Genomic DNA, 72,089 nt, shown 5'->3' with positions numbered 1-72,089 from the left:
TTTGTTTGGCTTCAAACCATAAACCCTTTTAGTTGCCACTAAAAATCAGTGGCTGCTTCCTTCTGCACATGGATTGTGATCCTTTCATCTCTTGGAGGCTCACATGGGCATGCTGTGGCTATGAATTTTGGGATGTCATCCCCTGGCATCAGCACAGGCAAGCTCTTTGCATAATTCTGCTTCATCATCTGCTCACCATAAAATTCAATCTCCTCAATCTTTTGTGGTGAGAAAAATTAATCTTGACCATGAAAAAATTTTTCTCAATAAAATTAATCTTGATTTAAAGTAATTACTAACTTTCCTTCATCATTAAGGTACAAATTTTTACTGTGTCAATCAATTAGAAACCATATCATGTGTGACTAAAAAATCTTTTACTTTAAAAACTGTATTTGATATGATTTTTTACACTAACAATATATGAAAGTGAAATTTTATGATCATTTATTTTAGTCGAGGTTTAATGGTGAAACATTATCGGTATAAAAAGTTTTATACAATCAATCAATAAGAAATTAAAGTGTATAATTTTTAAGATAATGATTGTAAAAAGTCAACAAACTTATCATCTATAATAAACTTGTAATTTGTTAACTATGTAAAACTGTTTTACACTGTAATTGTATCGGTAGTAAACTCTTTTGGTTATATGACTAAGATTCGTGTTTATATATGAATATATAGATATAGATTTTTGGGAGTTAGGAAGGGAAGTAATTACCACAACAGGAAAAGCTGGTTTCTGATAGGGGGAAGCCAATTCTGCTTGTATGTGAGTATGTTCCAAAGTTTGAGGGTTGATGATTCCATGAGACCGAAGAAATGATTGAAGCCTATTCCAATGCAAGCAGCAGCAGAAGAAGCCACAAATGAAGAGTAAACAAACAAAGAGAAGGGCTAAGCCAAGAGGGAAACCAATTGACACACGGGTTGCAGCAGTGTCCTGAAGCTCCATTATTTCTTCACTCTTGTGTTATTGTTGTTGTATCTCTTCTCATAGCACCTGAATGATGAATGAAACCATGGAATGTTTAAATAAGGAGTAAGTGAGGCACCTTTGCTTTAGATTAGGTAGTTGATGGTGGGGTGTGCTTGCTAGTGGGTGAACTGTGGAGAGTGACATTTATTATTGAACTTGATATGAGTCTGTTGTTGAGTGAATGAATGATCACATTTTTCAATTTTCATTTTGTACGTAAAGAAAATGGTTATACACTTTAATGAAATGCTTAAGTTATCATGTTTGTATTTTTGATAAACAATACTATCTATCAACTTTATTAATAATTGATATCTATTTGAAAATTTGTCCAACTTTTTTTTTTTTCAAACACATTTCTTTTATACATAAAGATTCATATTAAAGATATTATTTAAAAAAATCAAGTTCAATATCACTCAGAACAGCAACTTATTGGTTGTGTTGTGTATATTTTAGTACAATTGAATTCATTTTATAGAATTGGATTTAAAATGGGTTTGAATAAAAGAATTGTGTGGTTGTATACCTTTATGTGAAAAAATAATTTTGGCATGTTAGGAAAAAGGTAGTTAATCATGACTCTAAGTCAATTTTTTTTCCTTCCACTCAAACTTTTTTTCAAGTCCTATTCTTGACCAATCTTACATTGAAGGCACAATTACCAAGGCCCCCATTCAACATCTTAAGGATTTCAGGGACCTTGTCATTAAGAACTTCATGATCATGCTCAAACTATGCCTCCAAAATGGTTTTTTTCCCCCTTCACTCAATTGTGAGGGACCAACTACAAGCCTCTCTGTCAGGAATGTCTGATTTTCAAATCATGAAACCCCATTTCTTCATCACAACATGCTCTAATAAAACTGTTTCCTAAATTTGAATATTAGAGCGCCTCTCACTAAGAGAAGTCACAATTGTTAAAGATGATGAAGAAAACTCCATATCAAAATGAACAAATTCCAAACTATTATTAAGTTAGAATACATTTCTTAGGAATATTTGTTGGCTTGTATTCAACAAGACCGTAGTGTTTGTGTTTGCTGTGGGCAAAATATGAAGTATACTTTTAAATATCATTGCAAAGCTTCTTTTGGTATGAGGTATCTTAATGCAATGGACAAAGTTGCCTTAATGTTGAAGATTCTAGAATATCCGGGCCTACCTACAAAGATCAAAGATGGGCCCAAGACATTAACAGGAATAAGTGTGCCTCGTGAGTGGGCTACTCATGGTCAAAAATAGATCCAAAGCAACTCCTTAAAGAAAAGCAAAAAAGTTGAACTGATGTATCTATGTCCAAGCGATTAATTATTGTTTATTATTTTTTTTTTATCATCATAGGTTATCATATTTTATTTTTGCATACAAGTGTTTCTTTTTTCTTTTTCAATTTTCCTTTTAAATACAAATTTTCGTTACAAAATGCCTACCTTAGTTTTGGTTTTGGAGATCATATAGCTCACAAAATCTCTCTTAACTATCAAATCAAAATTAAAAATAAAATAAAATAAAATCTGCTAACTAGTTTTTTTTTCAACAAAAAAAAAATGCACTTTTTTTTGCTGTGATCATTTTGTTTAAAAGATGAAATGTTCGGAGAGTAACTATTTTATTACAAGAGAGTGGTTAGTCGTCTAGAGTTAATCTAGTGGAAACTTTTGATAATTCATATATTGTCTTAAATTCTAATTGTTTTAAAAAAAATTGTTATTAGTTACACATAATTTTAGTATTGATTTTGAATGAAATTTAATAATATATTATGTGTATTATTATAACTTATATTCACATTTTTTAATAACATACTATATAGTGTATTTATTATATAGATAAAAGTGATTTTTAATAACATAATATTATGTTATTATAGAGTGTGTATCATTATATGATAATTTTTTTATTATATATATATATATATATATATATATATATATATATATATATATATATATATAAACTTGTTCATGAATGAACAAACAGGCTATCAAAATAAAATGATATTTTATACATCACATTCAAAGAGTTCTTGAAAAGTTATTACTCACATAATGTTACATAGTTTCTAAAAAAAATACAAGAAATTCAGTTACTTATTATCAACTCAAATAATAAAATTCTAAGTTTATAAATATAATTATTTAAAATAAATGATCGTGGACAAAGATTTAAATAAAATTTGCAAGAATGCTAAAATATTCTTATTTGAATTCATTTTTAAATATTAAAATTGATCCTTTCTTTTAATATCGATCAACTTTCACTTCTTGTCTAGTCTTCTATATCTCATGTTGAATCCTCACTAAAGGTGGCAAAACGGATGGTTCAACTAACCTAACTTGGATTTGCATGATGAAAGTAAAATTAAATTTTAAATTTTTTAATACAAATTAAACCAAAGCCTTTAATTCACTTCAATCATATTTTGATTTGGACATATACTAAAAATCAATATCAACTAAGCTTTCATCATGCTTAAATTTCATTTAAAAAGTTTGAATTGAATGGACTTTTGGTTTTTGACTTTCTATATAACCGACATCCTACATCAAGTTTGTGACAAACACAACTTAAACTTGCTTGATAAAATATAGGGTTTAAACTTAAATTTTGAAATAAAGTTAATTCTATGCTCTACCTAATTCAATAATGTCTCTATCAATGCTTAGCTTGCAAAATACCCATAAAAAAAATTGGTTCTCATTAAACTTGCATCCCATTTTAAAACACATATTGAACTTTTTTCCATTTGTATCAATCAATTATAACTTGCATTAAGTTGACATACACCTATTTGATGAAATGTTGAGTTTGGACATTGATTTTTCTAACATGACTTAAATATGATTGTTTTTAGCTCAATTTAGGTTCAACTTGCATAAAGTTCATTAATATGAGCTTAAGCTTCATTTTAAAAGTTTAAATTATACCCTAAACCTATTATAACCACAACTTGCATTAAATCCATGAGTGACCTAACTTGAACTAGTCCGATGAAATGTTGAGCTTATGTTTTAAATTATGAGCATATGATAAATTCAAGCATTTTCAATTTAATATAACTGTGGTCAAATTCTTAGCCACAATAATCCTACTTTGAACTCATCTGATTATAGGTCTCATTTTAAAAAGGCAAGTTGAATATAGACTTTTTTACATGACCTACCTACTCTGAACTCACTTGATGAAATGTAAGATTTTTTTTTTAAAATTAAATCTCTAATTCTCTTTTGTTTGATTCAAACATAGCACAATGTAAGTTTAACTTGCAAAAATCTATAATTTTTTATTTATAAGAAGATGTTAGTATAAATAGCTAACACTTTCACAATTATTTCCTTAATTGAAAAATGAACTTTGATTATTGTCTTAAGTATAGAGTCACAGTTAGAAGTATCATTTTACTTCTAAAATAAATTAATCTATTAAAAAAGAGTTATACGAGAAAAAATATTTTTTTTTCTTCATATTGTGTCATCATAATATGAAGAGTCACATGTTTGTTTAGTGAAATTTATAAAAGAATTATCAAATTAACAATAAATTTTTAAAACTAAAGTGACAAACTAAAAACTAATTCTATTTTCTAAAAATTTTAAAATAAAAATCACCCTAGAGAAAATTTTAACTGCTTATTTTTTTTCATTTATGTAAAGACTTCTTTTTTTTAATTATGTTATTGGTGTAAAACATTCACCAACATAGAAAGATACATTTTATGCTAGGTATTATCTTGCCTATATATAGAGTCGTCAAAATGGGTCTAGGCCTGTGGGCCAACCCAGCCCACCTTGAAAATGGCTGGGTTGGGCCAAAATAAATAAAAAATTTATAGTAAGTGGATATATTTAAATTCGGTCCACCTTGGTTGAACCCATAGTAGGCCGGGCAGCCTACCAGCCCACCTTTTTTTTTACAATTAAAATTTGATTATAATTTATAGTTAATTATGTATGATGAGACATTGAAATTTTTTATTTTGGACTTTTATCATGATTTGTGTATGATGAGTTATGACTTATGACTATTAATGATGCTAATTTATAACTATTATGTTAATTTTAAAATTTAATTTTTTTTAATTTTTTTTTAATTTGGTGGGTTGGTGGGCTGGTCTGTATAACCTACCTTGTGGTGGGTCAGGCCGGGCTAGGAAAATTTTGAAAAATCAAAAGTGAGTCAAGTTGGATTAACCTATTTTTAAAGCGGATTAAGGTGGATCGGTCTATATGGGCCGATCTATGTAAAATATTTAAGAAAAAGTCAATTGTTAACTCATTCAAACACATTCTATGTCAATCATATTTACACTCAACATAGAAAGATTAACACATATATATTACAATTTTATCATTGTGTCACACTCTATAATATATGAAATACATCCGACATAAAATCTCTGCCATAAAAACATTATTTTACACCAATGATAACTAATTTTCACAAAAAGTTATTTAATCATGTTTACATTAATCTCTTTATCTAATTACATTTTTCTATTCACATAACTCTAATACCGAGACATTACTTAAAGAAATTTATCTTAATTTTATTCGAACTACTTATTTGTTGGTATTTAAAGTTGAATCTATTATAAAATTATAATATGTCTCAATTCAAACAAAACTGATCAATCTCCTGTTCAACTCAATTATTCATGAACATGCATTGCAATTGCATTAATTAATCAATGATGGAACAAGTGAGGCTTTTCCACCATATTGTGGTTAACATCACTCCTTTAATTATGAAACACAAAAAGGAAAGTTGTTTGAACATATTCAGTTAACATTCTTCAATTTTTGTGGGTACAATAATAATACTACTCCACACTTGGACAGCACATTAGCCTTGTTGAAACTTGTTAGTTAGAGTAAATCTCAGAGAGATGGCACTATGACCTACAATCTATCGTGTAGTCACAAAAGCCTTACATAACTTTTAAGGGTTGCTTTCCCAGGTGAGTCATTGGTAGAATATAATAATGTGTGGACTACCCTACAGTGACCTTGATGAGATAGGTGGCGAATTGCTGTTAAGCACGGTTGCTTATAAAGGTTTCTCTTGCTTCACCACGCGAATCACACAACAAAAATTGGAAAAATGGCTTTTCACCCACACAGTCAAAAAGTGACTTGTTTTTACCAATAATATTGTTAAAGATGGATATTGGAAAATGAATTACGATGGCTTAGGTTCACTTTGTTCAGTCATTTAAATTGATTGGAGGAAATGAAAAGGGCTGAAGAAGAAAAATAAAGGTATGGGTCATTGTTAATAGGTTCTATATCTTTAGTCTATATCATTCTAAAAATAAAATATGTTGAGATCCACATGTTAGAATAGTGGATTAAGCCTAACTCAACCCTACAAAACCGGCTTGTAAGGTGAGGGTTGCTTTCCACTTATATACTATTCAATTGCCTAATCTCTAGTCGATGTGGGACTTGAGTTTTTCCTAATACACCCCCTCACGTCCAGCACTATCAGGCTTGGTACGTGGATAAATGGTGGGTGGCCCTTTTTAATGATCTAGGATTGGCGGGACTTGAGTTTTTGTTAGAATAGTGGATTAAGCCTAACTCAACCCTACAAAACCGGCTTGTAAGGTGAGGGTTGTTTTCCACTTATATACTATTCAATTGCCTAATCTCTAGTCGATGTGGGACTTGGGTTTTTCCTAATACACCCCCTCACGTCCAGCACTATCAGGCTTGGTACGTGGATAAATGGTGGGTGACCCTTTTTAATGATATAGGATTGGCGGGACTTGGGTTTTTCCCAATACACTGGCCCTTTTTAATGATATAGGATTGGCGGGACTTGGGTTTTTCCCAATACACCCCCTCACACCTATGAGGCATGCATCAATGGTGGGTGACCCATTTTTAAAGTGGATCTAAATGGCTCTGATACCATGTTAGAATAGTGGATTAAGCCTAACTCAACCCTACAAAACCGGCTTGTAAGGTGAGGGTTGCTTTCCACTTATATACTATTCAATTGCCTAATCTCTAGTCGATGTGGGACTTGAGTTTTTCCTAATACGACCCTTATTTATATGACAGATCTTAACATATTTATTTTTAGATAGACTAATTTAATATAAAATTAAAAGATTAAAAAACTATAATTTTTTTTAGAGAAATTAAAAGTAATTTTTGCTTTTTTTAAAAAATTAATAAACATATACATTAATAATCATGGCTCATTTGATAAATTAATGAGATTCATAGATAAATTTGATTCTGATTAGATATAACATGGTTAAAAAGAAGTCTTCTATCGAATATGAAGTATATTTTATCTCATTATTTTTGTGTTGATAGACAATCTTTTTCGAGAAGAACTTTTCATACTTAAGAGCTAATTGAATAATTATAATCGGATGAAACTACTCAAAATTTGAACATGTGTAATAATCCTCTAAATGAGTCTTTGTTGACAACCCTAATATGCTATTGACACCCTACTTAGTAGTATTAGGAATGTCTTTCTATTCTATATTTTTTTAACCTATAAAAAGAAAAGCTATACTTTACAATTTCTTTAAAATTTAAACTAATCAAATAAAAATATAAAGTTATAAAAGGAAAATTTAAAAAATTATTAATTAATAGCAGCTAGTAAATGACTTGATCCCTGTGGATTTCACATACTTTTTATACAATGCAACATCAAATTAATTTTTAAGTGGGCTCTATCGAAAGGGGCAATAACATTACATTAGGTCTAGAGGTCAACATCAAAATTGGAACTCCTATGTGGAAAGCAAAATAATTTTGAACCTAACTTTATCAAAATCAAATTGCCACATGTAAAGAGTTTTATTAACTTGCTTTTTGGGCTGTAGTGCATTCCATAATCAGAAAGTAGAACCTCGCACCACACAAAGAAAAGAGACACCTTCGTTGTTGAGCATGCTTTATATTTTTTAACTAAATAAAGTACTTGACATATGACAATATATATTATACAAAAAGAAATATTTTTGCCATGATAATTATTGCTAAAATTTTGAGTTTAATTTTATATATTGACAGTGTAATTTTTTTTAATTTTTATTTTTTACTATCAAACCCTTTCTAAAAGTTTTCTGTATGATCTTTGGCATGGATATGGGCATTCCTGGCCCAATAGAATTGTGGGCTACAACGGACAAAATTATATGCAACGAATAATTGACCCCTTCTCAATGAAGAAGAAAAAAATCTAAAGAGAAAAGTGAAGAGGCAAAAATAAAATAAAAATAAAGAGTTGTGATTTGGTAACCCTTTCGTCGTATTAATCTCTAAAATTAAGAAATTTATAAATAAAATTTTCAGAATGACAAAATAAATTTTTATATTTAATTACTTAATGTTATTTTTATCTTTAAATATATATATATATATATATATATATATATATATATATTAATTTCAATAATCAATATGACAATATCTTACAAATTTAGGGGTCAATTTGAGTGTTTCTTGTTTCATTAAGGTTGGGAAGAATATTGGTGAGTGGTGACCACTAATATTCTTTATAATTATATTTATTGTGATGTGACTATAATTAACGCTTTCACATCAGCAACACATCCATCATTATAATCATTAAACCATTGTCATTTTGGTAATAGATATGATGGTAATTATAGTAGTAGTGATGGTAATGATAAAAAAAAATAATAATAAAAATGATAATAGGAACAATGACGTGAGATAACGATAGTAATAATAATGATGACAACAATAATAAAACAATCACAATAATTTTATTACAAAATATAATTTAAGTATTAAAATTGAGTATAAAAATTATTACAAGATATCTTGTAATTATTCTCGTATATATAAAAATTATATATACTTTCCACCATGTATATATAATTAATTACAAGATCATATGTTCCTTCTAAAGTTTAAAACTAATTTCATATCATTTCTCTTTCCACTTTCAAACAATAATGCCACATATCAAACATACCAAAAGGTTTTTATTGCACTTATATAATATACTTTGGCCGCTCCCGGTCATCATTTATGCATAGGCACATCGACTTATAACGTGCTATGAATTTTTTTTGGCTGCACAAACGTGCTATGAAATTTAATACATAAGAAATAAATCTTAAATAAATCATTGAATCATCATCATTACCACCTCAACTAAACTAATCGATCCTTCATCCAAATACTTTACGTTTGTTTATCTTCAGGTGATAATTTTCCCTCTATAATACAAATTGAATCCAACGATACCAGTAATTAATTCATGAATTATACATATACGAGCTTCTTTTTACCGTCTTGGTGGCTTTATGTAATGACATGAATTTGATATAACATTTCTACAAAGTATTGAGGCTAATTCATTGGTCATATCCTAAAGATTCTCATCACCAAATATAGAACATATAGCTGAGCAACTTCCTATAAGTGCTATTTTGAGGAAAAAAATATCGAACAAAAGAATGATTGGATAAGACACTGATTTTACCAGCAGAATACAAGGGTAATCATGTTATATCCTGTGGATCCAAGTACATTCTTTTTAATTTATTCCTCGATCTGGCAGCTTCCTGGTTGGATGTATTCATGTTCATTAATTTCTTTAATTTAATATGCAGAACGTGAAAATGGAATATCAATATATATGGATGAAGTGGAAATAATATGCATGTACAATCTTCACGCAAAAGACAGATTACTATATAAACATATAGTACAATAAGTTATATGTTTCTGAGTATCTTGGACTTGTTAATTCATATATAAATTAAAAATGAAATTTTGAAAAACTTAATAAGAGCAAACTTCAATAAATAAACTAATACTTAAATTAGTTTTCGTTTATGAAAAGCTTTATTTTATTTTTATGTTAGGGGCATTTATAAAAAAAAAAATCCAAATAAACACTAATAATAAATGGAATTGGAGTACAATCTAATTTTGATGACTCGGGCTTGAGAACTATGTAAAGTTCTTGTGGACATGCATTTGGCTTTAGCTGCAGTAAGATAGGTATGATATCAAATTAATGGGAAGTTTTGTCAATGTAAGAATTGAAATATAGACAATTAATTATATTTGAATGTTTGAGATTGATATTTCTTTTAGGATTTAGTAAAAATATAAATAAAAAAATACAAAAGAGAAATCTAAAGTAAATATTTTAATTTTAGAAATTCAATAGAGACTGCTGTAAAAAGGAACTCACAATTATTATTCAAAATAAAAAAATCAATTAACTTGGTTGTTTCTTTTTTTTGGGTACATTATTAAAGAAATAAATATTTTAATAAAATCCTCAAAACATTTTTTTAAAATTGCAACTAAGACAAACATATTTTTTCCGAACAAGAATAATATTTAATTAATTAGGTGAAGATTAAACACACACAAAGTTCTTGACCTTTTCAAAATTTACTTATTAATTTTTGAAAGTACATGGCACACAACATCACAAACATTATATGATAAAAAAAATCTAAATTATTTGGTCTAATTTGGCCAAAAATAAAAATAAGGAAAAGGATAAAGTTTATCAACTATAATTTTTTTAACATTATTCTAACACAAAACAGCCACAACATACACATATGATACTTATTGATAGATTTTACAAAATACACAGCTCAATTATGATGTTCATATCATATAATAAATTAGTCCATATTGACGATCTTGATTTAGCATTAGAGATCTTGATTTCATGATTGTTGATCAATATCCGAAACCGTATGCAAAAAAATGAGAGAGAATTTCTCCCTATTTATTGGCTACAGGTTTATCACATGGGTCTTCCAAAATTGTTTAAAAATTTATTTAGATATAAGTTTAAAAATATTTTTAAGAATTTTTTTTATTGAAAAATATTCTTTATTTTCAATATATAAATCTTCAAAAATATTTATAGCGTGTATCTAAATAAACTCTAAAACAATAATTTTATAACAACCATATATATATATATATATATATATAGATAATACATTTACCTCTCTTTTGGACATCAATTGAAGGCTCGGTTCATCATATACACACCAGATTATATAAACTCAATTAACAAATATTCATAAATTAAAAATACTGCAAAAATGATTTTTATGGTAAGAAACTTATCCAATAATTATACACTGATAATCCACAAAATTTCAACAGTTCGTCTATTTTTTTTTCCAGAGGAGTTTCTTCAATGCATTTTTTATTCAAGTTCATGGTTGTAATATTTTTTTTTTGTTTGAGTGTGCCAAAGACTAAAGGAGAACCACCGTTAATTTTATCTGTCTTTGCAGTAAACTTTTCTTTTATTATACAATCCAAAAATAGGATGGATTGGGTGGGAATAAGAGACAAAAAAAAAATAGAAAAAGAAACACTACAAGAAATGTTACATACAATAACATACAAAAAGTGTCACTATAGGTACAATATATAACATACAAAAAGTGTTATTATAGGTACAATATATGTAGGTATATGTCTATTTGACATATAGTTACACACAATTTTAATATTGATTTTGAATGAAATTTAACAATATATTTTTTGTGTCACTATAGCCTATACCCACACTTTTTAATAATATACCAACATATATTGTAGTTATTGTATGGGTAAAAGTAATTTTTAGTAACATGTATAGTGTTACTATAAGGTGTGTGTCACTATATAATAATTTTTTTGCAGTGAAAATAATAGATATGATGGAATGAAAAATGAAGAAAAAAGAAAATGAGCTGAAAGTAAAATGTAAAAGAAAATATATGAATAATGAGTATTTTTCTTTTTAAAATTTCATTCCTTTTCCTTCTTTTCATGCATATATATCACTCTTTACCGGAAGAAAAATAGCTCAAAATAAACTTCCTAGGTTTTTTCTCATCTCCTGTGACATTCAAGGATCGTGAACTTCTGCCGTTTAAATTTCAACTATACATATTTTGTCCCTTCATATTAATAATTTTTATTTAAAGAATAAAGAGCTTAATTTATATATATATATATATATATATATATATATATATATATATATATATATATATCATTCATGTAAAATTATTTTACACATATTAACAATAGGATGAAGGACTAATAAGAGAAAATAAATTATATATTCATTTTACACTATCATCTAATTACAAATTATTGTGTATATAATTATCATGTTATTAAATAACTTAAAAAATCATATTAATATTGAATTATAATTGATTAGTAACGTAAAAATACTTCATCATACAAGTGAATGGCCATTAAATTAAACTAGGATATAAAGTATATTCTTTTTAGTAAATACATATATATATATATATATATATATATATATATATATATATATATATATATATATATATATATATTTAGGGTTTAGGGTTTAATTTATATATATATATATATATTCTACTAATAATGATGATACATGTAAATTAAATTCAATAATAAATGAAGGGGGTTTAAAAATTTAAAGCCGTTAGATGCTTACTTGCTTAGCTTCTCCTCGGTACAAAATTAAACTGCAAGTTATTCATTTGGTACATTGAGATTTGAGATTAATCGTTGTCACATCATTCTATAGGAAAATATCTGTACTTTATAATTTTACACATAGAGGTTGTACAAAATGAGAAATTGAAAAGGCATGTGAAAAGAATAGAGACAAAAATCTGGAACTTTACTCTCTTGTTATGTTTGCAGTTGCAGTTGCACTTTAATTTGCCTTGACCCTCCATATATGTATATCTATATTCTTAAACTATAATATATTCACTGTATACTACCAATGAACTATTAAGATTAGTTCAATTAATTTTAATTTTATTAATCACTCAACTAATATGCTTCTTTTACATATAAAAGGCATATTTTGTAAGAATGAGAAACATAAATTTTATATAAATAAATAATAGTCATTTAAAATCGAAATATATTGTATGATATAAGAAACAAATCATAAGTTATATGACTTGATCTCCAACATCACATTCTGAAAATTCAATATAATGGCTTTTGTGTTAAGACAATCACCCTGATAAATTAATGGACTTCTCTTCCATTTGAAGGATGTTACAACAATGTTCCTGCTGAAGAGATCAATTATTATCATGCATTAAGAAAAAAGAAATTCAGCTTTGGTTTATAAATCAATGGACATCACTATCAGAATTCAGAAACTCAAAAACTCTCTTCTATGGCTAAATTGCACTTGCTTTGCACCTCTTTTCTCTATTCTCATAAACATCTTCCTCCATATCCTGCGCTTCTGAATAGTGCTTGCTTTATATCTTCGCAACTCATAACTGTGTCATGCTTCACTTCCTATCAAATAACAAAATTGATCACTCAATTGTTCAACAAAAATATCATATAGGCATGAACACAACAACTACAACAAAGAATTTTTAGACAGTGCCAAAAAACCATCGTACTAATAGAGTAATAGTCCATCCTTTAATGAAACTCAAATCATACTTTTCATCATCTCATGTTCTTTTGTATCTCAATTTTAGAATGCACTATAATAAAATAGGACTTGTATATTCTCTTTTCATTTTAACACTATCTAATGTATGTACCTCTGAGCAAGAAGCTTGCACCGTGAAATCATTGAAACAGCTAATAACGCATTGTTGGATCTCAAGGCCTAACGTTTCCAAGGTGTTAACTGTAGACAACAACAAGCCTGGCTTCCCTGCACAGCAGATCTCTACCCTTGTGTTGACATTTCTCCTCTCCACATCAAACTGCACCAAATCACAATTGGTATCCGTCAATGGAGATTTATTTGACCTCAAAAGAATCTTGGTAAAGAAAACTGGTTGAATTCAAGATCTAACATCAACTAGTGATATAGTTATAATACTAAGTAATAAATAAATCTGGATTTTGAAATTAAGTTAGGTAGAAACTCAAATTCTAAGAAACTAAAGGTTTTGAATTCAAATTGTTAATATACAATTGTATTATACTTAAAAAGAGAGTTTTATCATTCATAATAATCTTATTTATAACTCGACTCGAATAGTATTATCTCTGTCAGAGTATAACTATAACTATGGTCTATACCAAAAATAAATCCTAAGCCAAAAAATACACATACCTTGGGGGAATTTCTCAGAAAGATTTCCTTTGACTTTAAATCCTTGAAAATATCAGCCATGTTGGAATCTACTTCTATTTCTTGTTTCAAATCGTTAATCTTTTCCAAGAGCTCTTTCATATAATCAATAGTGTCTCCAAGTATAGCTGTTCTGTCCATCTGTGAGAAGCATTTTCAACGAACAAATTAGCACTTATGTTGCATACACATGACCACAAACCATAGTAGTTCCACATGTGATTTTGCAATCTAGTTCTCATAATAATAATAATGACTCATTAATTCCCACTTCATACCTTGCTTATCTTAGGGACAATTGATCTTAGCATGGAGAGCCTATCATTCAGTCTCTTTCTTCTTCTCCTCTCTGCCATTAGGTTCTTGGAAGGCTGCCCCTGAAGCTTCTTTTCCCTATTATCCTTTCTTTCCACACATGAATCTGTGTTGAAAACTGGCATTTCAGGGGAATGGTTTGGCTCCATTTTGCATGTGGTTTGAAGGTCCAAACAATGAAGCTCTTCCCCTAGCAAACCCGGATCTTCTTCTTCCATCATGGACAACGGATAATCTTCTTGAGCCAGAAATGGAGGGGTTGGAGTATCAAGGGTATTGTAAGATGATGAATCTATAATTTGTGGTGCAGAAAACTCATCAAGTAAGGAACTATAGATTTCATTGAAGGTGTAGTAGTCGTTGTTGTAACTTTGAGGAACTTCTTGGCAAGATAAAGAATTTGGAGCAAAAGCATGATGAGAGTTTTGATCAAAACAATAATCAAAACTCCAGCCACTAGAGAAAAGCTCGTTTTCTTGTGAACATGGATTGGTATCCCATGGTTTTAGAGTCATAAATTCTTCCAAGAAATCATTATCATGGTGGAGCTCCATTCTCTCTCTCTTCTCTGTTGTGATGGCTAATTATTTAGGAAATACCTTGAGAGAAAAGAGTACCAAGTTGAAGCATTTATAAGGGCACACAGAAAAAGCTTATTGCAAATTGCTTATTATATGCATTATAATACGTATTATATGATATGATATTAATTTGCACCTATACCCTAAAACCGAAATGGAATCTGCTTTTCACATTACATCTCTCTCTAGATCTTTTCCCCTCAGGGGGCCATTTATGTCTTTTTCACCGAAATTTCTACAACCAAAACCACATTAAATATATAATTGGAATTGTTGGGAAACTTTGACCCTCAGACCTGTCTGAAACCGAAAGGAATTGGAGTTAACATCATAAAACCCTCTCAGGTTCTTAGCATCTTAAAAGTTCAACAAAAAACCAACCCTCCATCTCTCTATTTCTCACACCTTGAAGAAGATTACAGAGTTGGGTCCCACTCCCTATAAGCTTCCAAACTTTGGCTTAGTTCACAAATTCAAATTGGTTGGTGATATTTTTTTGTTCTTTTCTGCTCTATGGCTCTATACCTCTCCTATCCAATATATATACTCAATACAAATTGTCCAAACTTGTAAAATAATAAATTAGACTATATATTATCTTTGTAACTTCAGTTTTCTATTCAAAGGGGTGAAGCTATAAGCATATAGAATTAGAATCTCCATTCTTACCCCACCTGGCAATTGTAGACAATTTTGTATGTCTATGACAATATTTTTACGTACACGAATACAATAATAGTAGTGTGAATGCAACCACGTAGTGTTTTTTAAACGGATCTTCTTTGGCTTATGTATTTGAACTTTAGCTACTTTACGAATATGCAAATATCATGATCAATTTTTTGCTTCCCCTTTTGACTTATCCTGTCTTCTACACACTACTGACCTATTTCCTGTATGGAAATTGTTTGTATGTAGGGATTCCCTATTCGTCTTTCTTCTAGTTTTGGCTCTATTACTTGATCTTGATCCACATGATTATACTTTGGATAGATTCATTATTGCTGTTATCATAGTTGTCGTAATACAATAGCGGCTTTTATTGGCTGGTGGGGTTATGAAAACTAACTTTCAAGTCGCGAAATAAATGAGCTTCATATATACATTGTATGCATACATAACGCAAGGTCCACGTACCTGTTTTACTCGTAGCTTCTATGTTAGTAACCTATAAGCCTAGCAATAATCCACAATACATGATGGCCACTTGATTCGCAACTTGCAAGTTGATATTTTAAATTGCGCGTAGATTATATGTATAAATTACACGTTGATCAACTAGTACGAGTTATTTTGTAAAGTAATTTACAAATTGATTTTGTAAAATTAGATTAGGTTCTAATCTTTTTTCTTAAAATGGTATGAGAATTTATTCTAGTAATTATCAATAGTTGTTAAATTTATTAGACCTCCCATTATCACATCATCTATAAATATTTAATTTTAGAAACTTCACGATGTTTAGTTCTTAATGTAATAAGTGTGTTGGAAAGTTTCAAAATACTTGATGAGAGAACTTTGCCATTATTTTGTGATAATTAAACATACACATTATTATGATATAAAAGACCACTCGTCTAAATTGGAATACTTACAATTTCAAATTTTCATAAGTCTTAAAAATTGAAGCTTGTCAACCAAAAAAAAAAAAAGGAAGAAAAACAAAGTTGGTTCTTAATTGTCCCTTGACGAAGGGTTAGTGAATAGTAAGGTTAATCTCATTGTCAATCACAAAAGTCGACCATGGTTAATTAAGATTAAGGGAATGTATTTTGAAAAATATAAGTTATGAAAATCAATTATTAAAATTGTGATAAAATATATATTCATATGTATAATAAATTACTATAAAATTATTTAAATTTTAATTATTGATTTTTCAATGAAATTATATGTAGTTTTGAGCTCTAAAATGCACCCTTCACTTAAAAAGGATCAATCTCACGAATAAAAGAAAAAATAACTTATGGAAACGCTACTCAAGTAATAAGTCATTAGTTATTATTGATCATTCTGTGAAGAATCTTAGAACATGCTATTGATATGTATCAAACAAGCTAGTCTACAAAAGAAATATATAATGGCATTTTCTTTAGTATATATAAATTAAGTTATACGGTGGTAGCCTTCTAGCAGAGGGATGGGGTACATATTCTTCATGTAGACTATATATATATATATATGTAAACTTTGAGATTTGTATAACATAATCATTTGTTGTTTACATATTCACTAAAAAAATGTTATATATAGTTGTATATTAAAATATATTATTATAGATATAATATGTATAAATATAAATATATTTAACATATATTTATATATAATTTTAATGTTGATTTTAAATAGAGTCTAATTAATTAATATTTTGAATTACTATAGTTTATATTTATAACTTTTAATAATATATCAACATATATTATATCTATAAAAGTAGGTAAAAATTGTTTCTATTAATAAATATTATATGAATTATATGATAATTCTTTTTGTAGTTGATATATGACAAACTAAATTTGATAGAGAAAGAGTACATTTTAAAATATGTATTTTTTAATTTTATCATTATGTAGTGTAAAGATAATGTAACAAAATATATCATATTTGCATCGTAACCGTCTTTTTCTTATATGCCACATTCTATTGATATATGCGAAAAGAATGACAAATAAAGTGCATAATCCACTTAATCAATCATTTCAGTCCACTAATCCACTACACGAAAATGTAAGTAAATCCTACCAAAAATAATAAATAAATAAATAAGTATAAAATAAGGTATAAAACTCGAAGGCGAAGAATTAAATGAATTAATTAAAAGATAGCATAGTTCTATTTTTTCCATTAAGGAAAACCAACAACGCTCTTTATTAGTTAAAATTTATTAAAGCTATACAATTATAAATAAATTTTATTAAAAAGTGAGATTTATAAATTTTTATATTTTTTTAAAAAATTTTAGGGCTATAATAAAAGTATGTGAAATATATTGCTCACACTATTCTAGGTTATATTTTTCATTCTCCTTTGCTTAACTCTGCTTGTGGCCCCATTGGAGAATTTGGGATCCCTTTCTCTATCCAAAGCCCACAGACCTGCAGGTGTTGTATTCCTCACTTTTTTTGGTTCGTCGCTGGAGTATCTAGGACCGACAGCAGTGACTAATCTCCTCGTTACATTGGAGGCACCTCAAAGGGTGGGATAGCTGGCCCCAAGATTTAACGCGGCTGCATACACAAAGCAGGATTCGAACTCCTGACCTTACTTAAAATTAAATATTAATTAAATAGCAATATTTGGATGTTTATATTATTATACGTGGCCACGATTTATTGTTTAAATGTACACGAGCTGGAATGATTAGTCAATAGATTATTGTCATAATTATAACTTTTTTGTGTAGTGGTGCGAGAATTAATTACATCTAAACTTTCACATAAAATTTTACATCTTTTATATCCTGAAATTTATAATTCTACTTTTACAAATTTGTATATCTATTGGGCTGAATTTTTGTATTTATAAAATTTTGAAAATTTATAACTTTTTATTATGGTTATTATAGAAATAAGTTTTTTTAAAAAAATAGAGAAAGTAGCGAGACCATTTGGTGACAAAATTAACTGTAAGACAATACGATCGATATCTCTCAGTTTTTCTTTTATATTTAGAAAGACAATGAAATAATGTTGAACAATATTTATTAAATTCTAAGGGTAGATACGATCAAAATTCTGAAAATAAATAATTGAAAGAAAAAAAATTGAATGGGTGTACTGTTGGACTCTATTTGTCTTTGTATCATGGTTTCGACTTTAAAGTTTGAAATTTGATAGATATGACGTTTTCTCTATGCTCGGTTGTGATGTCTTTTCTATGAAGTATGAACCAAATGATTAAGCAACGAAATCAATCATTGAGTACTTCAACAGATTTAAGAGTTCAATAATAATAGAGTACTAAATATTAAGTCTTCATTTTACCTTCTTTTATATGCTTAATTTAATATAGAAGAAAGAAATAAACAAGAAAGTGCAAGAAATAGAAAAGAAAGATATAGGTGAGTGGAAATAAATAAAAAAAAAGTAAAAATTTGATTATTTGATTGAAGAGGAATAAGTGAAAAATATGTGAGAAATAATATTATGTATGTTTAGTAAGATAAAAAGAAATAGTTAAAAGATAAAGAATACTTAAAAAGAGGGAGAAAAAAATCAATATAGTAAAAAAATAAAAAATAAAATATATTTTTAAATTAATTTTTTATTTTAATCAGTTAAATAAAAATTATATAACTAAATAAATAATCTTTTAAAATTAAATAAATAACTAATTAAAAGTAAATAAATAATTTTGAAGTACTATTTTTTATATTAAAATTAATTAAAATAATAAATTTAAATTAAGTAAATAAATTTAAAGTACATAAAACAATTAAAAAATTATACAAAATTTTGAAACTTTAATCGAATAAAGCCATTTGTATTGAATTGAAAGTTTCCAATAAACTTTTCAAAAGAAAATGTATTTTAATAAAAAAAATTACTTAATCAATTAAAAAATTTTAAAGTATATAAAAAGTAAAAAATTATATAAAGTTTTAAATATTCAATCGAATAATCGATTTCGTAAGTATTTTTGTAAGACAACTTAATGGAATAAAACTTTTATTTAACAAATTAATACTTTTTTCTTCCCCAAAATTATTAGTAAAAAGTCGTTAATAAATGTGATGACAATAATTTTTCCACATTATTTATGTGTATATCAAGGTGGAAATAAAAATGTGTGTGACTCATATTTTTTTATTTCTCACTTGATACAATTCATACCAATCAAACAATTTTTTAATTTTATTTTATTTTAATATATTTTTTCTTCTTCCATCCAATTTCTTTGCTATTTTTGTTATGTCATATAGGGCTTTGAGAGTTTTTCTTTTTGGTGAAGGGAGGGGTTAAGAGAGTTAAAGAAAGAAAGATCACAACATTTTCTTTTTCATATATAATCTTCTTTTTGCCGATAGAATCTCAAGTCTTAAAATTTCAAATAGACATAATAATATTCCCAACATCAATTTTTATAGTGTTAAAATAATATTTAACTAATAAAAATTATAATTTATTAGTATAAATTAATTTTTAGATATTACATGGAATATCTTGAGAAATAAACCCATAAATCAAATTTTGGAAAAACTTGACCAAGTAAATCATATATGATCATATAACCAAAGTTCTCATCTATAGCCTTGCAACTTTCAAAGACTGTATGCTTGTATCCGATTGTTGGTACATCAAAGTCTTTAAATAATTAAATTTTATTCCTATAACTTTGAGTTCTTGACGTATGTATTCTTTTCTTGCAAGCATTATTATACTACAGTTTAATGGGCAATGAACTATAATTTTATACTATTAGATTGCGATCACTTTTATCCTTTTTCCTCACGATTGCAACGTTATTGATCAATGCTCGATATTGGGAACAACTTTGAATATATTTTAGTATTAAAAAAATGTAGCTTGCAATCATAATATGGCTAACGACTTGAGTTAGGCCTAATAATAATACCCCTATATATAATGCAAAACATAAATTTTAAACATTAATAAACAACATAATCAAAGATTTTACTCACCTTAGCCTACATAAATGAAACATATCGCGATCAAATATAATTTGAGAACACAAACTCAAATTAGTTTTAACACAAGAATATTATAATATTCTATTTATACTATATATATGGGTTTTGGTACCCCTTGTACCTCTATATATAAATACAAATATTTATTGGCTGATAAAAAAAAAAAAAAACATCGCGATCAAATATACCAAATAGATATATAGCCTTATTATTATTACATTCTCCCTTAAAATCCCATAAGTATGAATAGGGTTAAAGTTTTGAGAAGTGTAAATAATAAAATAAATAGAAGTTTAAGTATTGTGATATGATTAAGTAATTTAATTTAATATTAATTAAAGAAATAAGAATAATTATTTAAAAATGTAATAAAGATAAAGAATGTAATTTTAGGAAATTAAAATAATAAAAAATTGGAAAAATAATTGAAAATTTATAAGAAAAGATATTATAGATTGATTTCATTAATTTTTTTATGATAAGATACTTTTTCTCACACAATAAGTTTACCTACATGTCTAAAGATCTTAAACGAAACATATTGTAGTTTTATTTTTTGGCTTTATATATATAGATAGAACAAAATTTGAATACAATAATTTTTCTAATTAAAAAACGAAAACAAATTCCTAATAGATATTAAACAAATTTATAAAAATATGTAAATCAAAAAAATATTTTAAATATTATTAATTTCTTTTTTTTTTTTAACTTTTACTCACTCAATTTATTTGAAATTTGAATTATTTTTCCAATACCTTAAGTGTATCTTTCTTAATTATTATTCAATTTCAATAATTATCAAGTTAATTCAACAATCAACAAAAATATTTTAATTCTAATTTCTTAAGTGAGAAATTATAGATTTTTAAAGAAAAGTCTCAATTCTTTTGTGAGATTTGTTAAACAACCCGTATGAAAATCACAGGTCTAAAATGTTGACTTATTATAAGACTTGTCATATTCTTAATAATAAATGTTATTAGTGTAATTTCCCATATCATAGTTTTAAAAAAAATTTCTAACCTTAAGTAAATCTATGAGATCTTGCAGAGGACAGTAAAACCAAAATACATATTTAAAGAAAAAAGAATAATAATTAATGAAATAAAAACATTAATAAATAAAAATAAGAAGAATTACATGAAGTATGATAACAACGTTAATTTTCAATAATAGATCAATGAGTTGCTCATAACTAATGAGACTGTACAAAAAAAATAGAGAGATACTTTCAAGAACTCCATGATGATTAATGATAATCATTTTATTCTCTTCAATTTTTCTAAAATATACGATATACATTTGAAGTGTGCCCTTATTCTTTCAAACCCTAGATTTATAATTTTAAATGAGTTTCTCCTAAGCCACGCACAACCTTAAAAAAGTCGTTGTAGACATGAACTATAAAATACATTGTCACAAAAGTAGATATGAGTAACTTTTAATCATAATTTAACATTTTTCTTTTATTACTAAAAACACATTAATGTAGTGATTCCTTCTCTCTCGGGTTTCACCCATGATATTTAGCCATTTTTCACAATTTCAATACAATGTCATAGAAAAATAATGACTAGAATTTTTATATCTATCTAATTAATGACCAGAATTTTCCCACACTCGCACATCAAATGTAATGAGTAGCAACTTTTATCGTGAGGTTAAATAATAATGAGAACTAGTGACCTCTCATTGTGCTCCAAATAAGCAGCCTAACTCATTACTTACCATTCCGTATCCAAAGTTAAAATATAAAATAACAAAATATTAATTTCTATAATCAATATATAATTTAATATATATATATATATATAATTGTTCTAATAATTAAATAATAAAAATCGGCATTAACTAACTACATCCTGCCAAACGCTTAAACAAATGGCGAAAAAATTGTAATTAAACTTCCCCGACAAGAACTGATCCATGATTCAACCATCTAATATCCGAACTAGTTCCTCTTTCGTCGTTTATGATTAGTATAATGATTAAATATCAACATTAATTTGTAACCCTTAAAAAGAAAGAATTTAGCGTTGTTAGCCAAAAATATTATAGCTTAATGTAACGACACATATATGTACACGCTGTGTAAGTTGTCATTATACAGACCCATTGGTCTCAAGCCGCACATAGAAACTTAAAACCTTCCCTTAGATACACTTTGTTTTGTTTCTTTTCCAATTCTTTATTACGTTATTCTTTTTTAACTAAGTTTATTAATCTTCTTCTGTCCCTAGCAAGTAGTAATGGGGCTTCTCTATAAGAAAATAATATATATATATATATATATATATATATTATATGTATTTTCTATAAAAACAATCTTATTTAAATCTGTTAAAATTATTATATATGCGATAAAACTTTTTCTTTAAGTATTTAACATGTAATATAATGATTTTTTGTTTGTGTAAATTATATTATTGCATTATTATCATCGTGTTAATTTCTTGCTAGTTGCAGTCTACTATGTATGCGATAATTTTGTAAAAAGGATTGGAACTTCGAACTACATTTGAGTTGCTTGAGGTTGAGGCAAATTAAAATCGGATCAATCACTTCCTTTAGTCCAAAAGGAGATCACGTTTCAATATTTCATGTGAAAAAATAATGATCAACATGTACTTAAGTAGGAAAAGAAATCAAACTTTGAAGACAAATAAAGAACATGAAGTGAGCACGAGGAGTACAGGACAAAAATATATGTGGCTGAAAATAATAGGGCAAAGGTGGTTGGAGAAAACCGCGGCAGTTTCCTCGTACCACCCCGACACAAAGTGGTATTATCAAAAGCAGTTTTTGATTCTCTCTCTCTCACACACATTCGTTCATTCATAAATATAATACCAGCTTAATAACAGCCCACAATATATTTTTCGTAATTCTAAGATCAACCAAAAGGGTAAAACCGCTGATCTTTTCCATCTGCCACTCTTGTCTGCTAGCACTTTATTTGTTAGTTAGCAATCATAATTTATAAATAGTGGTTTCATTCCAAAAGACCCATAGTCGCAAGATTTTATATGGATTTTCCTTATATAATTAACATTATGAAGAGAGAAAAAAAAAAAACAACCATTCTTACTTATGTGTTATTTTAAAATTTTAAGATATAATATAATTATTATTTTTCAAGTGCAATATTATCTTTGAATAATTTTTAATTATTTTTCACATTAATCACAAAATATAATTAATACTAATAATAATTAGAAATTAAAAAGATATGAATAAAAATTATATTTTTAATATAATAAATATATTGTTTATGTATGCCATTACTTTAAATAATTCTAAAAATGAATAGGGTTGGAATTCACCTTCAATTTAATATCAAGTACTATATATATATATATATATATATATATATATATATATATATATATATATATATTACATAATATTACTGCCAAGAAATAGTTAATATATTTTATTACATATTTTAATTAATTTAAAAGTAAATATTAGTTTTTTTTTATACTTTTTATATGCTAAGTATTTTTTTCATTAAATATGTTTTACTTTTTCGTTCAGTGCTCTTTTTATATAACAAACAATTAATACTTACGTAAAAAATTATTTGACTCCATCATGAGTAGTAAACACTCACACACACACACACACACACATATATATATATATATATATATATATATATATATATATATATATATATATATATATTACAATAATAATAAATAGGTTTGGCTAATTGCAGTCTTGATTATCATGTGAAATGATTCTGACTAGTGCTTATTTAATGACATTTGAGGTAACTATATATATATTTGTGTAAAATATTGCTTACCTAGAGAGAAATCAGAAAAAGGCGAATGCAAAGGCATTAGGGGGGGTTTTGTTTCTTGATCAATGATCACGAGTCATTTCCTGCGCAAGAAAACGAGAAGGAGCAGCAAACCCCACTTTGCCATCAAATATTTTCACCCTTCCATCGTCACAAAGTCATGGTAGTGAGTCTAGTGACCCTATATATTACTCCCTTCTCTCTTTTCCTTTATTTTTCCATGGCTTAAGTCGTATACTTGTATGCCATTGGATGTATAAACTATATATCATTTAAGAACTTGTTGAAGATTTCAAATAAATTGAGCTACATTATGGGTCTTTTTGTTTTCAATATTGTCACAACTTGATCACACTTTTCCATATATAAAATCAGATTTTCCAATGCACTATATGGAAACAAACATATTTTGCATATGGCTAACTGTTTCACAAAGGAATCAAACAAGCATTATATAGCTTTCGGTGTATATAATGATTAGTGTTTGATAATAAATTCAAATTTAGAAATAAGATATAGCGTTTGATTCCCAAAAAAAAAACATAACTTTTAACTTAGATATAAGTGCTTAATGCCACCCTATTTTGTACTGAATTATAATACTATTAATAATATTATGATATGAAAGTAACCAAATTAAGCATATATATATCATCATATTACTCCATTTGATTTATTTTATTTTTTTTCTTGGGTTGAGCCATTGTTTTGAGCTTAAGTAAACATTATATGCCCATAATTCTTTGGCCCAACCGAAGTATAGTTGATTTAGCAAAGAACGAAACCAAATTAATAAGAGTTAGCTTATGTTTGTGAAGGTTATTATTGGTGACTTTGTGACACATGCTTAGGCCTTGTGTCGACAAAACATGTTTGTAATCGGTTTTTGTCGTTTTGATCATAGGACAGTTTGCTGATATAAGAACTTGTGTCCTTGTTTAAGAATCAACGTCAATGGCAGCAGACTAATGTTGACAGAAACATTGAATCATGCCGGGCTATTGCTTTTCACTCTAATAAACAATGAATATAAAATTCAAGTGGCAAATACCATAGAATTTAAATATAGTTGATCATGAGTTTGCAAATGAGACAATTTTATTGCGGTTGAACAACTAGAGTATAGAATATAAGTTGATCACGAGTTCTAAAAGGAGAAAAACTTATTGCAGTTTGAGTTTGTATAATTTAGCTTCGTATGTGTGTGTGTTTTTTTAAAAGAGATTATTATGTGTTTTTTACGAGACAAACTTATTCAAATACTTAAGTTAGAATTAGGAATGAAGAGAAAAATCATTTATCTATCATTTATATGATTTATTTATAAGTAAATATATTTAATTTATTAATTATAATAAAAATAGATTGGATTCAATCTATCCATTAGATTTAAAAAATATAATTAATTAGTGATTCATATATTATATTTTCAAAATTCATTGAATTATAATATGAAATGTTTATTAAATTGAAATTTTAAAATATTGTTTTAACATAAATTTTTTTTTGTGAATTTTAAAAGATTACATAAAAATGTAATGATTTTCTAAAGAAAGGAAAGAGAAATAAAATATTTTAATTTTTTTTTAAACATTATTTTCATATCCATGAACAAAATGTTAATGAATAAATTCTATGGTTTATTCTTTAAATGGATTTGATGTATTTAAATTTAAGTAATTTTTAATAGATTTATATGAATTAATAAATTGTTTTTATTCAATTTATTATGATTCTAAGAAATTATCTAATTCATTTATTAATTGGCACTTCTAAAAAGAGCTATTGTAAATGATAATGTTTTTTTTCTTTTTCAAATATTTAATGTAATTAAGGCTAAATATATATAGATAGATAGATATCATATAATCATGTTGTTAATTAAATTAAGATTTCTTATGTAGTAGAATAAATATAAATTAAGTATGAATTTTTATTTATAAGTAATAGAGTCAACTTAGTGATAGATAATTGAGATATTGTACACATGGTCTTTAATTCAAAATTTGATATTATTATTATAATTTTGATGAATAAAAAAATTTAAATTAAGAAATTGAAATTATTTGATACTCTTATAAATAAATTCAAGTTAACTTCAATATACTTTTTTGAAACTTAAGTAAATGTCAATTATTATAAAACTATCTTATTTATAATTTGGCATGTATGATTGTTGAGATAATATTAAAATATTTAGCCATTTAATTTATAAATTTTAATATATAAAATAAATGAAATAGGTAATTCAAGTTAGAGTTACTCTTAAAATAACTTCATATAAATAAAAAAAAATCTTAAAATTACTTCAATCAATAAAAAAAATGTGCTTAAAATAGTATATTAAAAAGTGTATTATTCATATAAAAATAATGTTTGTTATCTAACACACTCTTTATAATTAAAATTTATTAAGAATTATGATACTTTCTACTTATTTAATCAAGGTCAAAGGAAGAAAAGAAAATATGATCAAATCTATATATAATGACAACATATTTGTATTCAACTAATGTAAATAAATAAACTAACATATTGATGTTTATTATCAATGAACTTAATATCAGAAAGTTATATCAAGTTACCTCTTAACACCGTCTCTAATTTTTTTAGATTAGCATGAATTAATCAAATACAATACTAAGAGACACTAGTGCAAAATAAGGTTACTACGTCACCCCTTTTACATCGAAAACACTAAAATTTGATGTAAAAAAGACACGGTAGTATTTTTATAATTTTCGCGAACTTTTTTACGTCAGTCTGATATGGTCTGACGTAAAATGTCAAATCTACGTCAGATGTATGTTGTGTCTGACGTAGATTTGACATTTTACGTTGGACCCTACCAGGTCTGACGTAAAAAAAGGACGCGAAATTGAATAAGAGAGTGCGAGGCACACTGCGCGCATTCACTCTTCATCATTTTTCGTTTTTTTTCTCTGTAAACCCTCTCCCTCTCCTTTGTTACTGAATCGTTTTTTTTTGTTTTCTGCAGAGTGGAGTGAACTCTTTATTACTCATTCGCACACTATTGCAGCTCATCAAGTATGAATCAGAGTTTCGTTAACACTTTTTTGCTTCGCATTGCTATTGTGACTATCTGTTCTATTCGATTTTTTGGTTGTTTTATTTGTATGAGCTGTTGGCTTTTTTTTTTGGTTGTTCTATGAAGCAGAACGGCCCGTTCTCCAAGCAGAATGACCAGTTCTCCAAGCAGAAAGACCCGTTCTCAACAGGCTGTTTTGAATGGAGAACGGGCCGTTCTTCTTGGAGAACAGGTCGTTCTGCAAGCAGAACAGGCTGTTTTGCTTTCACTTGTTATTTTATTTTATTTTTTTACTAATTTTTTACGTCGGACCTTGGTAATATCCGACGTAAATTTACGTCGGTTTTACACTGTCGACGTAAATTTACGTCTCCTGCGGTGTTTTTTCTGACATAAAAAGCTCAATATAACCGACGTGAACACTAGTGGAAAAAATACTTTTAAAATCGATTATTTTTTACTTTTAAAATCGGTTCTGTAACCGATTTTGAAAGAGCCGATTTTAAAAGTTAACTTTTAAGATCGGTTGTTTTATAACCGATCTCAAAAGGCTAGCAGTGGAAAAAAAAATTAAACTGGAACGGCCCGTTCCAAAACTGGAATGGGCCGTTCCAGTCTGATCAAAAGGCTTATAAGTTAACTTTTAGTGCGACCCATTTTGCAAGGAGAACGGCCCGTTCTCCTTGAAGAACGACCTGTTCTCCTTGCAGAACGACCCGTACTCCTTGGAGAACAGCCCGTTCTCCTTGCAGAACGGGCCATTCCAGGTTCAAAATTTGCCCAAATCAAACCTACAATGAAAATTGAGACGAGAAAAGCATTAGAAAACGAAAAGAGACACAAGAAGACGAAAATGAAAACGAAAACGACAACGAAATTTACCTTATTGGATTAGAAAATGAGAAAGATTAAAGAAAATGAGAATGGAGGGGAATATAAAAGATTTCTAACGATACTTTTAAAATCGGTTATAAAATAACCGATCTTAAAAGTGTCACTTTTAAGATCGGTTATTTTATAACCGATCTTAAAAGTACTTTTAAGATCTCGGTTAAATTTTAACCGATCTTAAAAGTATTTATGTTATTTACAAAATTGCCATTGTGTCACTTTTAAGATCGGTTACTTTGTAACCGATTTTAAAACTCCGATTTTAAATCTAATTTTTACACTAATGAAAAATACCTCTTTTATACTAGTGAGATTACAACCACATATACACTTAATTGCTCAATTAAATGAGTTAAACTCTTTTGATATATTGTCCCTAATTAAATCATAGTTAATATATACTTTATTTTATGAGTTTAATGATTACATATTGATAATGTAAAGTAATTTTACATTGTTGATATGACTTTTCATCACTTTTGATGAGTTTAATCATTATTGATATGATTTTTAAGATATTATTATTATTATAAAATTCAACAAGTTTAATGTACATAGTAGTTTATAATTGATTGATTTTGTAAAATTATTTTATACCATTAATGCATAATCAAGTGTGTACATTATTTTTCTTATTGTAGATCTGGACCGGTATAATTAAGTTTCACTCAACTTGATTATTAGAAGTCTTACATTGAATAAAATAAAAATTTTAATGTGATGTTTAAGTCATAGAACTATCCTACACAATGTTAAAATAATCAAACTAGACATTGTATAGGTTTAGGAAATAATTTGATGGTCAAATCAGAGGGTCACTCGTTAAAATGGTCTATATTAGATTTTAAAAAAAATATAATTAACATAATTTAATCCATACATTAGAAGTAAAATTATTAACATACTAGATGACAAATATCATATGTCCAAATTTCAAATCATAAGCCATAATAACACAATTTCATATTTCAAATTTAAAAACATAATCACTATAAAGTGTCACAACTGGGATACGACATAAAAATATTTTTAATAAAATCATCACCAATATTTTATTTAAGAGGAAAAAATATTAAAAAGAACCCTTTTAATTATAACTTAATTAGAAATTTATGCGTTCTAATTTGATTGACGAGGAATATTTTAAAATTGTTTACTACCTAGTGGCATTATTATTTTTGTACCATATATTTAGATTATATCACCCACTCTCCCACATTATAAGCAAAGGAGAACGCTTTTGTATATATAAGTGGACCAAAATTAATTGGCGTTGTGGTCCATTGATCCTCCAAGAGTATTATTAGGGAAAAAACAAAGTGAGATTATTTGCAAGTGGTTATATCTGTTGTATGAATATGAGATTCCCATGAGACCAATCGATCAAATATTGTCTTCTCCATAAGAATATCAATGACAACTTCAGTTCTACCTAATAGTCATAGTCATGAATTAAATTTATCCACAACCATGCACGCGTGTTTGTGAGTTGTGACATCTTCTAGAGTATGGGTTCACAGTTAAGCTTCATGCACATTAAACGGCTGTGTAAGGTGTTCCCACTACTGTTCTTCTCGCAATTACTGTTGAGATACAGTATGTGAAATCTCATGGAATTGCGAGAAAAGAGATAATTGTCAAATATGGGTATATATATATATATATATATTAGTAATTTAGGTAACTATCGAACATGTTTTGTATTTTTTTAGTCATGTTCTAGTAAAAAGAAAAGTAATAAAAATTATATTAGAGCTTTTACGTGCATTTTTTTTGTGGTTTATTAGATACTTTTAATATACAAAAAAAGAATATGAGAAGATAAAACTTCATGAAGAGTCTAAAAAATTAAGAAAAATGAGGAACCAGTTTTAGGGAGTCTTGCTTAGAACGAGTCATTCTGACACGGCTTGAACGAGATTTAGTTGCAAGTAAATAAGATATGATAACATTAATTTATTTAAGCGAGAATAACCATCAGAAGAATTACGAAGATTCGTTTAAGTGAATCATCTAGATGTCTAAGTGATGTACAACAAGCCTAATATTAAAGATTTATAAAAGGTTTGAAAATTAGAAATAGAAGCACAATTTCATAGAGAGGAAAAAAAAAGTAAGGTTTAAAGAGAAAAAGAGTGAAGCAGATACCATCACAAGTTAGAACCAATCTTTTAAGAACCTTCTTCAACCGGCCTTTTGTGATTTTAGATTAGTCACAAATGTCTAATTCACCATCTTATTGAGGATTGATGTAGTTACTCGATTCCATATAATTTTTTTAATTAATTATTCAATAAATTATGATTTTTATTTTTTAAGTTGTTCTTCTTTGACTCCTAAAGTTTTTTTTTTTTTGACTTTTTTTGTACTATATTGTCAAAAGTATTTATTGATCTTACTAGAAACTAATTTCTCTTGAAATTGTAAATAGCAACAATTAGACTATCGAATGTTAGTTTTTTTTTTTTAATATTTTAATTTGATCACCTAGTACATGATCCCATATAATTATCTAATGTTAAGAAACCATTTTAAAGGATAAAAGCATTAATAAAATTTATTACATAATAATATATTTTGATAAATAAAAAGAAATGTCTCCTTCTAATTAAGAGGAATTAAAGTCTTTTAAAAAATATATCGCTGCAAATGGAAGAAAAAATGGATTTTAGCAACGTTCTTTCATAATATGGGGAGACAGAAGTGTACAATGTTTGCTTATAATGGAAATGGTGCAACGTGAATTTTTTTAAAAATAAATTTGGTGTTTTTTTGAATCCATAAAGATAATTCACACCCTATCTTAAAATTGGTGAAAACTATGTCCATGGATCCAAGAAAAAAAAACTGGGGTATACAACGATTCATTTTGTCGTTTCCGATATAAGAAAAGGATCTTAATTGAAGTAGCATGAAATTGATATCTTAAGTCAAATTTGCATGGTAGGCACTTGGAGAAAATCAAAACAAACTGAGAGAAAACAATCAATAATATGGACAAATTATGGATCCGATTCTATAAATAAGTAATAAATAGAAACATGTTACTAACTATTAATCATTTTCTTCTTTTGTGGACGAAAATTTGCTGCAGTAAAATATGTATAATTTTTTTTTTTAAATATTTCATAGAATTGCAACCGAAAGTACCACACGAATATTTCTGCAAAAAAAAATGACGTATGAGTAAAAAAAAAAAAACTAAATAACTTATCATCTGTGATTGACCAGTGGACAAGCGTACATCATTTACACAAAAATAATGTTATAATTTCTTATAATATATTCTAATTAAATATACATGGCTCTGCTATTCTTTTATTGAAAAATGCTCTTGATAAATGTTGTTATTCACGAAACAAAAGTTTAAAAAATATAAAGCTTTATTATTATCATTAAAACAAATACAGTTTCTAATAAATTTTATTTTTATTTCTTTAACATCAATTATAATTGAAGGTTTATATTAACAAAATTGGTTATATATATAGAGAGAGGGAGGAGGGATCAAATTATTGTAAAAGTAAAATTATATATTAGTATGTTGAATTTTAAAAAAATTAATTATTAAATTAAAAGTTTTTAATATATAAAATAAATTTTCAAATTTTTAAAAAATTTAAAAATTATATAATTAATATAATATCTTTAGAATGATCGTGTCCAAAGTATTATTTATTTTAATATTCATTAAGCTGTTATAATTCTATTTTTGAGAAAATGTCTAAATTAAAAAAGAATAAAATTTATAAATTATATTTAATTTCAATTTTTAAATGATATAAATTTTTTATATATATATAGACATACCAAGACAAAGTTGATTTAAAAAACAAATGAAGCTCATTATAAAAATAACATAAGAGTTGATCATATTAAAAAAATATATACACATAGGATCCTATCACAATTAAAGGCATATCATGTCACATGTTAAGATAGAATTCCATAACATAAAGTGAGTAAATTGCTACAAATAGAAATATAGAATTTATTGCAGCACTGGCAACTAGATTTGTAGGGGAATTGCAACATGCATACGCAAACCTTTCAGAAAAAAAATATATATATGTTCCTTGCTTAAGGATAAATAAATAAATCTATAAGCTTCCCACTTAAATTGGGCTATACCCAATGATTCATTTTGTCGTTTTGGACACAGCAAGGAAAGCATCTTCGTTAGAGTGATAGCCCTCGATCATCAAACTGATATCTTCTAGTCAAAGTTGCGTAGGGCACTTGTGCAAAAACAAACTCAGAAAAATCAATCAAGATTATGGACAATAATAAGGATCCAATTATTTATGTAAGTAAATATGCAATGTTACTGACTATTTATTCATTTTCTTCTTTCGTGGACTAAATTTGTGGCAGCAAACTATTTAGCTTCTCTGCAGGGAAATACCACTGCTGGCTAGTCGTGTTTCTCATGTTATAGTTTTGATTAGGGCACATGAGATCATTTCATTAGTCTTTTTTTTTTTTATAATAAGAATGTATATTTAACAGTATTAATTTATAAGAATAAAATAGTACTTATAATCACAATTTTATATCTAAGTTGAAAATACTAAACCTCGATTATTGGTGTTAAATCATTTCTACTAACAATTTTTGATTATTAGTCGTTTTAATTAACAGCGTCAATTGTTAACTTATTAGTGAGGCTATTATCACATTCGTTTGAGAAATTTGACATTGACAATCACAGTTCATTGACCAGAAAAACATAATTCAGTGATGGAAACCATAATTTTAATAAAGGGTACATAAGGTTTGCTAGTTGGCAACTATGATTTTGTTAAATAGGGGTAAACAATATTGAACCGCTTTCAAACTAATTAAAACGAGCACTAAAGACAAAACTTGTTCATATGTAGCTGAAATAAACTAGCAAAACAAATCTTCAGAATCTACTTATAAACCATTATATTCTACTTCCTTCATCTGATTTTGTTATTGTTTTGAAGAGACGTTGTTAAATTATTTTGGGTACTGTTTATAGAAAACGAAGGTTGAGATGCAGTATCTCTTACGGCAATGATCAGTAAGTCTTTTTTTCTTATTTCCTTTTATGATGAACAAGGATCAGTATAAGATTTCCACACACGTAATTGCGTTTTAATATTTAATTATTGATTAATAATTGATGGTATTATTATTTTACATGAAATAAACTATATTAAACAGAGAATACTTATCTTATCTACACATTCAATTCTTGCTAAAAATTAATCACACCTTTTAGTCAATACATCATATTAATACTAATGTAAAAAAAAACAAAAAATTAGTACGGATATGTACATAAGTTTAAATTTATGTTATAGCACGGGAAATTATTGAAAAATTCATACTTGGCTAGTTGTTATTGAAATGATTGTAAAAAGTATAACTGATATTGTCTACTTTAGGAACTATCTAGTCCTCGAATATATTTCTAGCAAATGCAAGTCTTTTTCCAAAATTAAGGACCGTAGGAGATTATTATAAAGAAAAAGGGGAGGGAGGAATTGCAGAAGCCAGTCCTAAGTAGGAGAGGTTTTCATGTATTTAGGGATGTCTAATTAAAGAAATTTATACAAGGTTTTGATATATTTTGAAATCAAGAAAATTAATTAGTGCTATCCAAAACAATTAGTCGATTTTAATTTAAGAATTTTTATTGATTCTTCGTTGATAGAATGGAAAGAATTAGGGGAGAGGGATCTACAACAATAAAAGTCTCGGAAGAAGAAAATTTTTGTTTGGTGAGTTGTTATCATAATTAAATATTTTATAGACTAAATTTTATTTTTGTCTTTTATCTTGTTTTTATAATTATTTTAATCTTTTATGCATTAAAATACTTATTTTTTATTTTTACCTTTTTATATTTGAATGAGTTTGGTCCTTTTAAACACTTACTCCCCCAGTTTTAAGCAAAAGTAAAAAAAAAAAATCATATTTATTAATTTCAATTTATTTCATTTTATTTAATGTTATCATTTCAAAGTTCTCCTTCATTTAATTGAGATTCTATTTTTAATGTTTCTCTGTTATAAGTAAAAAAAAAAATATTTTTTTTTATTTTTAAATATAAGTAAATTTAACTACTTTTTATTTTATTTAATGATATTTTTTCTAAAATATTTCTTCTTTAATGTATGACCTTTTAATTGCACTATTTCTTTTAACATTTATAACAAGAATAGTTTAAGAAAAATAGTATGAATGTATTAAAATTTAATGCAAATAGTTAATGACTTTTTTAATATGCATAAAATTAGTTATTTTTTGTTTATAATAGAAAATAGAGGGAATATATATCAAGTTTTAAGAAAGGGAAATTTTGAAAAATAAGTTAGTTTTGAATAAGATTAACAAAATTAAATGATGTAAACTAAGTTTCTTAATTAGTGTGAAACAATTTTTTTTTCTTTGTGACACTATTTTAAGCAATTTTTCTTATAATATTATATTTACCTATATAAAAACTGTTAAATTTATTGAGATATTTGTTACATAAATTCTTAAATAGGAGTATTTGTTAATTATGAAATCAGCAATTAATAATTATTAACGAAAACTCACGGCATTGTAAAAGTATTATATTAACTCCATTATTTTCATCAACTTCAGCGTTATGATAAGATTGAAATTTCGAACTAGTTATAAGTGAAGAAAAAAAATGTTTTTCTTGCATTTAAATACAAGAAAATAAACTCTCTGGTACTTGGTGTTATATGTATGAGGGTCCCATTGTGTTGTATTAATAAATGAAAATTTGTGTTATATTGATAAATGAAAAGTTATCAAGACATAAGAGGTGAAAGCACTATAAGGATTTGTAAAACAAAGTGTTAAATTAAGGGTAAGTCTCTGTTGCATTCCTTTCATCAAACCTATATGCATTAAGAATATGGTATTTAACAGTGTTTGAATTCCAAACCAAACACCTGCAATAAGAGATGGTCCAACAACACCTTCTCCAACAAACAAAAAGCACACTACAATGTGTTGCAAAACGATCGTAATTGTTGGATAGTTAATTTCCGTATCATAATGTGATTTTTCTATCAGATTTAATTACTAACCAATGTGATTAAAGATAAACAAAGTAGTAAATTTCTTTGCTTCAACTAACAATTTTTTGGACACTGGGTATCTTTCTTTTAAGCAAAATATAATGCACTACACAAACAGATCAATACATATGTGTTCTTTCACCGTCAATGTTAAACTGAAACTTTAATGCTTCTTCATTTATTGTCGATGAAGGTGATGACTTGAACATGTTTTTCTTCCACCTCTTCCACATTTTTGAAGTTATTTATTTAAGGTAATATGTTTCTACTATTAGCAAGACCAGAAACATCGATAGATTTTATATCATTAATTGTTCCTTTGCTGCATTTCACAAGAAAATTAATTAAGTGCATGTGATTTATGTTATTTGTCGTGTGACTATCACACAATAGTCGCTCCATTTTTCTCCCACACTGATTTAATTAAAATCATTTACCAACTTTACATGGAGTTATAATCTTTTTCCAGTTAGTTATAATATCTCTAAAATCTCATAAGGAGTAATTTTATAAAATGAAGATTGTTTTTTCGTTCATATATACTATTATAATCTCCTTTTTTTGTTGTTGTCAATTTGGGATATTTAACAAGAACGTTAACACTTGGTCTTAAATTTACTGTTTTAATTAGCAAATTGTGTAGCCATTGAGAAATGAGTAAGTGTAAAGAATATAGACAAATACTCATACATCAACTTAGACATTTTGTTTACAAGCTTTTTCATCATTCATCTACTAGTTTTTATATCTTTCATACGTTTACTCCTAGTGAGGACAACATCTTCAATCTCAATCTTTGTTTATGATCTTGTGAATAATGTCGACATGAAGCTACGCTATCATTACTACCACCAATACAAGAGTAGTAACGATTTTCAACATAACCATGACATGAATCAACGTAATTCCAATTGGATTTTCAGAACTGATTCCCCAGCACTTTCGCTCCGCACCCCTTGTCGTTTTTTTTCTTTCTTTCTCTACAAATCCAAGCACAATAATGACAAAACACGAAAGCATGAAAAACAATAAATAGAGCTGCATACGTAAACTCTAATATCAATAGGCACCATAGTTAAGTCCCATTTCTACTTATTTCTTTTATACAAATTATTGCACAAATTCAACTCCTACATTCAATTTTGCATAATATTAGTTCTTTTTTATTCAATTTTTATGCATATATAGTTAACTCAAAAATCATTTAACAATAACTTGATATACTTCATTTTTTTGTGTAGGTATTGAGTAGAAGAGTTTGATGTTGAGGATCCATGTGGGATTGGAGCTTGAAAGAGTAAAAAATGAAGAGCTAAGGAGTAGGAGAAAGTAACTTGCGTTGGGCTTGTGCGTTATTGCACTAGGCGTGCTCAAGACAAAGATTACCACTCTATGAATTTCATTATCACGTTAGGCACATAAACACCTGTGTTGAGTGTGATTCAAGACAAAGAGCAACAACTTTCTATAAGACATTGCGTTGTATTATATTGCATCGAGCGCATAAGCCATATCCTGACTCATCTAACTCGTATTTGAACACATTTTGAAGGGTTTTTTCCTCATTCATATAAGGAGTGATTTCTAGGAGCTGTGGAAGGGATTCTCGGTGCTTGGAACCATACCGTGTGTGGGTCTTTTCTTTGGCTCTTCCATCTTCTCTTCCATCTCTATTTTTAATTTGCCCTCATAGTTTTAAGTGGTTTAACCCATTTTTTTGTGGGGTTAGATGTAGCCAACTAAACTCTTATGTATTATCTATCCTATCAATGATAAATGCTTATTTCATTCATTGTTGTATTGTGTTTCTACTTTTACTGCTTGCTTTGGATTGATTTCCCATTGCTTGATATATGGTTCATTGGGTATTGGAAAATAACCCTTAAAACTAGCTTTGGAACAAAATATATAATGGAAATTGTATCTAGGAATGGAGCTTGACCCATTAGTAGTCTCAAACCCTAGTTATTAATGCAGGTTCATATATTGGATACTCAAGGGATTGATATTTAATATATGTTCTTAGGCTCTTTCTCTAAGGAATTAAGTTTGAGTATACTTATGGATTGACTAAATAATGTTTGAACAAAAGAAGAATTAATTTATAAGAGTGTAGTTCAGTGAAGTCTAACCCCTCACAATCTCACAATTCCAGAAGACCATTTCTTATTCCTTCCATACACACAAACTATCCTTTAAAAGTAGTTTTTAAAGTAGTTTATAACAGTTATTTCCATATGCATAACAAATTATATAATGGAATCATTCTTTAGTCACTAATAGTCATTAAATGCTTATTTTACCTTATCTAGTCCATGTGGATATGATCTTATATATATTACTTGAACGACTGGTGTACTTGTTGTGTTTTTTGAGTTCGTGCACTAGTACAAAAGAGGTAATTTATGTCGATTATTTTAGTTTTTTATGTCAGAAAAAATCCGACGTTAAAGTGGGAGACGTAAATTTACGTCGGTTGTGAAATCTGACGTAAATTTACGTCAGACATTGCCAAGATCCGACGTAAAAAAGTTATAAACCAAAAAAGAAAACATAACGAGTGCAAGCAGAACAAGTCGTTTGTTAAGTCTCAATTTTACCTCTTTTTGGATGAGACTTATTGAACGAATTTCACTCATCCTCTGAACCATTGCAATATAATTGTTCTCTTTTTGGTTCTTTTTGTGTGCAGATATAACTAACCCAAATTTAGCTAACAATACCTTAATACACCTCATTTTTTGTGCAAGTATTGAGCTAGGGACTTGAGGATTGAAGATCTATAGGATTGGAAACTAAAGGAGCTAAGGAGCAAAGAAGAGGTTATGCGCCGGGCGCAAGGTGATCCGCGCCGGGCAAGCAAAACAGAGCATCTCACCTCTGGAAGCTATTGCGCCGGGCGCAATATGAATTGCGCCGGGCGTGTCCTGAAGACAGAGGGCAATTGGAAGGCCATGCGCCGGGCGCGAAGACTTATGCGCCGGGCGCATGAACCCTAATCTGTCTCCCCAAGCTCGTATTTGAAGGCATTTTCGGGGACTTCTCCCCCATTCTCACATTGGGCGCCTCCAGGAGTTGCGGAAGGGATTCCCAGGGCTTGGGATCGTCCGTGTGCGGATCTTTCCTTCGGTTCTTCACTTCCTCTTCCATCTCTATTTTGTATTTGCCCTCATTGTTGTGAGTGGTTTCACCCATTTTGTGGGGTTAGATGTAACCAACGTACTCTATTGTAATCTTTACGGTTTTAATGATATATATACATGTTGTTTTATTCTTTGTTGTGTTTGTTTCTATACTTAATGCTTGCTTTGGATTGATCACCCTTTGCATGATTTAAGGTTCCATGGGTATTGGAAAATAACCTTTGATACTAGTTCTGAAACATATGCCTAGTGGTGATTGTATCTAGGGATAGAGTTTGACCCATTAGTAGTCTTAAACCCTAGCCCGTAATGCGGGTGTAGATATTGGGTACTCAAGGGATTGATATTCAATATCCGCATCTAGGCTCTTTCTCTAAGGGATTAGGTTTGAGTAAATTCTTGGGTTGACTAAGCAATGAATTCAACAAGAGATTAAGGATACATTTCAGAACCTCACAATACCACAATACCATTCCTTACCTTTTCCACTCACAAAACAATATTTATTTACAGCTTTCATTCCAATAGTCACAACTTTGAATTCACTGCACAAACTATGAAATTGGAATTATTCTTTAGTCATGAATAGTCAATAAATGCTTATATTACCTTCTAATCCCTGTGGATACGATATTTTTACTACTTAAACGGCTGGTATACTTGCCATGTTTGAGACCGTTAATAGAATTAAACGAATTTACAAATATTAACAAAAGTGTTTCAACGGAAATTTCAACAAGTTTTTGGCGCGTTGCTCGGGATTAGAATGGCGATTTAGTATTTGTAGCTATTTGTGACTTATTCTTTTATTTTTATTGTTATTTTTATTTGTGTGCTGGCAATGAATTGTTGAAGCTAACCTGTGCGCTCTAGTCCTCTGCTTTCTCTTGTATGCAAGGTACTGTGAACTAGATGGACCAATTCCTCTGAGCAGTTGCTGAGCAATCCTCAGATTGAGCACAAAGCAAGGAGGAACAAGAGCAACAGGAGGAGAAGGAGAGTAGAGCACTTCAAGTTGGTCACTGTCAGGCTCGGGACAGTAAACAAGCGCTTCCTGGGAGGCAACCCAGAGATCTGAACTGTGTTTTAGATTTTTGTTGCATGTTGTTCTGTGTTATAAGTGTTGTTTTGTATTATGTGTTGTGTTTTGTGTTATATGTTGTTTTGTGGTATATGTTATTTTTGTTATGTGTTAGTTGTTAGAATCATGTTTGAATGGGTAAATATAGGGTACATTTTGTTTGGAATGTGAGGAATGAGGCAATTCTGTGTCTAGGTGGAAATAAAGCCTAATCCTAACTTAAAACCTGGGCAAATTGACCTTTTAAAGTGACTACGCGCCGGGCGTGACTCTTTTGCGCCCGGCATAATACTCATTTTTTCGGTCTATGAAACCACCACGCCGGGCGCTCTTAAACGCACGCCCGGCGCGATATCAGATTTTGGACCTCGTTTAGTTTTACTGATATGAAGCCCGGCGCATCTGTTCTGAGCCCGGCGCAAAACATTCCTGATACCTTGTATTTAGCTATTTTCATTCATGTTTCTTTGTGTTCTGTTTGTGTTGCATTGTCATGATCCATTTCCGTGTGCATGCATGTTGTGCTTAATTTTGGTCTAAGGATATTCTCCAGTGTGTTATAGTTGCTTGGTCATCACTGTGTATACATTTTTATGCTCACCATTCTTGTTCATGCTTATACTCCGCGACCACTCTTGGTTACTAGGACTTTCAAGCATATACTGGTTGGCCTGGGGACCAGGCTCCTAAGTTTGGGGGAGTGGAGCTGCTGATGCAGACGGAGCCGATGATGGTGGAGCAGCCCCTAAAGATGATGATGACCAGACCCCATAGAGGGAAGTATAGGGAGCCTACCTTAGTTTACCTTTGTCTATTGCAAATTATTTTTTGTCTTTTAATTTCAGTACTTTAACTGTTTTTATATTTAGTTCTTTTTTGGTGATTACTTTGTTGGTTCTTTTGTGAATAGTCTGCCTTAGCATGGTTTTTAATCTTGTTGATACTTGTTTTGCTTGTGGTCGATTCTGGATTATAGTTTGCTTGATGTTTATGGTGTGTGTACCTTAGACATTTTCAAGTCACATTAGATCTTTAGTTCATGACTACTTGCATACGGGTTTCAATGTTGATCATAGAACTGAGCTGAGTTTGATAGTTGTGGATGCATAGCTGGGTGAGGTGTGAGCCTAAATACCTATGAGTGAACTACACTTAGGTTGCATGATAGACTTTGCTTGAGTTTCCCTGGTGGTTTGCTTATGTTGTGCACTTATATGATCAAGGCATTCACATTTCCATATTTTGTTAACCATCTAAGCCAAAAAGCCATATCCACTTTCCACTTGACCCATACCTTCCTAAGCCTAAACACCACACCTTCCACTTGTCCCAAACCATGGAAAATTAACCATAACCTTTGCCTTGGTTAAGAGAGCAAATTGATGACATCAAATAATTTTGGGGGAGTTGAAGAATGAGGAAATTTGGGAAGAAGAAAGTATGTGGTCAACCATTACTAAAAAAAAAAAAAAAAAGCAAAACAAAAACAATAAGGCTAATGGCTTGGACCCGGAAAAGGGCATGTGCCAAAATGTGTAATGGGATATGGAGAGGGACATCATTGTAAAATCTTAATTGCTCTCTTAAGCTATAGCACCTTCAATCCTTGAAAAACCATAAAACTGCTACTGCTTGACCCAGAATTGCCCTAATAAAGACCTTGTGAGTGCCTGCATTTGTTTTACCACTGGTTTCATTTGGAAACGAAGAGCAAAGTTGAATCATGTGGCGTGAGTAGTAGACTAGAGAGAAACACTCACCCTGATACACTAGTGTGCATAGAGAGAAACACTTTCCTAGTGAGGATGCATACACAGATAGTCTTTACTCTTCTCAGCTCTTTGATCTCTTTTGAAACCTTTGTTTAGCCCTTGTCATGTTCTATTGCAATAATTGTGCCTGGAAATCCATCTGAGGTTCATGCTTGAGAAAAGAAAATATAAGTGAACTAGGATGTAGAAATTGACTCACTTGCATTGCTTCTTACCTGCTAGATTAATTACCTTTTGCTTGAGGACAAGCAAGGTTCTAAGTTTAGGGGAGTTGTTAAGTCTCAATTTTACCTCTTTTTGGATGAGACTTATTGAACGAATTCCACTCATCCTCTGAACCATTGCAATATAATTGTTCTCTTTTTGGTTCTTTTTGTGTGCAGATATAACTAACCCAAATTTAGCTAACAATACCTTAATACACCTCATTTTTTGTGCAGGTATTGAGCTAGGGACTTGAGGATTGAAGATCCATAGGATTGGAAACTAAAAGAGCTAAGGAGCAGAGAAGAGGTTATGCGCCGGGTGCAAGGTGATCCGCGCCGGGCGAGCAAAACAGAGCATCTCACCTCTGGAAGCTATTGCGTCGGGCGCAATATGAATTGCGCCGGGCGTGTCCTGAAGACAGAGGGCAATTGGAAGGCCATGCGCCGGGCGCGAAGACTTATGCGTCGGGCGCATGAACCCTAATCTGTCTCCCCAAGCTCGTATTTGAAGGCATTTTCGGGGACTTCTCCCCCATTCTCACATTGGGCGCCTCCAGGAGCTGCGGAAGGGATTCCCAGGGCTTGGGATCGTCCGTGTGCGAATCTTTCCTTCGGTTCTTCACTTCCTCTTCCATCTATATTTTGTATTTGCCCTCATTGTTGTGAGTGGTTTCACCCATTTTGTGGGGTTAGATGTAACCAACGTACTCTATTGTAATCTTTACGGTTTTAATGATATATATACATGTTGTTTTATTCTTTGTTGTGTTTGTTTCTATTCTTAATGCTTGCTTTGGATTGATCACCCTTTGCATGATTTAAGGTTCCATGGGTATTGGAAAATAACCTTTGAAACTAGTTCTGAAACATATACCTAGTGGTGATTGTATCTAGGGATAGAGCTTGACCCATTAGTAGTCTTAAACCCTAGTCCGTAATGCGGGTATAGATATTGGGTACTCAAGGGATTGATATTTAATATCCGCATCTAGGCTCTTTCTCTAAGGGATTAGGTTTGAGTAAACTCTTGGGTTGACTAAGCAATGAATTCAACAAGAGATTAAGGATACATTAGTGTTATGTTTGGTGAAATCTGACCCCCACAACCTCACAATACCACAATACCATTCCTTACCTTTTCCACTCACAAAACAATATTTATTTACAGTTTTCATTCCAATAGTCACAACTTTGAATTCACTGCACAAACTATAAAATTGGAATTATTCTTTAGTCACGAATAGTCAATAAATGCTTATATTACCTTCTAATCCCTGTGGATACGATATTTTTACTACTTGAACGGCCGGTATACTTGCCGTGTTTGAGACCGTTGATAGAATTAAACGAATTTACAAATATTAACAAAAGTGTTTCAACGGAAATTTCAACATCGTTCTACTTGGAGAACGGGTCGTTCCCCTTGATAGAACAACCCAGAAGAAAAAGCTAACAACCCAAACAAATAGAACAACATAAAGACCGAATAGAACAAATAACCATAATAGCAATGCGAAGCAAAAAGGTGTTAGCGATTCATACCTGAGCTGCAACAATGTGCGAACGAATAATGAAGAGTTCACTCCACTCTGCAGAAGATAGAAAAAACAATTTAGCAACAAAGGAGAGGGAGAGGGTTTATAGAGAATAATCTAGAAAAGTGATGAGATCTGAGTGAATGCGTGCGTGCATGTGCCTCCCATGCACTCTTTTTATTCGCTTTCGCTACTTTTTTTACATCGGACCTAGTAGGGTTCGACGTAAAATGTAAAATTTACTTTGGTTGTATGTTGTGTCCGACGTAGATTTTACATTACGTAAAAAAGTTTGCAAAAATTACAAAAATGTCACCGCACCTTTTTTAGGTCGATTTTTGTTAAGTCCGATGAGAAAAAAGTGACGTAAAAGCTAGTTTTTCACTAGTGGTAATTAGGAATTTAATTACATTTCACAAAAAGAGAAACTAACCTTAATGGAAAATTCAATAACCACCAAGTTTATTTTTTTAAAATAAAAAAAGAACGATAAGCAAATAACATTTTCTTGAGAAAAATTATATTAAAACCTTAATTGTTTATATCAACTTGTTCATAGATCCAATAAGACTTCCTTAAAACTCTCTCAATAGCAAATTTCCACTCCTATTCTAATTATGATATTGAAGGCCTTGGATATTGTGAGCTACCAATCTAGTTGTGTATGGATGCATGTGTTATGAGTTGTAAGAATAATTGATTAGTTGTTAATAATTTCTTAGAGTTAATTGTTGGTTCTAATATCGCCATCTACACACTATTGTATCATTTATCAATCAATTACAAGGTGATTTTTTATGGTACTCCACTTCTCTATTTTGAACTTTAATTTATGATGCATGACCTCAGTATTTTAGTGTCAGTTGTATTTTTTTCTCAAATCTCCTCATTCGGATTTATGATAGCATGTGTACTTGTGCAACAAATGGGAAAAATAATATTCAAAGATAAAAAAGCATCAACTTCAATTCAATATTGATTCCTAAATATGTGTAACTTTACAAGAGAGATGCACCATAGTGCTTCCTAAGGCATTACTTTAAACCATGGAGGCATGGACAACGGACAGAACCAACGTGCTACATCTCATACCTCATATTTCATATAATACAAATTAAAAGCATACTTTCAAAATCAGAAGCAAAACTGACCACATAATTCAAACTTCAAAGTAACTTGATAGAATTAAAAGTGGAAGCTTACTAGAGAAGTTGGAGTGAGGCAAGTGAAGGCTCTAGAGTCACGTGGTGGTAGCTAGTGAGATGGCTTTGTTCCATGGAAGTTGTGTTGACAGAGAATAAAGAAGAGGGGAATTTCAGCAGAGAAGGTATTGAATATTCGTGAACAAGACTATTAGAGATAGGAGAAGAACAACACGGAAAATAGAAAGGAAAAAAGGTGCAGTCACTAGTGTCCTAAAACCACTTTAGTTGCCCACTGTTTCCCTCTATTTAATAATTCTTGACACTTAAGTTTAATGTATTTAGCATTTCAATTTAGATTTCATATACATATATGTACATAAATATTTTGACATAATTATGAATATTAATATATTAAAATTATTTTATATTCTCCTGTATTTTATATTATTTTAACTTATATGATATATATATATAAACATATTTTTATAAATGGGTATCATTTATTTTGAATTACATAGGGTTACAATAAAAATTTATATATACACTTGTTCTCAATGTGAGAAAAATCCCTGAAAAAATGCACCCCTCCACATCTATAACATCTAACACTCAAAGCTCCACCCTGAATAGTTAGGAGTGTTTATGGATCGGTTTTTTCAAAAAATCGATCCAAACCGAACCGAACCATTTTATAAAAGTGGATCGGTTAACCGATCCATTTTTTATAAAGTGGAACGGTTTAGTTTTTTTAAAATATGAATCGGTTTTTTTGAAATTGGATCGGTTCGGTGCGGTGCAGTTATCTATTTTTTTACTCATATATGAATCGGTTTTTTTAGAAAACCAAACCGAACCGAACCGATCCACTTTGTAAAAATGGATTGGATAACTGAACCGGTTTTATAAAGTGGTTCGGTTCGAATTTTTTTTCAAAATGGATCAGATTTTTCAATATGGATCGGATCGGTTATGGATCGGTTCGGATTAATTTGGATTTTTTGCACACCCCTATGAATAGTAAGAGGAGGTCTCCTTGCAACCCAACTACCCTACTGCCGAGAAGGTCTGTGTTATTAAGTAACTTCAATTATTTTATTTTTAAATTTGTAAATAAAATATAAAAATACAAAGGGAGTGGATGTTACTATATAATAATAATATTACCATGTTAACCTAATCCCAAAGATACCACAACCTTGCCAAACGCTCTTATTGTTGTAAGCAAAAATGGAAATAAAATAAAGATGCTAAAGATATTCGGGGAATAATAATTATTGTTCAAAAGTCAAGCTTAACTTCCAACTGCACAGTCATTAATGACCTTCTAAGTTCTAATCTTCCTATGTGAAGTGAGGCCGTTAAATTCCACTCTTTCTACCGTCAAATTTAACGCTTCCTCTTCTCTTGGCTTCTCTCTCCCTGCGCGATTCTTCTTCTGGTACATCAAATGCCAACGACGTCGTTTTCCTTACTCGCTTTTCGATTCAATTTCTATTTCTGTTTCTTCGCTTGCTTCTTAGTTCTTACTCGCACCACAATTCGCGCAATTAAGTTCGTTCTTCGAGCAGATGTTCCACTTTATGCACCTCCAATCTAAGTGCCTATTTATTTATCAACTTGTTTTGATTCGCAGCATCTTCATTAATTTTATTTGTTACTGTTTTGATTTTCGAGATTCGTAGCGTTCCCTTGGCCCTTGCCACTTTCGCACACACTGAGTTTATACGTTTATTCCGTAATGATCCTTTAGCTTGCAGATTCTCTTCAAAAACAACCTCGTTGATCAATTTGTTTTTAATCTTATTATTTTATTGCAAAAAATGCTAAAAGAGGCATAGATCGCGTAGTTCCTTTTGTGAAATGTGGAGGGAGAAAAGACACTGATCTTTTTTGATTTTTGACGTAGACTAATAATGTATTATGTTATTTATAAAGTGGACCTTCCTTTTGATGTTATTCATTTGGTGTTAGAGACGTGTCTTCACCCAATTGCTTTTTTAAGTACTTGCATGATGACATGGTGGCTCATTATTGGTAACAAAGTGGTATACAATTTGGTCTTTCTTTCTTCCAAATTTAAGAAACCAATAGTTAACTTTCAACAAAATTGGTCATTGTTCACGCTTTTTAAATCCAAAGAGTAGCCTCTGAGGTTACATCGTAGAGATGTTATATAAAACCATACTTTTTTGTAGTATATAACTTGTAAAGAACTTGAGCTTTTAAAGGGCTTTCCCCCAATATAGTACTACTGTTATATATAGCGATTGCTCGTAACTTTTGGGAATTTGTGCTTCCAAGTTGCAACTGCTAAATACTCTGTGCATCTTAGCTTTTGGTACAAACGCTGATTGGCCTAACTTTTCTCTCTCACCTTCATTTGAACGATTGGTTTGTCTATTTGGCTTCTCTATTGTTAAATAACTCAAGGTCGTGCAGTTTTGCCTGTTCATAAATTAAGTTTGGTGAGGGCTTCATTGATAACGCTTTCTTTTTGGTTTTTTTTTTTTTTTAATTTTTTTTTATGACTGCAGGTATGGATACTGCTGCAGGTCAAACTCTCTATCCGTTGCACCGTTGCAAAACTGTTCACCTGGTTTGTGGAAATTTTTTCCTTGATGCATAATTTTTTTCTCGATGTTTTAAAATTCAAACAGTGAATGTACTGGTTTATGTTTTACTCATCTGGTATGTAAAGGGCTAATATCATAAATTCATACCGTAATGCTGTATACATGGTCCTTTATATGTGTCAAAAAATATTTTTAAATAAATATAAAATTAAAACAAACGGCTCAAATTCAAACTAGTTTTTTGTATTCTGTTTCTTGAGATCATTCACCATTTGCATTATGTTTTATAGCACTAATGTCTTGTACAAATTTGTATACAGGTTAGGCATGCCCAAGGAGTTCATAATGTAGCAGGAGAGAAGAACCATGATGAATACAAATCTTACGATTATTTTGATGCACACTTAACCCCTCTCGGCTGGGAGCAGGTAAGTCTAATTTACTTGAACGTCAAGTTGTCAAGTATTTCTGGATGGATTTTATGTTGTGTGGAGTTCGAGTGGAATTCTTCCTCGAAGTAATCACAATTATGAAGATGATAAATATTTCAATTTTCAGACTTGTTGATGAAATTGGTATAGGTACTCTGTCCTGGTATTTCCATTTGATTGATTTATCATCAAAGAAACAACGAGTCAACAACTATCTTATTGTATCATGGATCTATTTCTACCTAGTTCTTTCCCTGGTCAAATTTTTGTTCATCAAACATCATGATAGAATGCTTGTGCTTTGTGGCTCTATGGCAGGTTGATAATCTGCGAAAGCACGTGAAGGTGTGCGGACTTTCCAAAAGTATTGAACTTGTTGTCGTTTCCCCATTGTTAAGGTATAACATCTTTTTTATTTGGAATTTTTCTTAGAAATGTATCAGAATCAGTCTCACTTGGAGTCTGTTATTTCGTTTACTGTCTTATTAAAGATGTTTATCTGAGCAAGTTTGCAATGTATAATGAGACATAACTGACAATGATATTTATTTGTAATGCAAGTTGAAAGAATGTGTGCCATGTGTATTCTCATAAATAAACACATTTATGAAATGTGTAAAAAGTCCTTCACAAAGCAGGGACCAGATAGGCTGCATCTGACAACTGTGGATAAAACACCAGAAATTGGCTAGAATGACTGAATATTAGGATGCCGTTTGTGAAAACTTGAATGTCTTGTTAATTATTTATGAATGAACTGATTGTTATGTTTTCTCCTACTACATCTTTTATGGCCCTTGACTACCTATAGAACACAAATATTGGAATAATTAGGGAAACTATCTGACATTAGTGTTTGAATTTCAACATTGTGTCTGCTGGTCTATTATATTGATGCATGTATTTCATATTTCTCTACTCTTGTCATTGTAATGTCTTTCAAGTACAGATTTAGTTTAAATCATAATCGCTCTATGGCTTTTAGGAAGTGTTTTCTATTAACTTTTTAAATTATTAAAAAGGAAGAAACGATGAAAATAATAACAACCATATATTTTTATTTTTAAATTTTAATGTGTGGATTATTTGGTATAAGTATTGATATTGAGATAGAATTTGACCTTTTAGTTGGTGATAAGAATTATTTGAACTTGATCTTGTGGATCATGATATTTATGATATCCGCGAAGAAATCATTTTAAAAAAATTTCATTTACTGAGGAAATAAGAGTCCTTCTATATTTGGAACTATTGTTAGTTGATATTTATTACATTGTAGGACCATGCAAACAGCAGTTGGAGTCTTTGGTGGGGAAGCATACACTGATGGAATTAGAAAACTACCTCTGATGCTGGAAAATGTTGGACACAGCAATCATCTTGCAGTTTCTAGTCTGAACTGCCCTCCATTTATAGCAGAAGAGCTTTGCCGAGAGCAATTAGTATGTAATTATGCAATGATGATAAACAAATGCTACATGACAAGTATTGCTTTAGAGTTTGGATTATTGAATAACCTAATTTACATCGATCATTCCCCTGGTTTCTTGAATTCTCCTAGTTCATGTCAAGATAGCACAGCATTTGAAATTAGGAAATATACAGAAAACCTACCTAAGCTTGTAATATGACTACTAGACCATTGACCCTATCATCTTGAGCTTTAATGCTGCCCATGAAAACGGATAAAATCTTGTATGCCAGTCCAAACATTTACTAAAATTAACTTGAAATCATTATATCAGTTTTTTGAGAGTTATTTGCTAGTCCAACCATTGGCTGTTACTGTTTGTTCTTTATGTTACTTCAGATCATTACATCATTGTAGTATGTAGTGTAGTGTGGCTTCTTTGAATTATTTTGTAATTTGTAGTTTGCACTGCATAAACTTTTTCAATAACCATTTTTCTTTACTAAAGGTGAAGGATAATTGTTTCTGTTATGTATGTGACAAGATTAAATTAAAGATGCGGAGGAAAAAAGTTTGAAATGTTTCCTTCCTATTGTTTTAAATTTCATTTTCTATAAAAATCAACATGCTTTTATATAATGTTTTATCTTTGCTATTCAGGGGGTTAATCCTTGTGATAAGAGAAGAACCATCACTGAATACCGGAGTATGTTTCCAGCAATTGATTTTTCACTGGTTAGTGATCTTGTTATTGTTATATCATAATATGGTCTAGCAGCTACTACATTCAAGTTTGTTCTGATGCACTGGTTGCCAGAAGATAATTCGAATTTGGTTGAATGAGATTCATGCTTAATATAAAATCTGTATAGATTGAAAATGAAGAGGACATTTTGTGGACACCTAACGTCAGAGAGAAGCCAGAAGATGTTTCTGCTAGGGGACTGAAGTTTTTGGAATGGTGAGCGTGATTAAATTATTTTCTGTTTTTTTGCCAATAACTATGCATATTTAACAAGAAGAAAAATCTTGTTGAACAAAAAGGTAGGCATTGCCTGAGCATTCTGAAATTAAGCTTCATATTATTTGCATAATTGAAGTTCAAAATGAAAAAAAAAAAATTACTTTTATCAATTGAATCGCCTCAAGTGTTTGCACATATTTTTGCGAGTGTTTTTGCTTTGCTTCTGAAGCACTAGATTCCTGTTTCTGTGGCTATAGATTTTAAAGAAGGTAAAAAGGTGACTATGGCAATAATGCCACAATAGATGGTTCTCAATTTCTTCCCTTTTCTCTACAGCTTGAATATGTTCTAGAATAATCGTTACAAATGCCATCTAGTGGCTGAATGGCTACAACGAAATATCTGATATCTTTTCCCCAAATTTTGTTGTTGGTCCAGGTTGTGGACACGTAAAGAGAAGGAGATAGCAGTTGTTACTCACAGCAGTTTTCTGTTCAATACCCTCCGTGCTTATGGAAATGATTGTCACCCAAATATGAAGAGTGAAATATGCACACAGTAAGCGTTTCTCTTGAAATATTGCCTTATCTAACTGATGAACAGCATATTCTGGCTTTGCTGTATGCTTAAAATAATAAATAATAAGGTGCCTTTTGAAAAAATCTGTGGACACTAAGGATCAATCGCAATCCTTCAAAAAACAAAAGTAGGAAATAAAAAAAAAAAAATTAAAAAAAAACTTCCATGACTTCATCTTATGTTGTTTTACTATAATTCAAATCAAATACCAAGTAGTAACTTCTGATATCTTATCTTATATAAAACATGTATCTTTTGCTTCTGCAATTCTTATCTAATTTGATTTTTCCGACTTCACCATGTAGTTGTTAATGTGACAATTATATATCTTCGCCCGTTAGAATATTATTGTTACTTAGGAAAATTGGAAAGAAGCGAAAGACTATTGAAGTTCAGAAAAAACTAACAAAACAGATGTGTAATAACAATATAGTATACATTTGTTAACCTTAAAACTAACTCTTTGCACTTTGCACGACACACTAACTGACACTTTTTTGTTTTACAGCTTTGCTAATTGTGAGCTTCGTTCAATCGTTATCATTGATAGAGGGTGAGCATTTAACTTTCAGAACACAACATATTTTCAAGATTATTAGAAAATTCATTTGAGCTTTATTATTTATATCTTCAGTATGATTGGATCAAGTGAATCAACTACCAACTATCCCGGCAAGATTCCTCGTGGCCCTGATCTTCCCAGTGAAGCTGCTGACTAAAATCATTCAGGGCATGGGCTAACCAAATAATCGTTCCTCTTCTTGATAATTGGTCCTCTTTTAGGTTTTTTCATTAGTATGATATAATTCTTTCTTGATTGCATTTACAAGCAAGGGTTCAATTTTTTTCTTCAGCCAAACAAACTATTTCCATAGGAGCAGTTTAAAAATTCCTTTTTCGTGACATCAAGTAAATTGGTACTTATGGAGGTGTACTAAATTTTTAAGATGTGATAAAAACTTATGCCAACAATGATTATGCAGTGTTTAATTACTTCCAAATTCATCTATGAAAAATAGACATTTGTCTTTCCATTTTATTCACTTATACTATAAACGTATGTACTTCCTATGTTTGCCAGAGTAATGCTATGTGGTGTACCAGAGAGTTAATTAAATCAAATTTATCCTGCCTTGGAGCTGTGATGAGAATGAATATAACAAGTGTTAGAACTTTATTTGAGTCAAGCTCCAAAACTCCACGAGAGACAATCTCTCAAATTAATTCACAATGTTTATTCCCTTTGAAAGCTGTATAAGAGACTTATTTATAGAGACACTAGCTAACATAATCCTAATCTTGTGTCTTTAAGATAAACTAATAATGATATATTTAAATCATTGAATCTAAAATAAACTAAAGATAAGATATTCTATCCTCTATTAAATGATATAATCGATTGCCCACGAAGGTGCACTTTTAATCCTCGGTTCTATTGCTTCATCTTCGTGAGTTGTAACATTACCCCTCTCATGGAAAAGGACCTTGTCCTCAAGGGCTACCTTGGTATAGAGGTTGACTAAATGATCCCATGACTCCCAAGTGGCTTCTTCGCGTGGCATGTCAACTCACTCGACCAAAACTTGGTATTGATTTCCCTCCAGAGTTGGTACCTTGCGTTCAGAAATGATGGCCTGCGGTGTAGGTAACTGGTGTTTTGGAAGGTCATCGCACATGATGGAAGCAGGAGGAGTTGGACCTGAGTAAGCCTTTAGTAATGAAATGTGGAAAACTGGATGAATGCGACTATTAGATGGCAAATCTAGTCGGTATGTTACCTTGCCAATATGTTCCAAGATCTGAAAAGGGCCAAAATATCACTTAGAAAGCTTAAAGTTGAGTCTACGAGCAGCAGTTTGTTGGCAGTATGCGTGAAATTTTACTCACCCATTAGTCAACTTCAAAATTCTTGTCCAATCGTTTAGAATCGGCATATTTTTTCATTCGAGTTTGTGCTTTAGTCAAATTAGCTTGTATTGCACTCTGAATTTCTTGTCGATTGATCAACATGGAGTCCACTTCTTCTACGGATGTGTTGCCTGGCGTATAGGATGATAATAACCTTGGGTTAGAACCGTATAATGCCTGATGAGGGGTCATCCCAATTGCAGTATATGTGGTATTATAGTTTAACTCTACCCAAGGTAAGTATGTATGCCACTGATGTGGATGATCGGAAGCAAAAATGCAAAGATACTGCTTGAGGCAATGATTGACAACCTCGGTTTGGCCATCACTTTGTGGATGATATGCCGTTGAGTAATGAAGATTAGTCCCACCCGAAGGCATGAGTTGACGCCAAAAACCACTTAAAAATATTGGGTCTCTATCTGAAACAATGCCCTGAGGAAACCCATGCAATTTAACTACATAGTCTAAAAACATAGTAGCCACAATCTTCGCTATAAATCCAGTATTGAGGGGCATGAAATGTGTTGTCTTAGTCAAACGATCTACCACAAAGATCGCGGTAAACCTTTTAGAAGAAGGAAGGTTGACAATGAAGTTCATCGAAATTTCTGTCCATGGAGTAGTGGGAATTGACAAAGGTTGAAGAAGGCCTTGAGATTTGGTAGTGATGTTCTTGGTTTGTTGGCATTAATTGAATACATGTTGTCACATATTTTTCCATTGATTGCTTCATCCCTTTCCAACAAAATTGTTCAGCCACCGTTTATATGTTTTTAAGGTTCCGGCATGCCTTCTTTGTGGGGTGGAATGAAATTCGTACAACACCTTGGTCACTAAAGGAGAGTCTCGTGGAATGTATAATCGAGAGCAATATAAAAGAAAACCATTATGAACCTCAAAATCCGGAGGGAGCTAGTTTTGGCCATGAAGTGCATGGAACTTAAGGAGTTCGAGTTCTAATGTATTAGCTTTCCGTAACTCTGATATAATCGTGCTTTCCACCTGAGTGTAAATATGATAGTGTTCAGCTAGCCGTCAAGATAAAGAATCTGTAGCAGAATTTGTGATCCTGGGACGATATACAATGTCAAATTCATACCCCAAGCGTTTTGTGAGATAGTATTGTTGGTCGGGTGTTTGTATCACTTGCGACATCAGCTCTTTCAAGCTCCTATGGTCTGTCTTAATGATAAATTTCTTTCCCAATAAGTAATGTCGCCATCTCGCAACAGCTTGTGTAATAGCATAGAGTTCACGCACGTAAGTGGATGCGTTGCTTATGCAGTGTGAAAGCTTCTTACTAAAGAAAGCCAATGGATGACCTTGTTGAGTTAAAACCGCGCCAATTCCCTTTGTGCTAGCATCTGTCTCAACCTCAATCGGAAGCAAAAAATTTGGGAGAGCGAGTATTGGGGTTGAAGTTAGAGCTTGCTTAAGTAACTTGAATGCCGTTTCGGATTCAGGTGTCCAATGAAAACTGTCGCGTTTCAACATCTTTGTCAGGGGAAAAGCAATGTTGGCATAGCCCTTTACAAAGCGGCGATAGTAACCAGTGATACCTAGAAACCCCCGTAACTGCTTGATAGTGTGTGGTAATGGCCAAGATAAAATACTGTCAATTTTGGAGTTATCGACCTCCACACCTTTAGATGATACGACATGTCCCAAATAATGCACTGAAGCTTTACAAAAATCACATTTAGTAAGCTTGGCAAAAAGGGAATGAGTCCGTAGTGTCTCCAAAACCAATCGAAGGTGTTGAAGATGGTCCTCCCAATTCTTGCTATAAATCAAAATATCGTCAAGGAAGATGGTCACAAAGGTACGCAAGAAAGGTCGAAAGATTCGATTCATAGTAGCCTGAAAATTAGCTGGCGCATTGGTAAGACCAAATGGCATGACCAAAAATTCGTAGTGACCGTTGTGAGTACGAAAAGTTGTCTTATGTATGTCACTATCCTCCATACGAATTTGGTGATATCTTGAACGTAAATCTAGTTTGGTGAAAATGACAGCACCCTGCAATCCAAAATCTCCTCAATCGTAGGCATCGGAAAAGAATCACGGATGGTAATGGCATTAACACCCCAATAGTCTACACATAAACGGCAAGAGCCATCCTTCTTTTTGACTAGGAGGACTGGGGAAGAGAAAGGGCTCGTGCTATCACGAATAACACCAGAATGATGCATTTCAGTCACCAAACGTTCAATTTCTATTTTTTCAAAGTGAGGATATTCATAAGGCCGGATTTGTACTGGTTTTGAATCTGAATGCAAGGGAATGCGGTGTGAAATATCCCTGACAGGTGGTAAACCCTTAGGCTCCTTAAAAACCACAACATATTTTGTCAACAATTCTTGGACTACTGGTGGAAAAGTAGAAATCGGTTGCTTTGTCTGGCATAATTGCATACTGCACAATGAGGAAATATCATCATGAAAGAGCATATAGTTGATGTGACGATTTTTGATTAGGTTAGGACTTAAAAAATGCTCAGTATGCAAAATGATAGGAGTCCCCTGATAATCAAATTCCATTATTAATTGATTGTAGTCAGTTAGCACACGACCTAAGCTTTGTAACCAGGATAAACCAAAAACCATATCAGCACCAGAAACTTCTAAGTGGTAGAGATCAATTGAAAAAGAAACGCCTTGTACTAAAATTGGAACATCATAGCTGCAGGTGTTGCACCATATAAAATCGCCGCTGCCCACAAAAACAAAGAATGGTTCAATATTTGTGTCGTGAATCCTTAAACGATGACATTAAAACTGATTTCTGGATTCCCCGTTCCATCGATAGTTGTGTCGTCAAGTGCATCGACATCCAACAAGTCGTGGCATACATCTACTAAATCATCAGGCGCTAACAGGATGTGACACTTAGCCTGACAATCGTGCGATGGGTTATATTTCTCGTCGCAATAATAACAAAGTCCCAAACGGCATCGTTCCAGCAACTCTGCCGCAGTAAACCGTTTATATGGAGGTTTGGTCTTTGGTGGGCTGGTGACAAGAGTAAGTGGGGTCGATATGGAGGAAGAGTCGTGGTTCTTATTGGAAAAGGTAGAGTGTGAATTAGGTATCCGGTTGACAGGGTTTGATGCTGGTTGTGCAGTAGGGGCTCAGAATGTACTGGGTCACGTGGGAAAAGGAGAAACAATTGACGATTGTTTCAATGATTGTTGTAGAGCAGCGTAATTTTGTTCATGGAGAAAGGCTAGAGCAAATGCCTCATGGTAAGTCGATGGTTTGGCCAGCTATAATTGGCAATTTAAGTAATCGTTGAGACCAGCCACAAAGAAGCTAACCAACCATTGTTCTGTCAGCCCAGTGACTCTAGTGGATAGATCCTCGAATTGGGTTTGATATTCTTTCATCATGCCTTCTTGTTTCAATTCCTTGAGTGCTTCTTGTAGGTTGGTGTACAGGTTTGAGCCAAAGTGTTTGTATAACATGTCAACAAAAATTATCCAATCTTTGAGTGTAATCGTTACGGATCATCCACTTGTACCAAGCGTAGGCAGGACCTATCATGTGAAAACTCGCAACTTTGATGCGTTGTTCCAAGGGAGTTTTTGCAACATCAAAATACTCCTCCAAACGAAAAACCCAATCATCAACATCGGTCTTGTCAAACTGGGGAAGATTAATCTTGAAATCTTTGGTGGACATGCATGTGGTGGACAAATGCAACGGGCTGTGCGGAATCGAGTGTGTAGATGCCTCGTCAGGATCTTCAACTGAATTCTTCTTTTGTAACAGAGACATGAGTTGGGTCATTTGTGTTTCCATACGCTCTTGGAAACTTAGAGTTTTGTGCCTCAAGACGAGACAACTCACTTTCAATTTTGCTAAGGCGAGTTCCATCAACTATGACACAAGTCAATGAAAGCACCAGTGTTAGAACTTTATTTGAGTCAAGCTCCAAAACTCCACGAGAGACAATCTCTCAAATTAATTCACAATGTTTATTCCCTTTGAAAGTTGCATAAGAGACTTATTTATAAAGATACTAGCTAACAGAATCCTAATCTTGTGTCTTTAAGATAAACTAATAATGACATATTTAAATCATTGAATCTAAAATAAACTAAAGATAAGATATTCTTAATCGGTTGCTCAAGGTGCACTTTTAATCCTTGATTCTGTTGCTTTATCTTCGTGAGTTGTAACAACAAGAGGCCGAAATATTACTCTCATTTTCTTCACGTAATATTTTATTATCAATTTCACACACCACAGGCCACACATCACTACGCCAAAAACTACATCACCTTTTAGTTAATGTGTAGAGTTAAATTAGGCAGAAGGAAGCTTTCTTTCTTCTTCTTTTTTTTTTTTTTTTGTTTTCTTTGTAAAATCAAAAGTGTTGATGATGCCGAGTACGCATATAATTTTTTTATCAAAGCATCAATGATATCACATACTGTTACCTTTTTATGTAAAAACCCAAAATGATTATTTTAAATATTAAACATGAATAAATGAGATGCAAAGATGCAAAAGAATGTCATGCATGTTAAATACAATTTTTTAAGAGATGAATGCTACGAGAAGTGAATAAACATTATGTAGAAAGCGCTTTCCCGAAAGAGATGGACAATGTTTATTTTCATATGCAACAAAAAAAAATACACAAAACGTACAGAAATATTTATCTTTTATTTTTAAGTTTTATGCAAGAGAGAAAGATTGTTTTAAAGATGCAAGATAGGCTTGTATCTCGAAATTTCCCAAAGTCACCATTTATCGCAACGAGTACTGGGTCCATAAAAAAAATTTAAAAAGAGAGTTGTCACCAATCTTTTATTCTAAGAAAAATGTTGACAAATCCTTAAAAAAGAAAGTTATCTATGGAACAAATTTTAAGTTTGAAAGTCGTTTATATGCAAAAAAGAAAAAAAAATATTAATATTTTACAACATTCATTTAAAAAAAATGATTATCTTTAATTAATTAAGTCATTTATAACTTTTAAATATTTATCTCATCTTAATATAATTATGTGAAGGACTTAATTTATTTAACACAAGTGTAATAAATCAGAATCATGTAATTCTTTTTATAGAAAATGTGTGTTTATATTTTTTAATCAAATTTTATTCTTATTAAATTTAAGACTTCTAAACTATAAAATATAAAATTGATTGATATGCATATCCAAATTTAGAGTTGTCATAGGGCAAACCAGTCCACACGAGCCACTTGATTTAAATTGACTTGGCCCAACTCGTATTACTCTTGGACTGCTATTTTTGGTCCATATTGGCATTATGTTAGGGTGTAAAATAAAAAATAATCTTAATTGTAAAATAAAAAATAAAAAGGCACAAAAATTGAAGCCATGCATTCTAGTAAGTTGTAAAGCCACACATTCTTACGATCAGTGCAATGTTGTAAACACAACACTTAAGCTAGAAAAATGCTATTTTGATCCAAAAACCTTTATAGTACTGATTGTAAGCTAGAATTTTTCATTTTGGATTACTTCTGATTTATAGATTTTTTGAATTAATTCGGATTCGTGTTTAATCCTACTTAAAATCATGGGAAATGAAAGTACCAGCACCATTCCTACCAATGTTCTTGTAATTTTAAGAGAGAATTTGATTTCTAAGGCTTCTAAAAGTAAAAGGGTGATTTGAGTCCCCACAAGATCTTTATTAAGTGCAACACCAATTTTAATCAAGTCTTCATATATGTTTTTAGAATAATACTGAAATTTCATTTTGAGCAATCACGGGGACTAGTATATACCCATCTGTCATCAAACTAAGGTCTTCATGATTATATATTTAGTGTCTGATCATAAAAGTTTATACCAGTTGTAAACTACTTGAGCAATAACTTGAGATGCAAAACTGTTAGATGATTAGATTTTAATCAGTTAGTTTTAATTTTGTTATTCTATGTTTTACCTTTTTGTATCATTTTGGGTTATCTTAACCATGGAGGATGATAAATCTAGATACACTTGATCAAACTAATGAAATCCAAATCCGAAGCAAAATAACATATCTTCATTTAATAGCTTATGTTCAAAATCAATTTAATCTCTCCATCAAAGTAATTTGAATAGATAATGAAACTGAATTTTTCATGCCTTCCTATTGCCTCCTCACAAATGGCATTGTCCATCAACTTAGGCCACTCTAGTGCCACAAAGGGATACCTTTCATTTGACTTACATACAAGACAAGTGTTCACTTCTAGGAATGTCATTTTTTATGAACACATTCCTTTCCTTAACAATTTTGTCCCTCCGTTGAAAATTCACATTCCCTTTTTGCTCATCAATATCTCTAGTGATGATCCCTTGTGAGACTCACCCACCACTACCATCTCACTTAACATTTCCTTCTATCAATCAACCAAATAATAATTTTCCCCAAACCATAATGTAATGTCCACTAGAACCAAAAAAGACTCCCACATACCTTTGCTATTATCATTGTAACATAGTAAATGTTAACAATGTCAATTCCTCTTTTAGTACTATTCATCCCTTATCCGAATATCTTTCATGTAATCACATTTTAGCCTCACATAAAGCCTTTGCCTTATGCTTTTCTACTATCCTTGAACCTAAAACTTTTACACAGACTTGGAGAAATGTTATGGATAAAGAGATTGTGTGCTCTTGAAAGTAATAACACACACTTGGATTATCACTGATCTAACCTGTAGATTGTAAATGAGTTTACAAAATAAAAAGGCTGATGGTAGCATTCAAAGGCTCAAACCTAGCTTAGTAGCCGAGGTCTACTCACAAAATAAATAAATAAAATTGAACACTTTTCTATTCGTTAAATAAGTTTAGGCATCCAATAAATCAATAAATAAATTTATCAAAAATATCATCATTTTTATTAAAAAAAATCAATAAGTAACGTTTTTTTCCTTCAATATATAGTATTTATTACAAAATAAAAAAGAGGACAAAATTGTATTTTCATACTAATATTATTCTCTCTCTCTATATATATATATATATATAATTATTACTAATTTTACTCATTCATACGTAATTAAATTTATGAAATGTGAACTAATATTTCATATATTCAATGACTTGTCCAATTAAAATATATTGAAACTCAAATAATTAAATGACTTAAATAAATCAAATAATGGGCTATCAGGTTAAAATTATAAATAAAAAAACTTGTTTTAATAAAAATAAGTAAAAAAAAAAATTTGTCTAATTTTTTTTTTTTTAAATAGAATTTTTTTTTTTTTTTTACTTAAGTATCAACTGCAACATTAATTGTACCAATAAATGTTGATATTTCCTACTTTATTTAACAAACAAGTGTTATTTACTTCTAAAAAATATATTTTAAAAAATACTTTTTTAAAATCTCCTTTTTAATTTTAAATAAACTGATCCAACAGCCAATACAATTCATTCAAATAGGAAATCTCATGTTGAGAGAAGTTAAATGAAGAAAAGTAATTAAGTAAATCAAGGAAAAGTTAACAAATTAACATTGCACATATGTGATCATTTGACTATTAAAAGAGAAATCATGTTGTTGACATGTCACTCAAATAACTCATTCTAGGTAATTTATATACGTTAAATAGATATTTTATAAAGCAAAAAAAAAAAAAACCTGTAAGCTATAATTTATATATGATAAATACATATTTTATGAAGAAAAAAGAAACTTGTAAGCTATCGTACCCAACATCTGATCTTATTGACTGTAGATTTTTTTTTAAAACTACACTTTAACTTTCTATTTTTATTAATCCATAATTTTAATTTTTTTATTTTAAAATAAAAATATTTAATCTTTTATTTTTTAAAAAAAAATTGGTTCTACCATCAATTTAATATTTATTGACCGTTAAATTTTAATATTGTTTGATAACTTGTCATTATTTAAGGGATGTAATATTTATGAATGTGACATATAGGAATAAAAATTATTAAAAGGAAAATAACATATAAAATATCTTCATTTTAAAAAGAAAATAACATAAAAATATCTTTGTTTGTATATATTTTAACAAATAATTGATATTTATTTTATTAATAATTTTAATTTACATATTTTTATCTCCAAATATCATGTCACATTACTTAAGTATGACTATATATATGTTAAAATTTAATGATTAGCACGTGTCGATTTTAATGAGATAATCAAAATTTTATATTTTTAAAATAGAAAAATCAAAATTATTGACAAAAATAGAAATATTAAAAGTATAATTTAATCTTTTCTTTTTTTTAATTTGTGAAACTTGAAAGATTTATAGGTTATCCTAAGGGGGGTTGAAGAAGTAGGTGTAAAGAATAATCGATGTTTTGACCGTAAGTCTATTGACACCGCATTCAAAGTATTTTCCATTTTAGTTATTGTTAGATTAATAGATATTGTTAGTTTTGATACTTATTGAGTCATCATAATTTTGCATTTGAAAAAATATTTCAGTAATAGAAGAGAAAATGATATATATAAACTACTGATGATCTCAATTTGCAAATAAGGATGTTTATGGATCAAACTTTTTTAAAAAATTCAAACTAAATTGAATAAATCTATTTATAAAAGTGAAAATTGGTTCAATTTTTTGAAAATATGGATTGAATTTATAAAGATTGATCGATTCGAAACGATTGTCTACTTTATATCCATATATAGATCTATTTTTTTAAAAGAAAATTGAATCAATTCACTTGATAAAAATAGATCATAATCAAACCGATATTATAAAGTGAATCAATTCATATTTTTCCTCTAAATTTATTTAATTTTTAAATATGGGACCATTGATTATGGATCGGTTCGAATTTTTTACATACTCCTAATCTTAAACAAAGTAAAAAGTTATTACATATTTGAACAATTTGATAAAAAATAATTAATGTTGGATGTAAGACTTTTATGCTGAAATAATTGGTTGAAGAGTAATTAGTATTTTCTCATATAAACTTTTATTGTGTTTTTCAAAATGATTAATCGTATTAAACACAAATTAAAATATATAAATTTAATTACTATTTGTAACACCACGAATTTTCTACTAATAGGCTACTAATTATTATTTATTTTTATATTTATGAAGATTATTATTTTAGTTAATTAAAAGGGGCTTTATAGAATATTTTAAAGGTTTGTAATAATTTAAATTATTTATAAAAAATTAATTCTGATTTTTTAGGCCCAGAACGGCCTGTTCCGAAAAGCGGAACGGACTGTTCCCAGAAAGCGGAACGGGCGTTCCAAAAAGCGGAACGGCCTGTTCCTAAAAGCGGAACGGGCGTTCCGAAAAGTGGAACGGGTCGTTCAGATAAACAAAATGGCCTAAAATCCAAAGTTGAGAACGGGTCGTTCTCCTTATGGTCAACCTGTGTAAAAGTGAACTCTAGAACGGGCCGTTCTAATTTTAGAACGGGCCGTTCTGCTTTTTGGAAACGGGCCATTCTGATTTCAGAACGGGCCGTTCCAGTTGAGAAATTTACATATATTTGAAGGTTCCAGAACGGGCCGTTCCGAAATCAGTACGGGCCGTTCTGAAATCAGTACGGGCCGTTCCGGGTACGCCAGAATGCCTATAAATAGGAGGCAGGGGGTGAAGAAAAAAATTATAACTGAGGGAGAAGGTGCTCATTTATCCTGACTAGTCACTACAAGTATAATTTAAAGTTGAAATATCCTTTTATTGGTTGATATTATGATGATGCTCATTTATCCTGACTAGTCACTACAAGTATAATTTAAATTTTATTGTATCATGAAAATTTAATATATGATCTGTATATATATATATATATATATATATATATATATATGTTTAATAGTGGTTATAAATAATTTTGTTTATTCTTTTGAATTATTGTATTTATTGGATATTGTTCTTACTCCTCTCTTTTCTTTGTTTTTAAAATTAAATATATTATAAAGTATATGGATCTACTTCGGATTCCAGAGCATTTTGCAGTGATTATAGTTGTTGTCTTTCTTGGAAGAAATTGGAATGTGGAAGCTATTTGATGAATCTATTATAATTGTTATTGTAAATTTATTTCTATTATCAATGTAAAGTTTGTAATAGAATTGAAAGAAAGAAATATTGTGTAAAATAATACATTATTATAAATATTTATGTTATGTATTAAATTCACAAAATATTCTTTATCTTTACCTTTATCTTTATAAAAAAAATATTGTTAACGATATATTTGCGAAAATATTATATAAGAAATATATAATTATTATTATATAAATTGGGCGTTAGAATCGGGCGTTACATTAAGTGGTATCAGAGTAGGTCGATTCAATCGGTCGTGAGTTATGAGTTTACTATGCTTATTTGGTAGACGAAGTCTATAATTTTTAGCGATTGAATCTAATGAGGTTTTGAATGTTTTGATGAAAGGCTAAAGTGTGCATCTTTGTTATTTTTATTTTTATTTTATTTTATTTATTTATTTATTTTTACATGATTTAGAAGTTATAAATTATTCTTAACTAGGAGGCTCTGCCACCTTTACTGGAATGAATTTATAATTTTCTTTATTACTTTTAAATTTGTTTTAATATGATTTTTGAGTTTTGATGCTTACATGTTAATTATTATTATTAAGTTACATGAGGATTCTATTTCAACTTTTAAATCATTTGTGTTAAATATGTGAGTTGTTTTGGTTTAGAATTGTAGGAAGAAGCTTAAATAATGGTTCTGAAATATTTTAAATTATTTTTGTGGCCTTAGAATTTGGTGCGCTCTTTTAGTGATTAGTGCAGGGAATGTTTTAGCTGCAATTTTACTGTGCTAGTACAAGTATTATATTGTCAGAATTGGATTTTATGATCTTCATAAGAGTTGTAGTCTTGAAATGTTATTTTTTTAAGGGCACCAAAATCAGGTTCAATGGAGATCTAGAACTTCCGATATGACTATTTTATTGAATAAAGGTCTAGCTGTTAGCGCTGATTATATCTATTACAATTTTTGGAATTTTTAGCTAAGTATATGATCATTTTAGAATTTTAAGTCTTCCTAAGGGTGATAGCTTATCTTGATAGCTTTCTTTTGGTAATAGGTTTGAGATCATTTGGTGATAGCCTGTATAATTTTCTATGTATCATTTTCTTTGATAGTTGTTAAAGGGATATATATGTTATCATGATATTTGTGAGTTATTAAGAAATCGATTTTATTCTGATATTCTGAGATGTTGTCTTGTGGATCAAAAGTTTCTTTAAGGTTGTATGATGTTATGTGGTAAAGGCTATTCATGTACAGGTTATACGTAGTAAACAGTATTTGATTCATACATGCTTAAGGATGGTATATATGAAGGTTTAAAGTAGGCATTCTAACTGATATGCATGTATGTTGATATGTGGATAGATGACCTTAGGGATCCATTAATGAATATTTGTGTGTTTAGTGAGATTGACCTTAGGATGTGATATCATCATATTGGAGTTGAGGGTGAAAATATATTCAAGACAGCTTTATGCTAAGTTATTTAAGTATGAATTTTTACTGTATGAAGTGAATTTTCTAGGTCCTATGATTTCTAATGGAGATATAATGTAGATCTATCTGTGGTAGAAGTGATGCTTAAGTGGGAGATACCAAAGTCAATTAGTGTGGAGATGAGTTTTCTTGAATTAACTTACTATTATAGGAGATTTATTGAGAAAATTTTCTAAGATAACATTACCTTTGACTGGATTGACCAGGAATAGATAGTTGCCTTTTTGGAATAGTGTGAGAGCATTTTCCAAACTCTTAAAAAAAAATTGACTAGTGTTAACATTACTGGACTCTAGTAAGTCTTATGTGGTATACAGTGATGCTTTGAAGACAGGTTTGGGTGGATTATTCCCATGACCTTGAATTAGAGGTTGTGATAGTTACGCTTGAGATTTTGGAAACATTACTGATATAATTCTAAGTTTGAGGTATTTAGTAATCATAAGGATCTTAAATATTTGTTTAATCCGAAGGAGTTGAATATGAGACAGAAGAGATAGTTGAAAATTGTAAGGATTAGGATTTTAATCTTAATTGTTATCTGGGTAAATCTAAAGTAGTGGTCGAAGCTTTGAGTATGAAATATCTATATTTATCTTTCTTTATGGTTAAAGAGATGTATCTTTTGGCTCAAATTAAGAATTTAAGTTTGACTTGTGTAATTACTCCTAGTAGTGAGAAACTAGGTATGACTCGAGTAACGAGGAGATTGTTGAAGGGTATTGAATAAGCATAATTAGTCGATTCATTTTGGTGGCAAGGCATGAAGCTATAAGACAAGGTAGTAGATATAAGGTTGCCTTGGGTATAGATAGGGTGGTAAGACTTAGAGATTGATTATACGTACCTAGTAAACTTATGCTTAAGTACTTGATCCTTGGAGAGGGTCATAAAAAAATTAAAGTAATATGGTGACAAATGCCTTAAGTAGGATGATCATTCATCTATCATTTTGATAATGTAAGGGTTGAATTTGATTGAGGAGATTAGAAACTTAAGCGTGATGTGTAAGCTCACCCTTAGGAGCATTGAATTGAGTATGTTGAAAGGACTAATAGATTAATGGATGTGATTAGAGGACCCAGGAGTTAAATCCTTTCCTAGTAAGCCAAGTGGAAAAAAGATTGGTAGAGGTATAGATAGCCCTTTACGCTTGGAAGTTGATGGTGTTTTGAGATTCAAAGATAAAATATGTGTGCCTAGTAATCTCGAATTAAGGAAGATGATCTTAGAGGAAGGGCATAAAAGTACTTTTAGTATTCATTTAGGAGATATTAAAATGTATCAGAGTGGTGCAACATAAGCATGGCCTAAGGAGAAAAGAGAAGTAGAGGAATTTGTATACTAGTATATAATATGCCAAAAGTTTAAGGTGGAACACTAGAGTCTTTTAATATTTTTATTGTCTATAGATGTCCTAATTTGGAAATAAGATTTTGTATTTATGAACTTAGTTGTAGTTATATCTGATATGCTTAAGAAATTTGATCCTATTTGGATTATAATGGATAGGTTCGTTAAGTTTGCTCACCTTGTACTTATTAATATTAGATATTCCTTGGAGAGATTGATAGAGTTGTACATCAATAAGGTAGTGAGTGCTACAAGGGAATTAGAAAGTAAGATGCAAGAAACTTATCTATTTCTGTTTTCAGGGACGAAATTTCTAAAAGGAAGGGAGAATTGTAACACCCCGAATTTTCTACTAATAGGCTACTAATTATTATTTATTTTTATATTTATGAAGATTATTATTTTAGTTAATTAAAAGAGGCTTTATAGAATATTTTAAAGGTTTGTAATAATTTAAATTATTTATAAAAAATTAATTCTGATTTTTTAGGCCCAGAACGGCCTGTTCCGAAAAGCGGAACGGGCTGTTCCCAGAAAGCGGAACGGGCGTTCCAAAAAGCGGAACGGCCTGTTCCTAAAAGCGGAACGGCCGTTCCAAAAAGTGGAACGGGCCGTCCCAGATAAACAAAATGACCTAAAATCCAAAGTTGAAAACGGGTCATTCTCCTTATGGTCAACCTGTGTAAAAGTGAACTCCAGAACGGGCCGTTCTAATTTTAGAACGGGCCGTTCCAGTTGAGAAATTTACGTATATTTGAAGGTTCCGGAACGGGCCGTTCCGAAATCAGTACGGGCCGTTCCGGGTACGCCAGAATGCCTATAAATAGGAGGCAGGGGGTGAAGAAAAAAATTATAACTGAGGGAGAAGGTGAAAATTTTAAAGAGAGAGAGAGAGAGAGAAAGAAAGATAGGGAAAGAAAGAGGGAATCCAAATGAGGAGGTTCTGCTCAAATTTTAGCTCCTACTTATCCAGGTAAGGGGGAGGAGAACCTTATCTCTTTAAAATTTTATCTACTACTATTTTTATTTATTTATGTTATTTTTTATGTGTATTTATTTAGTGGGGTGTCCCTAACCTCATTTATTTGCTTAACCTATGTTTATTTTTATCTATAATAATTGTTAAGATGTTCATATTTTATAGTTTAATTATTTTATAATGATTGTCATTTTTATTTATATCATTGATACTTTTAATATATTCTTTTTACGTAAATATGTTTATTATAAATATATTTATAATCAACTATGATATAGTTGTGATATCTTGGACTCGTTTTATTGTTATTATTTCTTCACGTATTTATGAACATAAATATTGTTCTATGGTCATTAGGGGTGGGCAAAAAAAACTAAACTGAACTGAACTGAACTGAACTGGTGGTGAACTGTACTATAAAAAACTGAACTGTTTGTAAAAAAAACTGAACTGAACTGTTTAAAAAAAACTGAACTGAACTGAACTGTTGTAAAGTTGAACTGTACTGAACTATAAAAACTGAACTGAATTATAAAAATTGAACTATTTTTATAAAAAAATAAAAATTAAATATGTTTAACATGTTATGTCTTAATAGATTAACTCGGTAGTTTAATAACCAAAATTTTAGAAAAAAAGTGATTTGAAAAAAAATTGTATCAATTTTGTTGAACTTAACGGATCAATTGAGCTATGCTGAACTACTTATTTTTAGGCTTAAAATTCACTGAGTTTGTTTGACTTAATTTTATATTTTTTTCCTTTGAAAAATTTAAATAAAATGGAAAATAAAGTAAAGTTGACAAATGTGTCCTATTTTGATAGATAAATGAGTCAAAATTGTTCAATTCAAAATATCATAACAGTTTAGTGCAGTTTAAATTGCAGTTCAGTTCAAGTTTTTATAGTATAGTTCAGTTCAGTTCAATGACACAAAAGAATAGTTCAGTTCAGTTCGTCTGAACTAATATTTAGTTTAGTTCAGTTCATATGAACTACTTTTAAGTTCAGTATAGTTTTTATAAGTTCAGTTCAGTTCAGATGAACTACTTTTAAGTTCAGTATAGTTTTTATAAGTTTAGTTCAGTTCAGTTCGTTTTTCCCACCCCTAATGGCCATAGAAGATAAAGTTTGAATTATTTGTATCATGAAAATTTAATATATGATCTATATATATATATATATATATATATATATTTATATATATATATATATATATATGTTTAATAGTGGTTATAAATAATTCTGTTTATTCTTTTGAATTATTGTATTTATTGGATATTGTTCTTACTCCTCTCTTTTCTTTGTTTTTAAAATTAAATATATTATAAAATAGATGGATCTACTTGGGATTCCAGAGCATTTTGCAGTGATTATAGCTATTGTCTTTCTTGCAAGAAATTGGAATGTGGAAGCTATTTGATGAATCTATTATAATTGTTATTGTAAATTTATTTCTATTATCAATGTAAAGTTTGTAATAGAAGTGAAAGAAAGAAATATTGTGTAAAATAATACATTATTATAAATACTTATGTTATGTATTAAATTCACAAAATATTCTTTATCTTTACCTTTATCTTTATAAAAAAAATATTGTTAACGATATATTTGCAAAAATATTCTCTATAAGAAATATAATTATTATTATATAAATTGAGAGTTAGAATCGGGCATTACACTACTGAAATAAAACATTTTTATATTTTCAACTTAAATGGTAGTACTATTTTAGTGAAAATAAGATTTTCAAAATGCAATTCATCCTCCTTATTTGTATTTTCTTTTTTCTTTTACCTCTAAGGTCACTAAGATTTTGTTTATTTTCTAGTTTTAGCGTTTTGAATATAAAGGTGATTGCAAATCAAACTAAAGTAAACTCAACATGAGATTGAGTTGGGAATTTACAGCAAGTCTAATAAAAAGATTTGTTTTGTTTATTGGCCAAGATTTATGTCTCATCAACTTGTATTTTCACTTAAGAAGTAATGATTATGTTGTTTAGTGTTTATTTCTAAAATTAAAGTGTACTTTGAGATATATGAGATTTGAAAAATATGTATAGCAGAAGTTTTGACAATTTTTTTAAAGCATTTTCTTCTTCTTCTAATAGCTTGTCCGTCTACTTTACGATAAAGGAACAACGTTATTTTCATAAATTCTCCATAATTTTATACTAAAATTAGGAAGTTGCATAAATTACTGTTATAATTGTCAATTAAAAAAATAACTACCGAAATTGTAATAAATTTATAATTTATTATTATAATTATTAGGATACAAATAAAATTTTACATTATTAAGAAATGAGGTATAAATTTATAAAATACATACTTATTCTATTATATTTATTCTATTGGAATGAGATCATTTGAGTGGACCATAAATAATATTATTCTAATGTGAAAACATTCATAGATACCCAATGCACAACTATAACATATTCTTAAAAAAAAAAAAAAAACATTTCTAAAAAAGACAACCCATCAACAAGGAAATGGATTTTAGATATAAGAACTTGAAATGTAATTTAGATATAACGAGACCGTTGTGAAATAGAACATGTAATTCTATATTTCTATATTTTATTTTTTTTAACCCCTAATTTTTATTATTGTAATAGTTATAATTTTTAAACTTGAATAAGTTACGGTAAGCTATGCTTTTCAAGGTCGTTAAGAGAGAAACTCACGCTCTTCCTACTCTAAATTCCTTATGAAAACATAAATGGCCCACTCCAATTCTATTATACCCTAAATTTGTTATTAAAACACAAAATGCCAACGGTTCTATTTTGAACTTTGTGACATGAGAGTTGTACTACTAGTGGTGTGTAGCATGGAAGCGTCTGAAGTGGCTGAGAGTTGTTCGTTTTATTAGTTATATGCAGATAACATCCATTGAAATATTTATGGGAGCCACCATTTTTTATTATGTGGGAGCCTCATTTGGAAAAGATTTATGTTGTGTAGGTAAAGTGTAAACCACAAAGGCCCATGTATTATGCATAAAGTTATCCTGTGGAAGGAAGCAATATGAATTCCAATAAATCAAATTGCACTTAACTTTGGATGGAATTTGATTATTTTCTGTTAAAAATGTTATATGAATCTCATGTACTTTTGCTAACTCTTTATTAATAGAATCATAAAAAACATAATGATAAAAAAATATTTAAAAACATAAAAGTGTGCTGCTTATTGTATTATGCATACTATAAAATAATTAGAAATTATTCAATCGAATTAATAAGTATAAATTAATATTTTAATAAATAAAATATAAAATTATCATAAACACGTTGAATGCATAATATTTAAATGTTGTGCAAGATCTTATTTAATATATAAGTATTAATTCTGTATAGTCTAAGTAAAATGAATAAAATTTAAAATAAAATCTTTTTATATTGTTTTTGGTCATCAGCTTTTACATCAAACATATTAGATAGTAAATATTTATTATTATATTTATGTATTGAGATGAGCTTATTTTATGATTAAATATTTTAATTAATTAAATTATATTTTCATTTTAATTATATAAGATAAAAAATCTTTATTATTATATTCATATATATTAGATTGTAGTAATAGTGATGTAAGCGGTAACAATTATAACGACAATAATAACAAATAATTGTGATTATGATAATAATAATAATAACAATAATTATGATAATAGTGATACATGAACTGTATAAATAAAAGTTATCTAATTTAATTTAAAGGTTATTTTTAGTTATTCTCATATTATTATAAGAAAAATTTAATGTGCATGTATTTTCTTTTAGTTTTTTCAAAAAAAATTAGTTGGCTGGTATTTTTGTTTATTTTTTATAAATTAATTATAATAAAATCTAAGACATTAAACATTTAAACAGTATAGATGTGATTAATTTATTCCAAAAGTTAATAAGATCGCTATACTAAATAAGACGAGAGAAAAAAAAAATGAAAAATGTTTAGTTGAGAAGGTTGAAACATCTATATTTTTTTATTCTAATTATAACAAAAAAATAATTCGTGTATTATATGTGATAAGTAATTTTTTATAATTAAAATTTAAAATAAATAAATAAATATAATCTATAAATTATATTTTAAAAATACAACCAACGTTTATTTTTTAATTTTTGACAATTTTTAAAAATTATTAAAAGATAAAAAAAAATATCTAACAGGATACACAATTAAAAAGAATTTTATTTAGTACGCAGATAAAAAATATTTCATATACAGATTATTCCAAAATAAAATAATTAATATGCAGATCAAAAAGGAATTTAATATACATCTACCCAAAAACATAGTTAATATCCATATCAAAAATAAAAACTTGAAAACGAATATTTTTAATTAATTACATGGATATGAATAGAGTATAAAAAAAACACATTAAATGAACAAAATTACTGGTTTTCAAGTAACGAAGCAGCTATTCTGTGCGGAGTAGGCGTATTCACACGCGGAATACAGCTATTAATTTATCATTTTAAAAATAAATAGAAATGATAAATGTTTTTTTTTAAGCAAATGATAAATGTTTTGAATACACTTTGTATCGCATTAGACAATATTTTTTTTTCATGATCAACCTATGTTATCATCCTTGAAAGAAAAAATTACATATTTTTATTAATTATATTTTATTGAAACACAACGAATTTCAATCATAAATTTGATTTCTAGAAGAAATTAAAAATATAAAATAAAATTAACGTAAACATAAATTTATCAAAATTTATTTAAATAAGACTATTAGGGTTAGCTTAGTGATTAAGTGAGGAAATAGTTAGAAATATGAGGATCTAAGTTCAATTCTCACTGAAACTATTTTTATAATTTTCCATATTTTTACAAAAAAAAAACTTATTCAAATATTAAAGAAGAAAATAGAAAAAATAAATAAATTTTTATAACTAAATTTATCAAAACTTCTTTAAAATGATTTTAAAATGAATAAATTAAAACTGATATAAAATAGTTAAAATAAATTAATGAGTCAGTAGCTATAGAGTGGCATACCTTATGAATGGGCGTCCTACTCATCGGAGTCTGACACTTTTGGGGCCTACCATACCACAGCACACCCTCCTTCTCTCATAAAACCCCCCACACACGCACTCTTCTTCTCCTTTTTCTCACTCCACACCAACCACTCCACTCTCCAAACCCAAATTCAATTCCCCTCATGGACTCCCGGGACTCCTCCCCACGCTCCGACGCCGACACCGCCGCCGCCGCCGCCACCCACCAGCCCTCCTTCGACGACCCCCCTCCCTCCCACACCAAGGTCAAGCTCATGTGCAGCTACGGCGGCCGCATCCAGCCCCGCCCTCACGACAACCACCTCACCTACGTCGGCGGCGACACCAAGATCCTCTCCGTCGACCGCCACGTCAAGTTCCCCGCCCTCCTCGCCAAGCTCTCCTCCCTCGCCAACGCCCCCTCCCTCCTCAAGTACCAGCTCCCCGGCGAAGACCTCGACGCCCTCATCTCCGTCACCAACGACGACGACCTCCACCACATGATGCTCGAATACGACCGCCTCCACCACCGCTCCTCCCCGCGCCCCGCCCGCCTCCGCCTCTTCCTCTTCCCTCTCCACTCCTCCTCCACCGCCGCCGCCGCATTCTCCGCCGCGGACTCCAAACCCGACCGCCAGTGGTTCGTCGACGCTCTCAACTCCGTCCAGCTTCCTCTCCTGGAAGGCTCCTCGCCGCCGCCGCCGCCGCCGAATCCCGATTTCCTCTTCGGATTGGACAAGCCGACGCCGGAGGACGCTCCGCCGAAGGAGAATTCAACTGCGGAGTTCGAAGAGAATCGCCAAGCGGTTAGAGAAACCCTACCCGAACCCGAACCCGAGATTAGGAACTTGCAAATCGGGAACAATAATAACGAGCAGCGGAAAATAAATAACGAGGAGAGCGCTAACGGCAGGGCTTACGGCGTTAACCAAAAGAACGCGGAGAGCGTGACGCCGTTAGTGGCGCATTCGCACGCGCAAGTGGTGCATCCCGGAACGGTGTCGTTTCTGCAAG

General features: G+C 30.0%; 3 protein-coding genes, 2 long non-coding RNA genes and 1 other non-coding gene across 9 annotated transcripts in view; 3 read left to right on the top strand and 3 right to left on the bottom strand.

Annotated features, from left to right (window-relative positions):
* Nucleotides 1–38: 38 nt before the first annotated feature.
* Nucleotides 39–958, bottom strand: LOC109819156 (uncharacterized protein At5g65660). The gene is made up of 2 exons (XR_014429865.1): nucleotides 725–958; nucleotides 39–188 (listed from the first exon to the last, which is right to left on the bottom strand). It is a non-coding gene; the product is annotated as an uncharacterized protein At5g65660 (transcript).
* Nucleotides 959–12,860: 11,902 nt separating this feature from the next.
* Nucleotides 12,861–15,021, bottom strand: LOC109819155 (transcription factor bHLH61). The gene is made up of 4 exons (XM_020384777.3): nucleotides 14,368–15,021; nucleotides 14,072–14,230; nucleotides 13,548–13,715; nucleotides 12,861–13,290 (listed from the first exon to the last, which is right to left on the bottom strand). Exons 1-4 carry the CDS (start codon nucleotides 14,956–14,958, stop codon nucleotides 13,204–13,206), a joined length of 1,005 nt encoding a protein of 334 aa, XP_020240366.1. The 5' UTR covers nucleotides 14,959–15,021; the 3' UTR covers nucleotides 12,861–13,203.
* Nucleotides 15,022–24,340: 9,319 nt separating this feature from the next.
* On the top strand, nucleotides 24,341–27,718 carry LOC145952202 (uncharacterized). The gene is made up of 2 exons (XR_014429875.1): nucleotides 24,341–24,609; nucleotides 27,445–27,718. It is a non-coding gene; the product is annotated as an uncharacterized LOC145952202 (long non-coding RNA).
* An 8,393-nt stretch (nucleotides 27,719–36,111) lies between these two features.
* Nucleotides 36,112–44,617, bottom strand: LOC109819148 (uncharacterized). Its single transcript, XR_002241499.3, has 3 exons — nucleotides 44,394–44,617; nucleotides 43,198–43,244; nucleotides 36,112–36,433 (listed from the first exon to the last, which is right to left on the bottom strand). It is a non-coding gene; the product is annotated as an uncharacterized LOC109819148 (long non-coding RNA).
* A 1,020-nt stretch (nucleotides 44,618–45,637) lies between these two features.
* Nucleotides 45,638–51,327, top strand: LOC109819147 (phosphoglycerate mutase-like protein 1). 4 transcript variants are annotated; one of them, XM_020384768.3, is made up of 10 exons: nucleotides 45,638–45,773; nucleotides 46,870–46,931; nucleotides 47,229–47,336; nucleotides 47,658–47,737; nucleotides 48,619–48,781; nucleotides 49,411–49,485; nucleotides 49,623–49,711; nucleotides 50,153–50,272; nucleotides 50,802–50,846; nucleotides 50,928–51,327. In XM_020384768.3, exons 2-10 carry the CDS (start codon nucleotides 46,872–46,874, stop codon nucleotides 51,010–51,012), a joined length of 825 nt encoding a protein of 274 aa, XP_020240357.1. In that variant the 5' UTR covers nucleotides 45,638–45,773; nucleotides 46,870–46,871; the 3' UTR covers nucleotides 51,013–51,327. The 4 variants fall into 4 exon arrangements, with proteins under 4 accessions (XP_020240357.1, XP_020240356.1, XP_020240355.1 ...); XM_020384767.3 differs by lacking the exon at nucleotides 45,638–45,773 and adding an exon at nucleotides 45,780–46,673; XM_020384766.3 differs by lacking the exon at nucleotides 45,638–45,773 and adding an exon at nucleotides 45,780–46,765.
* A 19,776-nt stretch (nucleotides 51,328–71,103) lies between these two features.
* Nucleotides 71,104–72,089, top strand: part of LOC109819151 (uncharacterized) — a 1,643-nt gene continuing 657 nt past the window's right edge. The window contains exon 1 of the mRNA XM_020384771.3: nucleotides 71,104–72,089. This exon is cut by the window's right edge and continues 657 nt beyond it. Coding sequence (XP_020240360.2) covers nucleotides 71,240–72,089 — 850 coding nt within the window. The 5' untranslated portion in view covers nucleotides 71,104–71,239.

This window comes from Cajanus cajan, chromosome 9 (genome assembly GCF_000230855.2).
Source record: "Cajanus cajan strain Asha chromosome 9, NIPB_CcT2T_4, whole genome shotgun sequence".
Classification (NCBI taxonomy): domain Eukaryota; kingdom Viridiplantae; phylum Streptophyta; class Magnoliopsida; order Fabales; family Fabaceae; genus Cajanus; species Cajanus cajan.
This window is presented reverse-complemented; position numbering and strand designations above follow the sequence as displayed.

Excerpts from the sequence above, each read along its gene's own strand:
- LOC109819147 (XM_020384768.3), top strand. The coding sequence starts at position 46,872 with ATGGATACTGCTGCAGGTCAAACTCTCTATCCGTTGCACCGTTGCAAA. Across the intron at positions 46,932-47,228 it reads GTTGCAAAACTGTTCACCTG|GTTAGGCATGCCCAAGGAGT; the intron begins GTTTGTGGAAAT and ends ATTTGTATACAG. Across the intron at positions 49,486-49,622 it reads CAGCAATTGATTTTTCACTG|ATTGAAAATGAAGAGGACAT; the intron begins GTTAGTGATCTT and ends AAATCTGTATAG.
- LOC109819155 (XM_020384777.3), bottom strand. The coding sequence starts at position 14,958 with ATGGAGCTCCACCATGATAATGATTTCTTGGAAGAATTTATGACTCTA. Across the intron at positions 14,231-14,367 it reads TTGTCCCTAAGATAAGCAAG|ATGGACAGAACAGCTATACT; the intron begins GTATGAAGTGGG and ends TGCTTCTCACAG. Across the intron at positions 13,716-14,071 it reads TTCTGAGAAATTCCCCCAAG|TTTGATGTGGAGAGGAGAAA; the intron begins GTATGTGTATTT and ends GATTTGGTGCAG.